The sequence below is a fragment of the Antechinus flavipes genome, chromosome 3 (genome assembly GCF_016432865.1).
Source record: "Antechinus flavipes isolate AdamAnt ecotype Samford, QLD, Australia chromosome 3, AdamAnt_v2, whole genome shotgun sequence".
NCBI classification, from domain to species: Eukaryota; Metazoa; Chordata; class Mammalia; order Dasyuromorphia; family Dasyuridae; genus Antechinus; species Antechinus flavipes.
In genome coordinates, this window is record NC_067400.1 from 5169210 (window position 1) to 5241298 (window position 72089).

Below are 72089 nucleotides of genomic sequence, written 5' to 3' on the forward strand. Positions count from 1 at the left end.
ATTAGGATGTGAGTTCCTTTCAAACTATGGACTTTCTTTTCTCTTTTTAATTTATATTTCTGATGGCATTGTTGCAGTTGAAGTTGAATCATTTCACTTGTCTCCAGTTATGGCCCATTTGGGGTTGTTTATCTCAGTTTTCTAATCTGTAAAATGCTAAGGTCATAATAGCTTGTACCTCCTAGACACTTATTGTGAGGATCAAATAAGATAATAATAATGAAGTGTTTTGAAATTTAAGTGCCTCTTAAATGCAATGAATCATTATTCCAGTCCCTTAGGCTTGGCATCTTGGAATCATCTTTCACTCTTCATTCTCCATCACTATCAGGCCCCGGTCCCAACCTCCTGGTCAATAATCCTTAACTCCGTTACTCTGATGTCTCCTCTGGATCCATTGTTTTCCTCTGCTCACCCACAGCCAAACCGTATTTTACTGTCTCATCTCCGTTCCTTAGACTTGTTTGAATTGGGCTCCTTATTTGAAGTGTTCATCGGGTCTGATTCATCCTCCACCGAACAGCTAGCTCATGTGTGACCATCGCACTTCTTTGGTCATATGCTCCAAAGGCTCTCTTCACGTTACCTGAAGAGAAAACTCAAGCTCCTCCATTTGGCAGGTGAGTCTCTACTGAACCACAAACTTCTTATTGTTCCCCATCACTCTCTTGACAATCTGGGCAAACTGGCCTCTTTTCTTCATTGTCTCAAACACTCCACCTCCCATTTCTGTTCATGTTCTTGGGCTGTTTTCATGTCTGGATCACTCTCCCCTCTCCCTCCTACCTCTTAGAATCTGTAATTTCTTTCAACAACTTCAGCTCATGGGCCGTCTCTGGTGAGAGTTCCCTGATTTTGCCTATCTGAAGGTCCCTTTCCCATATAATTTGGTGTTTTCTTTGTATGTTTATTTTGATTATCTTTTATACCAGAGGAATAGAAACTCCTGGAGAGCAAAATATTTTATTTTTTCCCCGTATTAATTCAAGTTCTTGCATAAGTGCTAGGCAGACAATGAGTGCTTGATAAATGGTTGCTGGGTGAATAAATGAATAAGGAGGGTCTCTGGGGCCTCACTCTGCTCTTATAACATGCAGGTCTTCAAAAGCATGTGCAGTGAAAGAGCTTATTTAAAATATACCCAAGTGAGCGGCTTCAAGGAAAGCCCGGGGATTCCAAGTGTCTCAACACTTCCTCCATGTGTGGACCAATTAGGGAAGTCCAGGAATGGAAAAGCCATTTTGTTGGAACACTTTGGAAAGGGTTTCTCATTATAGGTGCTATGAGAGCAGATCCAGCGCCCTGGATTTTCTTTACAGGGACCCTATCAATTAACACCCACGACTGCCTTCCTCCATCACAGACCTGTTTAGACCTGGTTTCCTGTTGAGTCATAACCATTCCTTGGCTAAGCACAGTGTTGGGTGTTTGACTTTTTACTTTCTTGGGGGATGGGGTGGTGCTGATGAGAAGAGGGAAGACAGAGGGTGATTAATTAAATTTAAAATGAAAAATCCTTTTTAACTGCTGAAAAATGCTAAAAGAACAGCTTTCTGCTGATTTGTCCTGTGTTTTGGATAACATGACCCTCCAACTTGTGCCCTGCTCCATCCCTAGCCTTAGATCTGCTATTTTTTTTCCTTTTCAGACTGGAATTGTTTAGAGGCCCTATAGCTCTATTCTCTGATTCTGCAGATAAAGAAAATGAGGCACACAGAGTGAAGGTGATTTACCAAGCTCCAGAGCTAAGAAGTTTCAAGATCTCTGTCCACTCCAAGCTTTGTCTCTTGCATTAAATGAATAGTGCACAAGTTTAAATGCTTAAAGTGTATGGTAGACATTACTAAATATAAACATTAACTGCTTAAATCATGGCGAGCTGAAGTTTGGATGGGTCCATCTAAAACAAATTTAGTTCTTCTTGTTATTGTTAGTTGTTGTTATCTCTGCCCCCCCATTTAATTTTGATTTGTTTTTTTTCTTAATTACACATAAAGAAACATGTTAACGTTTATTTAAAATGAATTCTTAGAAAATGTGTGAATGTCCCTCAGTCAGAGAATGGCTTGAGTAAGTTGAATGCAATGGAATATTATTGTTCTGTAGGAAATGATGAGGTGGCTGATTTCAGAAAGTCCTGGAAAGACATACATGGACTGATGCTGAGTGAAGTGAGCAGAATCAGGGGCCAATTGTATATGGTAATAACAAGATTTTGTAATGATCAACTGTGATGGACTTGGATTTTTTTCAACAATGAGGGGATTCAAGAAATTCCAATAAATTTATGATAGAAAATGTCATCTATATCTAGAGAAAGAACTATGGAGACTGAATGTGCTTGCTAGGTGGTTGTTGTTGTTGTTTTTTTCCTTTCATACATATATATATATATAATATATATATATATATTTCCCTTTCAATCTGATTTTTTTGCCCATGATAATGAGTATGAAAATATATTTAAAAGAATTGCACATAGCCTATTTTGGATTGCTTGCTGTCTTCAGAAGGGGGAAGATGAAAAGGAGAAGGAGAAAAATTTGGGACACAAGGTTTTGCAAAGGTGAATGTTGAAAAAATATCTTTGCATGTATTTGGAAAAATAAAATACTATTAAAATGAGATCTGCATTATTTTCCTTCTTACTGTCCTTTCCCCCAGATTGAGAAGGCAATCAGTTTTACAGAGATTACTAATGTGCAGTCATGCAAAATTTCCATATTCACCTTGTTGCAAAAGAAAATGTAAACCAAACCAAACCAAACCAAACCAAAACACAAACGAACCCAAAACAACAGCTGATAAAAATAACCAACCAAAGAAGAAATGCAAGAATAACAAAGGAAAAAAAAAGAATGTTTTAATCTGCATTCAAACTTCAAACTCTGAAAGTGATGCCATTTTTCATCACCAGTCTTTTGGAATTATCTTAGATCATATTATTGGTGAGAATAGATAAATCATTCACAGATTATCATCATATGATATTTTTGTTAGTATATAAAACATTTTTCTAGTTCTGCTCCCTTCACTTTTTATCACGTTATATAAGTCATCTAAATCTTTCCAGGTTTTTTTTTTTTTCTTGAAAGAATCCTGTCCATATTTTCTTCTAGCACAAAATTATTCCATTGCAATCATATACCATATAATACCAAAATACATACCAAACATTGGTTGTTTAACCATTCCCCAACTTATAAGATCCCCTCAATTACTCAATCTTTGCCACCACAAAGAGATGCTATAAATACTTGTGTTCATAATAGTTCTTTTCCCCTCCCTTTCCCTTTATCTCTTTGAGATATAGATCTAATAGTGTTATTGCTAGAATAAAGGATATGCACAGTTTTATAGCCTTTTTACAAATCTAGTTTTTAAAAGTGATTATCAAATTTTGGAGCACCACATTTGTATGTTGGAAGATGAGAACTCTGAGTGGCCATTGAATCAGTTACTCATTCAGCATCATTAAAAAAATGAAATTAAGTCTTTTAGCATATCTTGGTCATTTATTAATTATCATTCTGAAAGATGAGAAACCCCATCAAAAGTAGTTCTTTAAAAAAAAGTAGGTATGTGCTCTTTTCTCTGTTGTTAATTGTTGTATTTTTTAAAGGCTTAATTAAATTAAATTAATTAAAATTAAAAATAAATTTGGGTAAATTAAAGGGAAAACATCCTCAAATTTAAAGCTGCCCAAAGAGTAATGAACTATTCAAGAGGCATTGGGTCATTCTTCCAGAAAGTCTTCAAGGAGAGATTGGTCAAACATCGAATCTGAGATGTAAAACTGGCAATTAACTTCGAGGCAATGAAGTCTAACTCCTGCTTTTACTGTTAAGGAAATTAAGACCAAGAGAGGTTTAAAAAAAAAACAAAAACACTTTCCCAGAATTACATAGTAAGTCTTAATTCAAGATAACATCTTACTCACCCTAAATCCAGAGACACTTTCTTCATGATGCCTCCGACACTGCATGGGGCTGTCAAGATTCAGGTTCAGGTACTGAGAAATTCCTCAGTGCAGCTGAATAGGTCACTCCCCTGCTCAATAAACTCCTGTGACTCCCGATTGCCTCCAGTATCAAATATTTTAGATGTTGAAGTTCTTTCATAATCTAGCCTCCTTCTACCTTTCCAATCTTTTATTTTCCTCCCAGACATGAACTCTTTGATCACTGGTTCTAGCTCCTGGCTATTCCATGAACATATTCCACTCCCAACTCTGGGCATTTTCTCTAGTAGTTTCACATTCCCAGAATGCTCCCCTTCACCTCTTTCTACAGATTTCCCTGGCTTCCTTTAAGTCCTGACAAAAATTCTTCTTTCCAAGCTCTCTCAATTCTAATAACTTTCCTTTATGTATTATTTGCTGTTCATCTTTTTCATAACTTGTTTGCACATATTTGTTATTTATTAGACTGTGAGCTCTTTGAGAGCAGCAACTGCTTTTTTTTTTTTTTTCTTCTTTTTTGCAACCCTAGCTCTTAGCATAGTGCCTGGCACATAATGAACTTTTAATAAATGTTGACTGACTGATTGACTACTCAATTGGACCAAATGGTGGCTGATTTCCATGAATTCTACTATTCTGTTACACTGTGATTCTATATCTATAGGAAGCATTGTCACCAGCCTTATGTGCTCTGCATTGAGAAATGCCCACTGCAGGTACTTATGAAATGCTCAGATGACTAATATTCAGTGAGATGGTTATAGCACTATATATATATGTATATACATACATGTATATGTGTGTGTGTGTGTGTGTGTGTGTGTGTAAGAGATTTAGACACAGATGGAGTGATAGAGAGACAGTGACAGAGAGATAAAGATGGAAAGAGAAGATTTTGAGGTAGGAGATAAAGTTAAAGAAGAAAAGGAGCATTTAGACTAAGGGCAGGTAAATAGAACTTTTTATTGCCTTTCTACCAAATATTATTCTTTAGAATGTTCATTCCCTATATACCCATCAATTGGGAAATGACTGAATAAGTTATGGTATATGAATATAATAAGATATTATTGTTCTATAAGAAATGATGAGCATGGGGATTTCAAAAAATCCTGTAAAACTTACCTGAATTGATGCTGGGTGAAATGATCAGAACCAGGAGAACATTGTGATACAGGAACAGCAAGATTATGTGATGCTCAACTATGACAGACTTAGCCCTTCTTTGAAATATAGCAATCAAAGACAATCACTTATTCCAATAGACTTTGGAAAGAAAGTGCCATCCAAATCCAGAAAGAGAACTATGGAGACTGAATGCTATTGAACATATATAATTTTCACCTTATTTTTTTTTTGCTTTTTTCTTAAGATTTTCCTCTTTAGTTCTTATTCTTCTTTCACAACATGACTAATACAGAAATATATTTAAATGATTGTAAATGTATAACCTATATGAGTTTGCTTATTGTGTGGGGAAGGGGAGCGGTAAAGGAGGGAGAAAGAAAAAAAACACCGGAACTCAAAATCTCACAAAAATGAATGTTGAAAACTATCTTTACATATAATTGGAAAATATTATTAAAATTAAAAACAACAAGAAACAGATCATTCACTATTCTTATCACTGTTGTATAATGTGTCCTACCTCTTATGATCTGGCAGTTGAGGAGAAAAAATATAAATCTGTGTAATTAGAGAAACTGGTTCAAAAGTGGTCAGATCTTCTGAAACCCAGATAAGATATTGGATATAACCAGTGATGGTTCTCCAAGTCATTTGATAATGAAAATTCTGTCCATTCTGAAGTTATTATATATATGAAAAAAAAATCCCACACAAAGAAAGGAATGGAAATTCTTCACTCCTGGGAGACCTATGTATGGATAGTAAGACAATTATTCACCTGGCAATCAGTCCTTTCCATACTGATGAGAAATGGTGACTCCCAAATTTTTCTGAGATGTATCATCATCTTCTTCTTCTTCTTCTTCTTCTTCTTCTTCTTCTTCTTCTTCTTCTTCTTCTTCTTCTTCTTCTCTTCTTCTTCTTCTTCTTCTTCTTCTTCTTCTTCTTCTTCTTCTTCTTCTTCTCTTCTTCTTCTTCTTCTTCTTCTTCTTCTTCTTCTTCTTCTTCTTCTTCTTCTTCTTCATACAGTGCAATTCTAGTATGACCTATTCAACCTCTCTGTATTTTACTTTCTTCTTCCATGAAATGAACAGGATTTTCACTTGGTGATTCTGAAAGTCCCTCCCTGCTCTGAAATTCCAAAATTCTAAGACTACAGTCTGCGTGCATGCTCTAGGCAAGCTTTTGCATGCAAGTGCACATGAGTCTATTGAGAACATAGGAAAATGTCAGTTATGTAATGGATCAAATGAGCTTTGTCAGCATTGAAGAAAAGACTGTTTTCTATTTGGGTCTCCACATTCACACTCTCTCACACCTCCAGAACATTAAAAAAAATCTGTTTGGATCACTAATATACACGGTTCTGTAGCTATTTTAGTTATAAGCTCATGGAGGAGAAAGACTGGCTCATTTGGCCTTGATCCACAATTCCTACTACAGTGGCTGGGACATGATTGGTGCTTCAGCAAGGATTGCTAAGTTGAATGGAATTTAAAAGCAGCTGTCTCTTCCCCTCCCTCCGATATCCTTCTACTAAATGTCTTTCTTCTTCACTTCTTGCTTTCCTGCAAGCTTTTAGAAAGTTGGTATTTAAAGTTTTTCCTCTGATAATTAAAAAAAATCCAGTCTTCCATAAAGAATCCACTTCCAACAACTATATCATATAAAGTGTGTAACAGTTTCTATGCTAATTCAACTGTAGCATCACTACAGTTATCTCTGTGCTTTCTATCCCAAGTCACTTTGGAAATGCTCACTAAGAAATTGAGAGACTCGGAATCCTTAAAAAATACTCCTCCCCACAAAAATAAATGCTCCTTTAGAAACTATGGTGCTATATTTTAGGGAAATTGGGGATGGAAAAATTGGAATACTACTGTCTATAAGTGTAAATATATATGTATGTATGTATATATACATATGCATGTTTATATATGTATATAGATAGATACTGTGTATCTATTTTAACTCCCCTGTAACTACTTGACTATGCTGTTATAATGTAAAGCATTTTATCAGCTTGATGAAATAAAGTTGAAAGTATTCAGTCATGTTCCCTCCCTCCACCCCTCAAAAGAGAGTCATAATGGCTCCTTTGTTTTGCTTTGAATTCGGAGGGCACAGGCTGCAATCTGCCTTATGTCCCAGATGGATAATTGATTTTGACAACAGCAAGTTCTCTCAAATTTTCCAGCAAGAGCTGCCCCTAGGCGCCAAGGTATGGCCCAATGGACTTTTGGCCAAAGGCATGGTGCCAGATGTTTACAGGGAAGCCAAGCAAATCCTTGGCTAACAGTCAGGTCCTGAACCCTTTAGGGAGATACTGAAATGGTGTGTGTGTGTGTGTGTGTGTGTGTGTGTGTGTGTGTGTATGTGTGTGTGTGTGTGCTGGGGCTGAGGGTAAGGAGAGGGCCCAGATTCCTTTTATTTTCTTAAAAGCAAGGGAACAAAATTGAATTGTTCACAACTGACCTCCCATTGTTGTTGTTCATGTAAAAAAAGGATTACAAACAGCACAGCTTCACATGTTCTCTTCATCACAAACTTTAGGGCTGGATCAGAATCCCTAATATAAAGCCATTGGCCTAGTCAAGGAGCCAAACCTGTTTATAATGAAATAACACAGACCAACCTTTCCAATGTCTGGTCAAGTGATCCTCCATTGATTTTTGGAATTCTCCAGACCAAATTAATATTATTTTTAAAAGAAAGAATTTGAATCTGGCATTCACGGTGGGGTAGAGAGCAGGTAAAGGATTATAGGAAAGAGTGGGTGTTAAAAATGGTGCTAGCAAACATCGCTGCCAGATCTCAGGAAAGACAACAGGAATATTTCAGTCTGAAAAAGACACAAACCAGGAATCACCAGAGTAAGGAGAAAAGCAAACTTAATAGAATCTTTCTCACATATCTTAGTATGCAATTCAGATTGCAATTATGAAATAAGGTTTATCCAGATAATGTCTATTGGAGAAAATTTTCACTATGAAGACTGTTAATCTCATTTTATTGTCAGTAAAGCAATTACCCTATAATTTATCTCTAGACTAGAAAATTAATATGTACAGAAAATATAAAAGAATCTAAGCAAACTTAAATAAAAGTTATTTTATTAAGGAACATTTTTTTTCTCCATAGGCAAGTAAGGAAAACTGCTTTGAGAGTGGCTGAGGAGGTAGTAAGAGAAAGGATATGACAAGTCTCATTAAACAACAAATTCAGTTCAATCTATAAACTTGCATGAAGTCTTTAATGACATTTTTTTTCCCTTGCCCATAAAGGTTTCAGGAAAATCAACATGTACATAAATAATGTCCTAACATGATGAAGGTTTGCTGTTGTATTAGATTATGCAGTCAAGGTTAAAAATGATATTGACTGACTAGAACATAATTAAAAATTATGCTTAGATGTAATAAATGTAAAGTCATACATTTAGGTTTAGAAAATCAATTTTACAAGTACAAAATGGAAAAGGTGGGGCAAATCAGTTATTGTGTTGAAAAACAAAATATAAAAGATGGAGTTTTAGTAGAGCTTAGTAGTTTACTAGCTCATTATGTACCATCAGTGGGGGATTTAACAACCAGGAGAAGCATTGTCATCTACAGTGTTTTGAAAATAATAATGTAGAGAAATTATATTCAAAGGAAATAAAAATGAGGTCACTGGAATATATATCAGATCCCTTCAGTTGATATATTTATATTGATTGAGTTTTTAAATGTAATATTTTCTGTTTCATTGTGCTCCATTTTTATTGTTATACCATCAATATTTACTAATTTTGTTAATTATGTCCCAATTACATTTAAGTCTGCTTTGGGCTAATTTCAGGAATAGAAATAAGCTACACAAAAAAAACTTTCTTGTGTAAAGAGACCAGTGATGTTTGGTACTGACAGAAATGAATGCTAAGTAAAGATCTGCAATTTCTGGCAGGGATGGACATTAAAAATAGGGAATGAGATGCAAGTCTCTCGTTGTGGTCATGGCAAAGTAGAGATCACTTCTAACATCACCCCAAGATCTTTGCTTCCTGCCTTCAAATCCATTTCCATGGCAAAAGAGATCTCAATAGGGACTGACCCAGAGCCACGCTGCTTTCTCCCACCCATTTTTGATAGTTTTATCGAGTCACTAAAATGAGCAGAAAAACAAAAGCTATCATTCAAAGATTTTACATAAATTAATATAAAATTTCAGAAGTTATTATAAAATTGCCAATTCCCCATCAGATAATTTGCTGAGAACAGGGATTTTGAGTGATAGAGGCAGAGAATCAGTTAGTAGGATATAATTAATCACAGACCAAGGCAACGGCCATCCCTCTGGGATGTTTTGTATGCTCATTTGCAAGGAAGCTGATTGTGACAGGTCTCAGAGCAGCAGATATGGTCGTCAGAAACCAATGAAGTTATCCATCAGAAACTGACTGCACAATGTGTGCCAGAGAGTCATGATGCCACATCCAGTAGCAACTCATTGCCCAGCAATAACTGATGTTATAGAGAGCTTCAGAGAACAGTGCACTGGGATCACCAGAGGGTGTTGGTGACTGCAGTCGTTCATCAGTCTCCTTGTACCTTAATCACTCATGTCCCTATATATGCTCTTTCACTTTTGCTTCTTTACATGTTACCTGGGCATATATATGGTGTGTCCTCATGTTGCATTGTTACTTATGAGTAGTGTTCTTTCCTGTCTCCTGGTTCTATCTTACTATCCAGAAGGGATTATAATATTGGCCAATGGACAATTAAAGAAATCCTATGTAAATTGTTCTTTATACACACTTCACTTCTTTGTGGAGGTAGGGGTCCACAGCTGTTACACATTGCACACATTTGTGGACTTTTTCAATGTATTAAAAAAAAAATCCATTGTGTAGTTTGTTAGTTTTTTTTTTTTTTCTTCTTCTCCTAAAAGTGCCATTTGTTATATGGAATGACTCTCTGGAGAAGAAGCAAGGATAGTTAGGATATCTATGATGATATAAAAGACAGAAGACATTAAAAAAAAAGTTTATTTAAAAGTGCTCTATATGGTTAAATTTAAAACCCCAGAGAGGGAATTTGAGGCCTAAAGTAAATCAAGATTCAAGACCTTAAGACAAGATTTGTTGGTACCTTGAAATTATTTAAGTAAATAACACCTCACTCTATTCTTGCTTCTCCATTTTCTTCTGGCTCTGAGATTGTGTTTCTTCTTCCCCCTATAAAAATGACTTTTGCATTCCAGAGACACCTAAGTGCAGATTTCTATTGTGTTTATTTTTTTCTGGGAACCAGAATAGTGACATTTATCTTAAAAAATACAATCCAATAAGCATCTTGAGAGGCATTTGCTATTACTATTCACCTGGAAAAGGTTTCACAATGAGTCTTCCACAAAGGAAGCAGCTTTTCAGATGGCAATTACCTTTTTTCCCCCCTAAGGAGATAGAGAATAGTTGATGTGGTTGGCATTTATCTCTGTGTCCTGTTTGTTCCAGTTAAACAAGCAATGAAACTACTTGATTAAAGAAACTAATATTCTATTTTTTCCCTTTCTTCTGTTAAATTCATGAACATTTTCCTTACTATAAGAAATTCACTTTTAAGGGGAAAAGGGGGGCAGAACCCACACACAAAGAGATGCCTGTGTCTGGCATTGCATCTGGAAAAATTCTTATTAAGAACAATCCAAAGGTATTTGATTTTCTGCCATATGTATAGTTACCTTGTCCTACCTTTCTCTAAATCACTGTTAATACTGCTTTTCCACATGGATATCACCTTGGTAATAGCTGCTTATGCCCCATCCATAAGTCTGGTAAGCAATTTGTTCCATATTCTTCTAATTTTCTGGTAAGACTCTCTTTAAATCTAGTTCATGCATCCATTTATTACCTAATCTTTCCAGTTTTCCCCCCCAAATTTTACCAAATAATGAATTCTTATTACAAAATCATAAGCCCTTACATTTGTCAAAGATAAGTTATTATGTTTATTTGCTACTATAAATTATATAACTACTCTGTTCCATTGATCTACTTTTCTATTTCTTAGCCAGTACTAAATCTTGTCCCTTTAGTCCAGTTAAGTAATGCATGCACAAATACAGCCTCTTTTCCTTCTGTCTGACTGTTTCTCTCTGTCTCCCTTTCTCTCTAATCCCTGTCTCTGTCTTGCCCTCTGCCTGTCTGTTTCCCTCTGACTTTGTTTTTCTGTCTCTATCTCTTGTTTCTGCCTCTTTGTCTCCCTCTCTCTCTGACTGGCTCTCTGGCTGTTTCTCTCTGTTTCTGTCTTTCTCTCTCTTGCTCTATCTACTTCCTTCCTTCTTGCTATTTTTCCTAGCTTTCACTTTCTTTTTTCTCATTCTTTGTCTTTATCCTCATTTTTATTTCTCTTTCTGCCTCTAACTCTATCGCTTTTTCTCTCTTTTTTCTCTCAATTTCCAAAGAATAGCAGATAAAGTCTTGTCTTGCATTAAAAGACAGTTTAGACTTCAAAAGGAGGAGGTAATGGCAAAAGAATCCTTAATTCTGCCCAACTAGCCTAGCCCAATGGACTCAAGAAAATACTTGCAAACCTCTTTTGCTTTAAAAGTTATTTTACTGAAAATAGATGCACTGATTCTCTGCTTACAACATCTCTGTGTACTCTTGCTTTATGTGCTCCCTCTGTGCCTATTTGCTATATTATCTGTCTAAGAGGGGTTAAAAGTGCTTAGATTTATGGTTAGAAATGTGTACCAGATTTGCTTTTTTTGATTGTTTTATAAAACTTACTCATTCATTGTCACTTTGTTTGCTCTTTCACGCATTTTGTTTTATAGATATATAAGGACTATTGTGATATTCACATATTACAAATTCAATCAGTCGCTTAGATCAATAGTGATTGAAGGACCTGTCTAGTGATTCTTTCTATTGTATCATTCATCTCAATTTTCTGTGGATACATGAACAATATTATTTGAGATACTGGGCTAATTATTTCAGTTCTGCTAGGAGCTAATATATTTTTGATGTTATATTGTGTATATAATTATTGATTTTAGTTACATCTTGGATGATTAAGCAAGGGGCTACAAAAAAAAATCAGATCTAAGGTGATCTGTTACAGGAGATTGAGAACTGATGAGTAGTTTGAGATCTGCAACTCAGAAGGACCTGCATTTCCTCTCAGCCCTGTGATTGACTTGGTTTGTGTGGTCTTTAAGTTACAAGAGGGAAATGGAAGTCAAGTCCAGGAGTTTTAAAAGAGACATACACGGCCCGTAAGAGAACATAAATACAAAGAATGATGAAGCTAAAAGCTGTACAAAATGGCAGCTCCCATGAGAGATTCCCCTTTCCTGTCGGATGTAACCAATTGAAGTGGAACAAAACTGAGGTAAAGGAGCAAGAATTTAAAAGCGAAAAAATGGAAGCATGCAAGAGGCTAGATGTTGTGCTGAAATGGAACAATCTCAGAAGAAAGGACTCTGACTTATACTCACTTCTCCAAGATCAGAGGCAAATTGCATAAAAAAGGGACTCTCTCCTTGACCTTTTCTCTCCATACCATTTACTAATAGACACTGTAATGTCCTCATTTCTGTTCAGTCTACAGAGTTGTGTCCCACTCTTGGTAATCCCATTTGGGATTTTCTTGACAAAGATACTGGTTTGTCATTTCTTTCAATAGAACATTTTATGGAGGAGGAAACTGAGGCAAGAGAGTTGTGCCTTGGCTAGGATCACACAGCAAAAAAGTATCTGAGGCCCAATTGGAACTTAGGAAAGCTAAATCTTCAAGATTTCAGGGCTATCCAGCTATTCATTGTGCCATTGAGCTACCTCATTTCTTTTTTCCATCTTTCTATTCTTCTCATCTCTTTCACTGAAACATTTCCTGTGTCTTCAGTTTACCTCAAATGTAGATGAATATAACTGAAGAGAAACACAAATTTGATTTAGGTCAGAGAACTGAAATCTGAATGAAATGATTCCAAATATGGGGCTCTGAGCTATTGTTATTGTACTCATTATTTTTTATCTGCCATAATCTCCTTAAAATAGGAAACTAAGTGGCCCAATGGATAGATTGTCTGGCCTGGAGTCAAGAAGATCTGAATTCAAATTTAGTGGGAGATACTTACCAGCTGTGTGACCCTGGGCAACTTATTCAAACTCACTTGCCTCAATTTCTTCATCTGTAAAATGGGGATAATAGCAGCATATGTCTTCTAGGGATATTGTGAGAATCACATATGATAATAATTTTAAATCATTTAGCACAGGTTCTGGCACTGTGTAAGCATTACATAAATGTTAACTAGGTGATGATGATGATGGTGATGATAACAGAGTAATATAACACGTAAATGTGAGTAGTATTATATGAACTTAGACTAAAAATGAGGCAGCTGTTGTTGCAGAATATCTTGAAATAGTTCTCAGCCTCTGGATTGAGAATGGAAGAGGGACAGAGGAGAGACCAATAGGAAATAACCCCATGAGGCTAAGTTGAATCCCAATCTCCATTTTTCATAGACAATGGTGGGAGGGATTGAAAAGATCAATTAATTGTGACTACTGACAATGATTTTACATCTGTTTCATTTCAGTTAAGACATCATTTGCATTAGGATAAGAAAGCATACACACAAATATATTCAAGAAAGCATATGCACAAATGTGTTCACAAGGTCTTTTAAGAGTTGTCAGAGATATAAACCAGGACAAGACTCACAACTAAAAGCACATTCTTGAAGAAAACAGAAATCCCAGGGAGGATGATTCCAAACCATTTTTATAAAATAAAAGCTCTCCCCTTCTGATGTGACCTATGGTGTTACAAAAATAAATCAGCTTCACATGGGGCTAGGAGATATGCTACATGTAACTCATGGCTTCCAGAGTCAATTGTAATTTTCTACTAGGTAGGTCCTAGTTTTGAGGGACTTTAGCAGTATAGGAGAAGACATTCATATTTATTTACTGACCTTGGCCAGTAGGTAGAAATTTCCATGTGATGCCCTATTCATGGGTTTACAACTTCTGTGGAGAACGAGGGAGACCTTCCCTTTAGGTACACTTGGTTAATGATGAATGAACGACCATTTGGGCACTTTATCAAAACTAGAGGACAAAGTAGGGTGAAAAGAGGACCTGGCTAGGTCAGAGGAAAGTACTCAGGGCTGTCAACAGTCTCTTGTTTCATCTTCAGCCTAACATCAAGAGCAGACCCGGTATATCCTCCAATATCCTTCCAATAAATAAGACAGGATATATACACTTTATGCATGGACTGGCTTTTTTTTTTCTTGTATAGTTGCTGCTGATTTACTATAAAATCATCCATTTAGAAGCTGTTTACTATTGAAACATGGGGAATATTGAGGGAAGAATTTGATCTCGTCTCCATTTGGCCTTTCCATCTCTAACATGCTAAATGGTGTCCCTCACTGTACAAGGTCTCTCTATGTGCCCTACTGGAATATACTGTGGGGATAATAGTTTCCTTGTTACTTATTTGCTGTACTTAAATGTCTTTTGCTTTTTACTACACTACTGTACCTTTTGATATTTAGGGGAAATGAGTATATCAATGACATCCTGGGACCTTTCTGTTGAGTGAATGCTGATGGATAGAGAGCCTCCAACTGGAAACATCTTTCTGTAAAGAGTGTGTGCACGTGTATTGTGAATGTGTGTGCATCTATGTGTGAATTTGTGTATATTTATGAAGGGGAATCATATTTCTTCACTTAAATGTCTCCAAGTTGAAATTCATCATCCCATGACCTACCTCCATCCAAGAAGCCAATGAAGCATTTTTTAGACTTTATTATGTGTAGTAAAAGATATAATCAGTTCTGTCCTTGAATTCTTACAGGGATCTTAGTTTCAGAAGAAATGATACCTCTGCCTCTGCCCTATAACTATCTGACCCCATGAATCAATGCTTTGATTGGAGTTACTAATTCATGTCTCTACCACAGCTACAGCAAGAGTTCAAAAAAGGAAGTTTATCAGCTCTGCTGTCAGATATTGAAGCCAATATGGAACAATGATTTCCTGCATCTCCCAGATGGTTTTTCTCTTTGCTTCTCTTTTCCTTGAATCCACCTGAAAAAACACATTTTGGAAATTCCCAGGCCTCAGTTCAACTGAAAGATCAGATTGACCATTATTTCCATTTTATGTCATCTTTTAAAAAAAATACATATTTTTCTCTGTGTTTTACAATGTGCGTAAGGATTTGCTGAGTAGTATGTACATTTTAATTTGTAAGTATATATGCTCAGAGTAGGCTGTGGACTTGAAATATTTTAACTGAGAATTGTGAATATTAAATAAAATTTGGAGATCGCTGATGCAGTGGATGGGCATGGGGCTTTGGGGTAAAATTTATTTGGCCAAAGTTAACAAAAATAAGGATAGAGGGACAATAATTATCAAATATCATTATTTCTGAAAGTTTTATGTACACAAATTATAGATTTCCTTCTGTCAAATAAGCTTTGTGCCTGAACAAATATATATATATTGTTTAGGCATCTGGGGGTAAGTGATTTGCCCAGGGTCACAAAACCAGAAAGTGTTAAATGTCTAAGATAAGATTTGAACTTAGGTCCTCTTGATTTCAGGACTGGTGCTCTATCCACTATACCGATTATCTGCCCCCAAATAAATGATTTTCAAAAAGGCTTATGACCTCAATGTAACCTAAGAAATAGCAGGCGGATTACCCTATCAAAACAAGATGTCAATAGAAATAAGGTGGGATAATCTTGGAGGGATGACATTAAGACTAAGGGACACTGGGAAAATTTTCATGTACCAGCTGGGATTTTAGTTGGAACTTAAAGGAAGCTAGGTAAATCAGGAGCAGAGATAAGGAGGAGAGAGTTCTAAGTATGAGGGAGAGCCAGTGAAAATGGCTGGAGTCCATAGATGGAGTTTCTGATGTAAAGAACAGAGAACTGCATTGCAGAGTAGGGGTAAGTAAAGGACGATAAGAATGAATAACTAGGAGATGACCAGGAATAAAATAATATAAATAGATAAAATAAAAGTGATTGAAGGCAAAACAAGATTTTATATTTATTCCTGGAGATGACAGGGAACCACTGATAGTCTTTGAAAAGCCAGCTATCATGTCAAGCTAGAGCTTCAAGAAGTTCAGTTTGACAGATAAGTGGAAGAAGGACTGAGATGGTAAGAGATGAAGCAGAGACCCCTTCCAGAAAACTCCTACAGTGGTCCAGACCTGAGATTATGAGACTCTGTAAGAAGGTCTAACACTTTAAGAGGATAAAAGGGGACATGTCTGACAGACATTATCAAAATAAAATCAACAGGTCTTAGCAGCCGATTGGATATCGGGAATACAAGTGTGGAGTTGAACATAATGCCATGGTTGTGAATCTAGGGGAGCAGGAGAATGGTGGTACCCAGTGATAAGCAATAACAGTAAAAAGGAAGGTGGGAGGAGGGGAAGGTCTACAAGTAAAAATAATGAATACAGTTTTGTGTATACTAAGTTCAAGATGCTTATGGGACATTCAGTTTGTGAAGTTCAATAGATGAAGATAGAAATCTGGAGGTTAGAAGAAAGGTTAGGGTTAAATAAGGATATCTGAGAATCATTGGCAGAGAGATAATAATTGAATCATAAGAGCCAATGAGATCACAGAGAAAAATATTATACAGGAAGAAAAGAGGGTCCAGGATAGAGGCTTGGGGAATATTCCCTATTAACAAGTATAACTTGGATGAAGATCTAGCACAGGAGACTGAGGACAACTCAAATATGGAGAAGAAGAAACAGGAGAGGTTAGCACCATGAAAACCTAGAGTATGATGAAGAAAATGATTGAAAATGTCAAAGGCTACAGAGTTCAAGCAGGATTAGAAATGAGGGAAAAAAAGACCATTGAATTTGGCAAAGATAGGATCACTGGGAACTTTGAAGAGATCTGCTTCAGCTGAATGAGGGCAGAAGCCAAACTTTAGAGTTAAGAAAAAAGCAGAAGGAGAGGAAATGGAGGCCTCTGTTGTACATGGCCTTCACTAGGAAGTTAGCCACAAAAGGGAGAAGACATGTGGGATGATAGAATGCATCCAGCAAAGATTTTTTGAGCATGTAGGGGGAGCCCTAGGAACAAGGATTGTCATTTGCTTTAAATAAACATGCTTCCTGCCAGAGTTTTAAAGTTCCCAGAAACACCAAGTATATTTGTTACATGGGAACATCTCCAAAAAAGAAAAAAAAAAAAAGAGTAATTTTTTGGTAAAATAATTAGTTTTTTTTTTTTTTTAATGTACTTTCAAGTATTTCCCTGCAGAAAGAATAGGTTAGTTCAGAAGCAGGAATATCCTTAAGTTACTGCAGCGATCTCTTCAGGTAATAATGAGGTCCAGTACAAAGAGGGAGGGAATAGAATCCAAAGACAAGAGATGTTATCTCATTTTCTCATCTCTGCCTTCCCTGTTTTATAGCATCAGAGAAACATCTGACCGTCATTTAGAGAAAACCTTAAACTTAATTGTTGATGTTGTTTATTTTTTAAGTCACAAGAATGATCAATCTTTTCTCTAAGTTCTTATGATATGTATGTTCAATGTTTTCACAGTTTGATCTTGTGTAACATATTCTATTTTATATGAAACCCATAGGATCCCTTAGGGCAGGGGGGTCATGTGTCATATCATTTGTTTTGGACATTCCACAAAGCCTATTCTTCCACAGGAAGCGATTAATAAATATTTGGAGATTTTTTTTTAAAGGAACAAGTATATAATCAATTTACTTTACATCCCCCAAAGTCTTGACTATGAGGAGTTTTTATGATGCAGTAGATTAATTTCTGCTTCTCCTGACAGAGGGTGATCATGGAGTTCAGCAACTGAAATGAAAAATAGCCAGTCTGGAAAGGAGAGGAAAACTTCATGTTACGTCAATGGGAAGTCAAGGGATGATCAGTTCTTAGAGAAATTTTTCTAAAATATGGGAAGCTGATGAAGGGCTGATACCAAAGATGGTCTCAGGAAGAAATGGGATAGCAGTTCTCTACTTGTAAAGTTTTTAATATGAACTCTCCTTCATCCCCCTAAAAATTCCCTGATCTCAAGAAGTTTACATTCTACAATAAAGTGTCTATATAGACTGTGTCATCTTTGCCAATGCTACGTAATAATTGAATATCCATTTTATTGCTTAATCACCATAAACTCTTCCTCAAGAATAAGTTAAAACTTTGGATAATACATTTCCTCCTCTCCATCCTATCACTAACAGTTTCCCAATGGAAGTGAATGAGAAATAAAATTTTTAGTGTGCAAATATACTTCAGAACTGCCAGCACAACAGCATTCTATCTAAAGAAAAAATTATGGGGTAGTGAAACCAGCCCCAGACTTATCATTAGTTGGTCAGCATTTCTGACTTCAACCCTTATTTTATCTCAGTTTCTCTATAAGTAAAATGGAGATAATAACACTGAATCTACCTTATACGACTAATATAAGGAGAGCACTTTATTAATGGGATACATACATATATACTTATGTATAGATAAATGCACACAAATACATATATATATATATATATATATATATATATATATATATATATATATATTTAAAGTTGATTTCTTAATTGTCTTTTCAAGACATTGATCATGCTGTGAAGTACATAAGATCTCCAGGGGAATCTTTTCTGTTTCCTCTCTTGTTCTTTCCCTAATCTCACCAAATGTTTTGTCTACTCTAACCTGGTTCCTCTAGAATATAGTCTAGCTGAATACAATTGATGTAATCTACACCAATCCAGCTGATCTAATTCTAATCTGATGAAATGAGATGATTTGGGTAAAGTGCTTTGCAAACTTTGAAATACTATGTAATGGGGGTCTTTGTTTTCATCTAATTCAGCCTGATACAGTCCAATAAGAATTCAGTTCAAGCAGATATAGTCCAACTCAGGTCAATGTTACCCAATAAATCCAACCTAACCCAATCTGCTATGGCTCAGTCTCTATCTAATCTTATCAATTCAATCTGTATATAGTAAGCACTCATTAATGCCTATTATGGGTCTAGGAAAAATGCTAGATGGTGATAAAGGGACAATCCCTGGCCTGAAAGATCATACATAAGCAAGTAGGTAACAGAATCCTGAACCTGGAGTCTGGAAGAGCTAAATTCAAATGTGGGATCAGGCACTTTCTGGCTGTGACCCTGGGCAAGTGCCTTCACTCCAGTTTGCCTGTTTCCTTATTTCTAAAGTGGTGCTAATAATAGCACTTTCCTCCAGGGTAAAAATAAATGATAAATTAATAATAATTATATAGTGCTTTGCAAACCTTAAAATGCTAGTTATTATGTTGATTATGATAGCATTGTTGTATAAGTGAATGAACATAATGGAAATTACAAGTAATATTTAATTGGTCTTTTCTTGTCTTAATCCTTCTTATGATCACTTATCCCATTGCATGTGCAGTGTGCTTTCTCTCATCTTTGGACTATGGATCATTTCTCTTTTACCATGAGTAGCAAGTGACCCCCCTCTCTCAGCCTACTCTGTCTAACTCTGCCCTCCTCCTAGAAGCTTGACCCTTCTCCCAGCTGCTTCTGACCAAAAGGAATCTTTATTAAGATGGATAAAACTTCCAGTTTTTCCCAGTTCACCATGAAATCACACACAATAGTTTGCAGACTTTAGGGCTCAGACCAACAAATGTTGTCTTTAAAAGTAGTTTACTTATATGTTCAAGGATAGGCAGTGAAGGGGCAAGAGCTCTATCAAGCCACAACCATCTTTTTGCAAACCTTTCACTCAGGGATCAAGAGGCTTTAGCACTCTGAAGTCTTAAGGATAGCATCACACTCCGGGGAGAAATGAAAATCAGACCGTTCTTTTGCTTGTTTTTCTCCTTGGATCAGTCTTTCTGGTTTATGACTAAGTTGGGGATAATTGAAGAAGCGGCAAGTTGATGGGCAGGGCAGGACTATATAGTAATGATCTAGCAATTATTCACAGCAAGGAAAAGAAACAAAAAGCTGAAGATTACTGTCAAGAAATACAAACATCATTCTCTTTCCCTCTAAAAACAAATAACGAAATGAAAGTTCTACATCTTAATTTCCCAGCATACATCTGTCCTGAAAAAATCCCTTGAGCCAAAATGATCCCTTCTAAAACTCAGGAAAGCCTATCTATAGGCTATAGTATTTCTGATTTATAAACAAACAGATTCTCCTAAAACAAGAGACTTTGGAGACAGCTTGCAGAGCTTGGAAGGTTTTTCTTTAATGTTTAAAATGAAAAGTGCCATTTACCGAAATGAGACACCTTCAGGGGGAGTGACAGGATTTTGATTTGATACAGGGAGGGGGGAGGCTTGGGATTACCATTAGGATAAGACAAGAGTCTCCTCCATTGGGGGTTCTGTCACATGTCATCCCAGGAAGCAGGATCTGCAGAAAAAAAATAATTTAAGTTGTTCAAATGACCAAAATATATAGTAACAATAAAAATAAAATAAAATAAAATAAAAAAGACTCCAGTGTGAATATGAAGGCCCAAAGCTCTGTTGGGAAACTGAGATGGAGAATCTCAGTTTTGCCAAATCCGTAACCATGAGGCACCCTGCCTCATCTCCAGGCTCTGCTTTGCCTGAGACATCAACAGAGCATGGAATGTGAGTAGGAAAATGGTCAGAGTAGAAAGAGACTGCCTCTAAGCCACATTGCAGCCTAGGTGTAGTATGTAGAAAGTCAGCCAGGAAGGTCCGTACTCAAGTCCCACTTCTGACACATACTGGCTGTGTGACTCTGGGCCAATCCCTTAACTGGTCAGTGCTCTAGACCATGCTCTCAGCCTAAAGTATGTGCAGATGGATGGAACTTCCTACTGATCCAGGCTTAAAGATGGAGATGACCTTTGCTTGGAGGATCTCAGTGTCTTGGATTGGTCCCAGGAACTAAGGGAAGCCCCTTGGGTCAATCACAGGTCAACGGTTGGATAAGAAGGAGGCTTGCAGGTTTGCATGTTGTATTTGTAATCTGGAGATGTGGACTTGAATCTCAGCTCTAGACCTTCTGGCTAGAGGGTTAGAGACAAGCTCCACAAACTCCTGAGTCTCAGTTTTCTCATATATAAGATGGATATAATACTTTGTTTGTCAACCTTATAGGGTTGTTGGAAGAATGCCTTCTGAAAGTTTCAAAAGATTATGGGAAAGATGTTTTTAATGTGCCCAAATGACTGTTTCCTCTATTCCTCTCTTTTCTTTTCTGACAGCCATCTTTGTTGGCTGGGTTCCTGTCATCCAGCAAGATGTGCAGGAACAAGTGAATGGTTTCATCACTGCCTGAGGGTAATAGGAGCAGCAAACTTCATACAGATGAGCTCTAAGGCAATGGCAGGCTTCTCTGCTTTGCACAGTTTGGAAACAATCTACTTCCTGGCCTAGAGTTTATTCCTCTGGATATCATTTTCCTTTGGGCTCTTTCTAAGGTCTCTTTGGGGTTTAAAAGGTTAAGCCAAGATCTCTTCTGGATTCAGACAGAACAAGATAAAAATCAGTGCCTTGACTGCCCCGATTCACATCACTAATTATTTTTATCCTAGCAATCACTTCCACAATAACTCTGAATAAATACTTCTCTAAGGAAACGATTCAAATTCTTTTTTAGCAAAATTTAGAAGGACAGATTTTGCTGCGGAAGTTAGCTAAACACACAAAACAATCAAGAGCTTATTTAAAAAGTTGTGGTTATTTGTAAATACCCCTAAATGCTGAAATGGCCCATGTTTACTGTTGTTAGTGTAGGTTTTGAAACCTGCCTTAATCCTCTGTGAGGAAGTTACAGGATCCTTCATGCTTGAAGGCTGGGATTCTGGTTGTGGGTGGAAATCATGAAAAATACTGCAATTTTGCATAACCCAAACCTCAAGTCAAATACAACTCCGGTGGTCAGGGCTGAGTTTCTCTTCAAGTTGTCAGGTGCAAAGTGAAACTCAGAAGCATTAGCTTCAAATCCCACAGCAAGGAAACATGATTTTCATAAAGTGCGTTACTATATTCGGCTGCCTTAGAAATGTGAAAGAAGGAAAGGTCTTCTCTAGCCCCATGAGATGAGAATAGAGAAGTCCATGGAAAGAATCACAGTAAAGAGGGATGGGCTACCTCTGTGAATGTGGGAAAGTCAAATCTTCTTTGGGCCTCAATATTCTCATCTTTGAAATTGAGAAAATAAGGTTTATACTATATACCCACTAATTTTATAGACCTACTAGTATAAATTTATACTACTATTGTCTGGATCAAAAAGAATAGTCCATGTAAAGTGCATTATAAATTTAAATATACTTAATAATAAGGTCAAAAAAAGGGGTGGAGAAGACAACCCAGGACTTATGAGCCTTGAAAACTGTATGAGAATTGGTTGGTAAATCATATCCCATTAAAGGAGATTCTGAGTTCAAAGTACCTTATGTTAATTAATTATTTTGATTAAAAAAGGAGAAAAAGCATATTCTATAAAGCTGTCTAGGAGCAAGATGAAAACATTCATTTTGAAGCATTTCTTTTAAATAGCATAACTTTGAGGCTTTCTTGGCAAAGTTATGATATGCTAATTTGGACTAGAAGTGACAATGACCAGATTTCCATATTTGTGTTGGCCTAAAAAAAACACTTGAATTTAGTGACTATTCAAAGCTTTATCAACAATTTGAATTTATGGGGTTTGTGAAACTGGGTCAGAATTCTAATGAAAAATGGCTAAAAATGGCCTCAGAAACCATTTGGTCCAGTTCATTTTCTAAATCAGCAAATTGTGGCCTGGGATGTTAATTCACTTTTCCACTGTCATACTGGAAAGAAGCTTCAGAGATTTGAACCCCAGGCCTCTCACTTTAGGCTCTGTCTGTACTCTGCTTCTAATCAAGGCTGGATTCTGAAATGTCTATGGGCATGAGTTTAGCATTCAGCTCTCCAGATGCAGAAATAATAATGGAACACACTAATTACCTTGGGCCACCTCCCTTCATATTGTTCCAAATTCAAAAAAATAGAACAGGGACAGTGAGTTCTAGGAAGTGACTTGGATTTCTCTAATGATTGGTCTTAATTCAAGGTTTTTTGTTTTTTGTTTCCTTTTTTTAACCACTAAAAAATAAAAAACACTCAAACTAATCCCAAATCATCAACATAATGCACATCTAGTTTGTATATCTCGGCATGTGATTTGATAATGATCTTGATTAAATGGTAGAGAATCGTATCTTGGGTTTGGTCAAAGAGGCATTCTGTAAATCTAGATCTACACACTTTGGATGCAAAGTTCCCTTCAATAAAAGTTTCCTTGGGAAGCTATCTGTTTATGTGTGTATGTGTATGTGAATTTGGATTTGTGTGCATGGATAGATGTAGGAATGTATTTTTGAGTCTATATGTATGCATGACAGCATGTACGAATGTGTGTATAATTATTTACACCATTATACTTATTTAAACCATCATATACACACATATAATGGTTTAAATAAGTATAATAGTATAAATAATGGTATAAATGTATGGATATATGTGTACATGACTCTCTATGTGTATGTGTGTGTGGGGAGTGATGGGGTAGGCAGAAGTGCTGATCTCATCAGGAGGACATTGGTGGTGATTGTGATGGACTGGAGGACAGAAAGGAAGACTGATAGAGAACTTTATGCTCCCAAGAACACACCTCTTAGGAGTTGTTCAAGGTCTGAGCTCATGTAAAGGGAGAGCTATACTCTCTGAGCTAATGAGATCTTACCACCTGGAAGTAAGGAGATGCTGTAGCTAGATTCCTGTTCCTCCGAAGAATATTGTCAGGGGTAAAAATCACTAAGAGAGGCAGCCAAAATGACCAAGAACCCAAAAAGGTCTAGGGGCTGCAGTTCACTTCCCTTAAGGGAAATAAGGTGCAAAATGTCCAAAAATATTACTGCCTGAGAAGTGGGGAGACCCCTGCCTCTTAGGCTGCCTGCATTAGACTTTCACATTATTTCTTTCTCAATAAATTCAAAATGCATTTGCTAAGTACCTGCCCATGCATAACACTGCACTAAATGATATGTTCCCAGTGCAAACCATACCAGAAAGTGCGGACACTCAAGGAATCTTTATTGTGTAATGCTGCCTCTGACTGGAACTGTGCCCCCTTGTCAATAGAAATATTGGTGTGCCAAAGAGAAGGCTAGCTAGCTATAAAGAATCAAGAGGGCTAAAATGGTAGGTGAGTGGTTGAGGCCTGAGGTCAGGAAGAGCTTTTGACAAGGCTGTCCCCCTGGAGAAATGAACTTTCTCTACTTTCTCTAAAGCTAATGGGTTTTTCAAGATCATTTGGATGACCTTTTGTTTGGTGTTATGTCAGAAGGTTTTTCAGAGGTGTGAGTTGGGCCAGATGCAACTGGGCTTTCTTAAAGCTCAGAAATTCTCTTACTCCTGTGGTTGGGTATTTATTATGAATCAAGTCATAGGATCATTTCCTATTAGTTTATGTATGTTCACCATACAGAAATGCATGCAAATATTTACTGGTTGATTTTACTAAAATTTTAGATTTAGAAAAAATTAAATCTCAATATTTGGTATCATTTATTATTTTACTAGAATGGGCCTGAAATGAAAAAAAAAAAAAACAAAAAAACAATAATTATGTATGTCAGAAAAATCAATGTCCAATACTGAACACAGTGAGTTCATCTGAATTGCTTCCAAGGGGACCATATGTATCATTCCTCAATGAAACTGTACTTACCCATGGATCCTACTAGCCCCTGGTGTTTGCAAGACGGTTACTTCCAATACGATCGATGGGGACTCCAAATCGCCTTTTTGGAAGGTCCACTGTTTTTCTGGAAGATATAGGCATTTAAAAAAGTGAGTTTAGGAGGGAATTGCAAAGAGCTACTCAGTGAAAGTGGAATCAAAAAATCCTAGATTGAATGCTGGAAGGACTCTCTCGGGCCATCTTTCCTTGAGGTACCTGAGTGAGGTCCAAAGGGTTAAATTATTTGCCCTGGGTTATACAAGTAGCACCAGAGTTGTTTTTGTCCCTGTGTCTTTGAGCCTCTTTGGACACCTCCATTTCTCTAATAACTGATAATTACAGCCTGTGGTCTACCAGAAATCTGAATGACTACTGGTCATGGTGAAAGGAAGCTGGAAAGACCAGCAGCATTTTGCCGGTTCATTTTGGTAGCTATTTAGTAACACCAAATTCCCAAAAGTCAATCTAAATCAAAGTGATCCCATACGTTGCTTCCAGAAAGGGAAAATTCCAATGTTCCCCAAGGGAGAACGTCCATGAGCACTCATAAGAAAGATAGAAAGGGAAGAGAGAGGAAAAGCCAAGGGAAGAGGGGAGCAGGTTTGGTCCTACTCTTCCTCAAGCTCTAGGTGGTTGACACGTATTGCCGAGAACCAAAGAGCTGACATAAGACTTAGAAGCCGTGTAAGTCAAGCACGCATCTGATGCAGAATTCCCCTTTATGATTCACCAAAGGTAGGTCATGCAACTTTTGCAAGATCACTTTCAATTCTAGAGAGCTAATACCTTTTAAGTTGTATAAATCATTTCCCACTCTTCCCTGGTTCTAACATCCAGGAAAGTTAAAACCTTCTTTGTCCTGTTAAGTCTCTATGCATCTCACTAAAAGGTCTTCCAATCAATCTTTCCAAATCTCCCGACATTTCAATATGGTTCCTAAGAATTTCTTAAATCTAGTCTTCTCTCAGGTCTGTTTTTATAAATGTTTCTTCTCTTCTTCTACATTTCCTCTCCTCTTCCCTCTCTTCTTTCTCCCAATATGAGGCAACAAGGGGCCTAGTTGAATAAGACTTGATTGAATTCTGATTGGTTGAAGATTTCAGTCTTTCAGTTTACTTGGGCCAAAATTACTTAGACATTAATAGTCTATGGGATAATATAAAGGGGATGGTGTTCCGTGTAAGCTAACTGCCTGTAGCGACATGGGCAGACTTGACCTGTGGGCAGCTTTTGAGTACTGATGATCAAACTCTCTCCTCTATCTATTTTTGGATGTGTGACACTCTTACAGAATGGTTTGCCTGGTCATCTGTTCAACCTTTACTCCCGTTCTATGTTTTTGACCACCTGTATTAAGTTGTTGATGGGTTTCTTATTTGTCTCTCACATAGAGGCAGTATGGAAAATCAGAAAAGATGCTGTCTCTGGGGTCAAATTATGTGGGTTCAAATTTTTACCTCTGATGCTTACTACCCACATGGCCTCCAGCAAGTCACTTATATAACCAGGTACTCAGCTAACTCCTCTCTAAAACAGGATGAGAGCTGGACTAGGTTGCCTCTGAGACCCCTTCTGGCTCTTGATATGTGATTCTAGTTGCACTTACATTTTTTAATTTTGTCATGATTTGAAGTATCATGCTGAATGAAATATGTGAGCCTTTGCCTCCAAAGGTTTTAACTAGTCATTAAATTTTCTTCTGTCCTGTCAAGCTCTTCCAAGAATACGGGGCTATTGGAAGGGAAAGGGATCATGTATGAAGACCCGATCGAAATATGTGAAAGCCCTTTGAAACATAAACAGAAGGGACTAGATGCCTATGACCTGGACATGGTAGGCTGTGCTGAATGACTCTCACAGAACTAAACAAGCATGGCTTGGAACACCATCCCAACTATGTGCTGATAGACATACATGGAGACATATACACACACCACCTAGCTTCCCTAGATATTGAAAAGTACATAATAGTGCAGTGCCCTGAGAGAAGCATCTGGGGATGACATACTGCCCCTAGACACAAACTATTCTGTGAGGCAGGGTAGATTGCTGAACCTATTTCCCAGCACTCTCTGAGACTTGAAGGTACAGAGCTGGTATGATTTGCTGGGGGAGGAATTTACCTCATTGGGAATTTCTTGTACCAACAAAATCATAGACCCAAACCTGAAATAAAATAAAATTAATTGAATGATTGTAATGACAAATATAGATTACAAACAAGTGCTTTGAAAAGAGCCTCTAGAAACTGAGGGATGATGATTCTTTAGTTTTTGCTGAAACAATCATGAAGGCATCTGGGAAAATGGGCTCTGGGGGCTTACTTGCTCTGACTCTTATATGCTGTGACTGCTCAGAAGTCAAAGAGTTCTGCATATTTTCAACTGGATATTTTCCTAGAACGAAATGTTTTTGGAAAGTTCCCTGTGACTTTGCTCTGTCCTTCTTCCTCTTTTCCTCTCCTCTCCCATCCTGCCCTCACCCACACCATGGACCTTTTGGAGAAAAAAAAAAAAAAACTAAAACAAAAACAAAAAACATCAGCAATAACAATAGCAGCTCAGGCTTCAGTCAGAGATTTTATCCAAGTTTAGGGCAAGAGAAAAGCTTCTCACTGGCTGTTAGTCCCTCTTGTGACAAAGTAATGGTATGACAAGCCTTCCATGAAATTGAAACCCAACATTGAGGCTCAGCTTTCAAATATTCCTCAAAAAGAGGATGGAGAGAAATCACCAGGAAAACCAAGAGAAAACATCTGACTTTGGCATCAATTCAGTTTTGACTATTGAAAGTTCCCTTCCAAATATGGCCTTGCCTGGTCCTCACCCAGGAGGCTGTCTTGACTTCTCACTTAGCTGGAGCATTTGTTCAGCTGTTCGAGCTTCTAGAAACTCGATCGCCCAAACCCAGAATCTCATTGTAAGAAGGGACTTTGGAGGATGTCTAGCCCATAAAGGAACCTTAAACAGAATTCCCTAGATAACATCAAAGGGAGTCCAGACTGTTTGCAGACCTTCAGAGACAAAGTCTCCCAAAACAGCCTCACTTAATTCTAGCCAGCTCAGGGTTTATCCCAACAGGAGGTTGAAATTGACTTGGTTGCTGTTTCTCTCCCTCTTCTCCCCCTCTTCCATCTCCCCCCATTGCTTCTGATTCTATTCCTGGGGTCCAAGCAGAACAAAACCAATTACTTTGCTACATGCCAGGCTTCATGTACTAACACCTCATTTTATTGGAATTGGCAGATTTTTTTCTTTCTTTTTTCTTTCTTTTTCCTTCTTTTTCTCTTTTTCTTTTCTTTCTTTCTTTGTTCTTCCCTTCCTTCTCCCTTTTTTCTTTTCTTTCTTTCTCCTTCTTTTTCTCTTTTTCTTTTCTTTCTTTCTTTGTTCTTTCCCTTCCTTCTCCCTTTTTTCTTTTCTTTATTTGTTGTTTTTTTTCCTTCCATCCATCCTTCCTTCCTTCCTTTCTTCCATTCTTCCTTCCTTCCCTCCTTCCTCTCTTCCTCTCTCCCTCTCTCCCTTCCTCTCTTATTCCTTTCTCTCTTTTTTTTTTCAAATTGAAAATTTGTGGCATTCCTATATTAGGCAAGTCTACTGGTGCCATCTTTCCCCCCCCCAATAGCATCTGTTCATTTTATGTCTCTGTGGCAAATTTTGTCAATTCTCACACTATTTCAATTTTTTCATTGTTATTATATTTGTTATGATGATTTGTGATCAGTGATCTTGGATATTATTATTTTAATTGGTTTTGGGTGCCACAAACTATATCCATATAAGATGCTGAAATTAATCTATCAATGCAGTATATATTCTGACTTCTCTGCCAATGATCTTTCTCCCTTTTATCATGCTTCCTTATTCTGAGGCACAATGATATTAAAATAAGGTTAGTCAATAACCCTTAGAAGTGTTCAAGTGAAAGGCACAGTTAATCCATGTGAAAAACTCCATTATTATCTTAGTTTAAGAAATTACCACATTCACTCTGATCTCCAGGAACTGTCACTCTGTTCAGTCAGTAGCAATCAGCATGGAGGCAAGAACCACCACCAGCAAAAAGATTACGATTCGCTCAAGGCTCAGATGACATTTAACCTTTTTTAGTAATAAAATATTTTTAATAATAAAGTATATACATTCTTTTTAGACATAGTACCATCATCCTTTAGTAGATGACAATCTAGTATCAAATCATTTTTTATCTAAAGAAAGAAATTCATGTGACATGTTTTATTGTGATATTTACTTTATTGTGATATTTCTGGAACCAAACCTATAATATCTCCGATACTTAAATATCTGTCTATACTTAAAGAGCCTTATCAATCCCTCACTTCTGCCCCAGCATTCTGTTTTCTAGGCTAAATGTGTCTAGCTAATTCAATCTTACTTTCTATGTATAATATGGCATATACTTGAGACACCTCAATATGTTACTTTCTGGCTTATTCAAGTCCTTCATAAACTTTTGTCTAGATTAAAAGCAACATTATAGTTGTGCTCTGAATCAGACAGTGAACAGGAATGATATTTGTCTCTATGATTCCTCCCTTAGCACAATTTAGATTGTAGTTATTTTTTTTTTCATCTTGCATCCAACTTATCTTATATTTGGGTAAAGGTCCACCAAACACCTGACACCTTTTTCAGTCAAATGGCTTCCTTTCCAGGCTAACATTTGTTATTAATGACTACTTTTATAGGCTTTCATGTCTGCAAGAAATTCTAGACCATTTTCCAGAAGTCTGCTATTAGAATTTCTTTTGAAATTTATGATTTTGCAAATATGACAAACTTAGACTTGAAGGAAGCTCTTGGAAGTTCCCAAGTGAATGAAATCTTCCTCAAGACTAGAGGCAGGCCTTTCCCACAAGCTTTCTGTATCTATTCCCCTAATGCTCCTTTGGACCATGTCTATGCTAACTGGAGAAAAGACTACTAGTTCACCACCAGGAGTCACTCTATGATACAAAATGGCTTCAGGATTTAAACAGTAGACAATTTAGCTGCAGGCTTTTCCCTGTATATGTGGCAAAGTTTATTATATCTTTGGCTCAGCCCAGATTATCAACTACTCATTATAGCATATACAACTGGAACTGGACTACGAATGCTCTTTGTATTTTGAAAATCATAACACTGCAATCGAACATGGTGGATCACAAGAGTATTTTCTTACTTTAAGGAACAGATGCAGACCTACAAGGGACCTTAGAGGCTTACCAGTCCAAGTCCCCTCATTCTAACTTTGAGCTCAATGAGGCCCAGAGACATTAACTGCTTTGTCCAAGATCCCAGGGAGATAAACAGCTGAGTGAGATTTGAATCAAGGATCTTTGACTCCAGAGCCAGTGCTTTAAGATGACTATGAAAAAGCTATTATAAGCCATAAACATCTTTTTTTGAAACTCTTAAAATATCATCATAACCTTATAAAATAACTGAAAAAAAATCATGTTTCCTGAGGATTGGAATGGAATGGTATCTTTTTAGATCCTTAAATGCCTTTCTTCATCAAAGAACAACAGAATGACTCTGGATTCTGGGATGCAGTTTTGCCTCATGGTGGGAGAAAGTTTGGCTAAGGGAAAGACAAAGTAGAGCTTGCTGAGCCCATTTCTCCCCATGTCATGTCGAGAGATGGTTTTTTCCATGCCATTTAAGATTGCTATAAGTGATCTCAAAGGGAACTGTCTCAAAAATTTCATGGGTTATCTCTTGGAAAGGGACCAGATATATTTTGTGTTATTTCAGAAAACAGAACCTGGAGGAAGAGGTGGATGTTTAGAAAAGCAGATTTAGTCCAAATAAAAGAGAAATAACTTTTTCCTAACAATTGGAGCTGTCCAAAGTGGAATGGACTCTATAGGAGATAGTGGATTTCTCTATCTTGAAGTTATTAAAACAGTGGTTGGCAGCTACCAGCTGGAGATGGTGTGTTGGTCTGGTTCAGGTGTGTGTGTGAGGACTAGATGGCTTTGAACTCCTTTCTTTTTCTAATATTCAATGAATCTAGATTCCGTGAATGTACTGTTTGGTTTAATCATAAAAATTAAGCAAAACAGCAACAACAACGTAGGTAGAAGAAACAAATACATCTCCAATTCTATCCTCACTGTTGCTATACTTGGAGTTTTGACATCAAATCTATCTGTGTCACTTATCATCTTTAAAAAAACTTGGGCAGATCATTAAAGATCTTTGAGCCCAGTTTACAAAATCAAGAGAGTAGACTATTGCTAACCAGCCTTCCTCTCAATTTTTGATTTATGAGCCTATGATCTCAAAAAAAGTGTCCTGATTTGGACATGGAGAGCTACTTTGGTATTAGAGGTTTGGAGGCTGTATATAGGACACTAGACTTCCACTCTAAGGATAACAATCAGATCGGGTAGAGGAACAAAGATTAGACCTGAAGGAAGCTCTTGGAAGTTCCCAAGGGAATGAAATCTTCCTCAAGACTGGAGGCAGGCAAGCTTTCTGTATCCCTTCCCTAATATTCCTTTGGACCCTATCTTTGCTAACTGGAGAAAAGACTCCTGGTTCACCACCAGGAGTCACTCTATGATACAAAACCTTTGGAAAGCCACTTCCCTCACCAGCTTTTAGTCTCTGTGTCTATAAAATGAGGGAGTTTGAATAGCTGATCCTTAAAGTCATTTCTCTTTCTAGGTCTAAGGTCCTAAGATCTAAAGCTGTAAAATTCTGAACATTGTGAACTCAATACAACTACACAACAAATAGCATTTCAGAGGGAAGATAAACCACCCTGAAAACTCTCCAATCCAATTAATATTATTAAGCACCCAGCACATGCTGGTACTGTGCTAAGGTGCTAAGGTACATATAAAAGCAAACAATGAATGAAACATCTGTGAAGACAAGTTTTAAATAATCAAAAATAAGTTGTACTTTTTAGAGACAGAAGTAACTATATGGAATTCATTTACCCCTAAAAGTAATGTGTAAATCATATTTTTAAGGATGACATTTTGTTAGTAAATAGAAAACCAGGATAATGAGAATTGCCTCAATAACCTTAAAGCGGGCATTTTTTATTTGGGCTCTATGGATCCCCAAGAAATCTGGGGATAGATTTCAGAAGTTTTGTGAATTTAAATGGAGAAAAATCTTCCTCCCTCTCTCTCCTTCTTTCCCTTCCTTTCTTTTGTCTCTCTCTCTTTTCCCTCCCTCTCTCTTCTCTCTCTCTCTCTCTCTCTCTCTCTCTCTCTCTCTCTCTCTCTCTCTCTCTCTTTCTCTCTCTCTCTCTCTCCACATATATGTATACACGCAAATACATATACATATATATAATTTTCAATAGCTTTCAATTTCCTTTTTAATCATATTGATTTTATTTTATTCAATTAAAAATAAATGAGTTCACAAAATACTGGGGCATAGAGGGTACTCTATTCCTTTAGTCAAGCTTGGCTTTGAGAGAGGGAGAATCTTTTCACTCTGTTTTCAACAGCAAGACATTGAGCTAGCTGGAACTTTGTTCTGATTTTTATCAATTCCATCTAAGGGATATTTAGTTATCTGCAAGATGTACAGGAAAACTGTATCCCCATAATCTGCCGGACACTAGCAGATGAATTTATTAATGGGAAGGGCTTAAGGGAGATAATGCTTTGGAAAAGGGCAGGCTAACATGCAGTAACTTTTGAAGGCAGTTTTGCGAGGAGATACTACTGAGTTTCTAAGTCATTTGGACTTGAATTGTGTAATGATTTCCTGTCGGCAGATGTGTTTGAAAGGGAAAGAGGCAAAAGGTGAAGCAAGTTTTATGCACTTAAAAATAGCTTCAGAGGGAGGTTTGGTTTAAGGGCCCAAGCAGGGCATCCTTCCATTGGATACAGAGAAGAGAAAGTGATCTCATGCATTTAAGTCCGGAAGAAGAGACAACAGAGAGAAGCTAGAACATGGGAAAGGTTTACTCTCTGTATGCATGTATATGGTTACTTGTATGTGCATGTTTGTCTGCCTGTTTGAGTCTGTGTACTTACATGTGTATGCATGTTTATGTTGTCACATGTACCTGGATGTGCAAGTTTGCATCTGTGTGCTTATGTGTGCATGTGTGTTTGTGTCTGCATGTGGGTTTTCCTTATGAGATCTCAGCTTGATATGGCTTGACCTTTTTTTTTTTTTTTTAACACCCTGGCAAGGTTTCTTGTCCAGATGTCCATTCATTCTCCAATTTTGCATCTCTTTGGGACCTAAATCATTATCCTCTCTAAGATTGTTTTGAAATAATATTGCTTGAATATTAAACAGATGTTAAAGGTTACCTAGAGACCATTGCAAAGATTTAAGGGATGAGTGTTGTCTGTAGGATTTGAATATAGAGAGATCTCAAATACAGACTTATTTCCCAATGAAAACCTGGAAATTGGAGGATGAGAAATATAGATTTATCACATAGGATAAGAAGATGAGGATGATCTATGATCAACAGTGATGGATGGAGAAGTCATATCACTAAAATGTTGGCTTCTTTGATGGAGTGTTTTATACAGATATATTCATAAATAAGTGTGTGTGTGTGTGTGTGTGTGTGTGTGTGTGTGTGTGTATGTGTATGTATTCTAGGTAAACATAGAAAAATACAACAAAATGGATAGATTAAAGATAGTAGACAGATGGAGGGGTGGATGGATCTTTATGTGGATAATTACATAAGTAGAAAGAATAGATAAGATAAATTACTGAGATTGGAGTCTGAAGAGCTTGGGTTCAAATCTTATCTCTGATACAGTGGAGCTGTATGACTTCAGGCAAGTAAGTTACTGATGAATAAGTCACTGAATCACCATGTGCTTCATGCAATTCCTTAAATTTTAGGTCCTAAAACATGGTTGCAATCTGGATTGAGAGACAGAGTTCCCAAATTAAGAGTTTCCTATGGTTAAAACAGTTCATTTCCATATGTATTATTGTATTCTATAATTGGTACAATATAACAATTATTACGTTACAAGCACATAATTAAATTATAGCAACAGGAGAATGTCTGATGAATGACTTCTGAAAAAGTTTGAGGAGGATATGGATGGAGTTGGAAAGGCTGGATAGATATGGGTGAACTGAGATGAAGAAGAGTAGAGAACACTTGGACATAGGAATCCCTGGACCCAATTTCATACTTACTCACTCTGTGATTCTTGTCAAGTTATTAATCTTCTTGTGTCTCAGTGTCCTCATTTGTAAAGTGATTTGTGGACTGGATGGCCCTATAAGGTCCCTGCCATCTCTGAATCAATGATGTTCTGCTTTTCTGCAGTACTGGGCAGTGTAGACACATGGGGGAGACCACAGTGCCAGTGGAATTCTAGCCATGCATTTCCTTATTAAAGCTCTTGATATTTTTAAGAACTGACAGATGGAACCTTTGGCAAGGCTTCAAAAAGATTACATATGTAATGGAGAGTCCATTATTTTCTGATCATTTTTTTTACAAATATTACTATTTTAATTGCTTAACTGTAAACAATTGTATGTTACAAACTGTAGACATAGTATGAAGGATAATTGGAGTGAAGAAGGGAGTGTAATGAAGAGTCCGTTATTTCTTTTTATTCTAACAAACATTGTTATTTTAATTGTTTAACTGTAAACATAGTATGGGGGATGATTAGGATGAAAAGGGAGTGTAATGGAGAATCCATTATTTTTTTTTTATTCTTACAAATATTGCTATTTTAATTGTTTAACTATAAACATAGTATGGAGGATGTTGGAGTTGAAGGGAGAGTCTTTGTGCTATAAATGAGCAACTGTGACTCTGGCTATTTAAATACCCAATCATTCTACTTATTTATGGAGCTTCATTCCCCCAGGAATAGAAAGGAACTTGAAAGTTTCTGAAATTCTATACTAAACTTATACATAAATAATATTTCAATCTGTTCCAATTTTAGTTTGTATGTTGTTGGGACAAAAGGATGCAGGAAATGTTTATTTTTTCCCCTTTAAGAAAGTTCTAGCCTTTAATACATGACTATATGTAAATTTTCATGGAAAGAAATCTCAAAAATATAATATTTTTCGTCATGAATAAACAGAATTTTTCCTTCCTTTCATTAAACTCAGAAACAGGTGGAAAAAATAATCTTGTTTGAGATACATCTTCCTCACCTCTGTCTTTGCTGTCCAGATACTTGAACTTAGGCCACAATGGGAATATTTTATACTTGGAAACCATTTTTTTTTTTCAGAAAGAACCCACAATGGATAAAAGACCGTGAATTTCAACTGTTATCAAATGAATTAAGTTGAAGTTGCCTTAACTGAAGGGAACTGAAATGACTGTGAACATGTCTGTTCACTCCAACTTCAACCATTCTTTACCACATGAATTTTCCACGTTAACTCATTTCTCCTAAGTATTGGGGGACAAAAAAGGGGCTCATGATTCTGTTACTGGTGAGCTATGTTAGGAATACTGAGAAGTGAAGTGTGCGGGAGAAATCACCCTGTACGAGGAGTCAGGACAGACAGGGATTTCCAATTCATTTCAACTCCACAATGACTGATCAGCCTTAGCCAGTGCTAAGTTGTCAACACACATAAAAGATACCAAGACAAATCAGTCTTGCCTCTAAAGCAACTATGCTGATTGGTTGATTCTAGGAAGGAGAATCAACAAGTAAATAAATGAAAAATATGCATGCAAAAGAAATGCAAGCTACAATTACTGGTGGGATGAGGTACTTAGGAGTTATTGCACAGATCCTGAAAGTCCTCTTGGGGGAAGACTTGAACTCAGCAATGATTTGGGGGAGAAAGGGAGAACTACATGGAGCAATGCATAATGAAACAGAAAGGAGAAAGTTTGTGAATCCTAAATCTGAATCTTAGTTTGATAACTAGGGTTTGAAGTTCTGGAGCTTTAATTTCCTTGTCTTTACAATATAGATAATAAGGGCAGCTAGGTGGCACAGTGAATAGAGCACCAGCCCTGAAGTAAGGAGAACCTGAGTTCAAATCTGGCCTCAAACACTTAGTACTTTCTAGCTGTGTGACCCTGGGCAAGTCATTTAACTTCAATCACCTCAGCAAAAACAAACAAACAAACAAATAAATAAATAAAATATAGATGATAAGTTCAGCTTGGAGCAGCCAGAGGGCACCATAATATACAGAGAGCTGGGTCTGAGACCAATTTTCTTAAGTTAGAATCCAGCCTCAGACACTTCCCAGCTGAATGACCCTGGGCATGTCACCCAATTCTATTTGTCTCACTTTTCCTTATCTGTGCAATGAGCTGACAAAAGAAATGGCAAACACTGTAGTATCTTTGCCAAGAAAACCCCTAATAGCATCATAATGTCAGACACAACTAAAAAGCAACTCAACGACAATAAATATTCCTAGTACTTAGCCCAGAGGGTTGTTGTAAGAAGAAAAATGTTATACACTGGATACGTGCCACTGGAGTCAAATTCCCCGCATTCAAATTCTTCTTTTACCACTTAGAGCCTGTGTGACATTGGACAGTCATGTAATTACCCCCTGTCCTCAGTTTCCCCATCTGTAAAATGAGAGGCTGAGCAGAGTGTCCCCTGTTGTTCCTTCTCACTCTGGAGCTTACATTAAGTGTCAGATTCTGTTACACGTCAGATTTAGGTCTCACATCACACATCACACACCAAGACGCCGAGGCTGAGAGAGATGACAAAAAGGTGACATCCGTAGCGAAGCAGCAGAGCTAAAACCTAAGATTATTTTCTACTTCACCATTTTGTTTTTTTTTTGGCTACTTGACTTGATTACATGAAGAAAATCTAATGATGATCCCAATTTTCTTGTGCATGAAATGGCAATTGAAAAACAAAGAAGACAAGGATCAACTCTATAGATTGCTGTCAAGGAGGGAAAGAAGAATCTTATTCAATCATGTGCAGATTAGGAAGCATATTTTTTCTAGTTTACATATAATTGCCACATGTAAAACTGCCTGAAGACTTTTGAGACAGAAAATAAAATCAAGTCTCGGCCATGAAAGTGTTTTATCTACATCACCCCCCACATACGTATACCTTGTCCCTTTCCACACTGGTCCCCCTTGCCAGGAATGCACCCTGTCATCACACTGATGAGGACATTGAGGCTCTGTTTAGCCGGCACCAGACAAAGGAAGTCCTTCCTGATTCCCTTAGATAATGTTTTTTTTTTTTTTCTCCCTGCAAACTTTTGTTGCATTTTTCTGTGAGAGACAGTGTAGCCTAATGGAATGAAAATACTTTGAAAGCAGGATCTAGCTTTGATTTGGTCTTTTATCCCCAGTGCCCACCCAGTATCTGTACCGTGTTTGTTGAATTGAATGTCCAGGTGATGGGGGATAAGAGACAAGATTTCAGAGATGATGACAGCACTTTTGAAGCTCCAGGGTTCCCAACAAAACCTTTACTCCTGGTGTTTTGTGTATGCAATTAAGGGGTCCAACAGAGTTAGATTTGGAATTAAATATAAGAATATGGAGTTAAGGACTGGTGGGTTTGGCATAACACCGTGTCTCTAACAGGTATGTGGTCTATATGTTTCTAACATGTTTATGGTTCATATTCTCTGACAGACGTGTGCTCCATATGTCTCTAATGTGCATAGGATTCATATTCTTTACAGACCTATGATCCATATCTATTGTAAAAGTTCTGATCATAAACAGAGAATAAGGGCACGAGGCTTGTTTTAAATCCTCAAGGGCACAGAGACAATCCTGAAAAGGAAAGGTGCCCACACAAATTCTTCTGTGCTAGAAAATCTAGAAAGTATTTTGCTATTGCAGTAAAAGATCCTGGCTTTTTGGGATCCCCAATTTTTTTAATATTTATTTTTTAAGGATAATAGAAAATGATGTAATGCATTTTAGTAAGGGAACTTCACCATTTAATGGATCCCTAAGAAAAAAGGGACACAGTCACTCCTACCATATCATTCATTCCTGATTACTGGCCTGGAGACTAACTTTCTTTTGGGCTCCTAGATCTAGAGTGACTCCCCACTCCCTGGGTCTCCTGTTTTCAGCACGGTCCAATTTATGCCACGGATCACATGATTTGTGCATCATTTGTATTCAGTTGCTGACAGATTTCCATTCAAGAAGCTGCTGTGTCTGGGGGAGATGCTATTTCACGTAACATTAGGCATCTCCCAGAGCAGAAAGTAGCTTATACCCTATATTTCAAGAGTAGCTTCACACAGGACAGAGTTATTAATAGATGAAAGAATAATTGAGATCCCTCTAGCTCTTTGCCTCCTCAGTTCACCCTCCCAACTAACTAAACTGTGTATTAGGAATTATTTAAAGGGGTTCAGAGCTAAGATTTGAACTGAGATTTCTCTTGACTAAAAGTTCACAATATTACTTATAATACAATTTCACTTCTGTCAAATCCATCTCTCTCCCTCCTTCCTTTTTTTCCCCTCCTTCCTTTCTTCCTTCTCTTTTTCCCTCCCTCCCTTCTTCCCTCTTTCTCTGTCTCTCCCTGTGTCTGTCTGTTTCTGTGTGTGTGTGTGTCTTTCTTTGTCTCTCTGTATTTTTCTGTTTCTGTGTTTCTATCTCTGTGTGCATCTTTCCCTATCTCTCTATCTCTGTCTGTATGTCTGTCTCTCTCTCTCTCTCTCTCTCTCTCTCTCTCTCTCTCTCTCTCTCTCTCTCTCTCTCTCTCTTTCATTACTTTTTTTTTTAGTGGAGCTTCTAGTGAAACTCAACTCCATAATCAGAGGTGGATTTACCTGAATTTTAACCCCTTTGGTGTCCTTATTCTTCCTATTACTAGAAATGGGTAAATGACATGCTTATATTAGGAAGTTATTAAAAATTAAAAAAAGGCTAAATAAATTCCTTGTGGTTTGAATAGAGTCAACTTTTCAGAGGTTTAGAGTCAGAAGCAGCTGTGTACATCTTTTGCTTCAGATCCCTTATTTTATTATTATTATTTTTTTTTTTTGTGAAGAACTTTGGCTCAGAGAAACGCACAGGTAGGAAGTAGCAGACCTGGTATCATCTGTATCCTTCCCACTACACCTCCATCTTTATTATATTTTTCTCCGGATCTTAGCACAGGGAACACCTTTTTAGAATGATCAAGTCAAAGTCAAGAATAATGATTCTCAGTTGTCAAGAGTCAATGATCGTCTCACTAGTATAATGATTCAGGGGGGAAAAAAGAGCTGACAATGTAGACAATTTTAGAATGATGTTCACTGGGGATTGAAGGAGGCAGGATGTTCTGAAAATGATCCTTCCTGTGCTCAATTAACTAAGGTTTCAGTGTGCCAAATTCTAGAGCTACTATAATCATGTGTATGTATGTGTGTGTGCATAAACATGTCGGTGTGCATAAATGTGTTGGTGTGCATACATGTGCGTGTGTCTACATATATGTGTATATGCATGTGACCCTGTGTGTACATGTGAATAGGCCCCAGGTCGTAGTTAATATTATGCTGAAACAAATGAACCATGGGATAAATAGTTGTCATCTCCTGTGCTTCCCCTCACTCCCTGCCAGTAGGTTGGTCCTTGGGACTCTCCAGCTGTGGTGGGTAATGAGACTGTCCCCAAGATTAGTGGGTTCCTACCTTCCTCCTCAGATTCCTCGAAGAGAGCTTGCTGTCATCCACATTGGGAGAACATGGCTTGATGATAAGACTATCCCTTCTATTCCTTCCACAGAGCTTCTCACACTTCAGAATTTAGAGTTGAAGAAGAGACAGTTTCTCTTGACCTATGGATGCGTTCACTTACCTCTGTTTGCCTTTGATGTTGAAGGATCCGGCTGAAAGTCTGTCCAGGGGAGCCCCAAAGACAGGGAAACTCCTTTTCTTCTTGGTCTCAATCACGTCATTTTCCAGGGAGACCAGCTCATCGAGGAACAGGAGTTTCTGGGTCAGTTCAGTGGCAGATTTCTCTTCAGTGTTTTCAATGTGGGATTGTGCGTTCTCAGCTATGGAGTTAATGGCCTGCTGGAGAAAGGAATGACATTATCATTGCTACCGATGCTAACTGAAAAAGTCTGGAGAGTTATGGTTCCGTTTTACTTGCACATTTAGGGTCATTTACAGATGTTTTATGATCCAAGAAGAAGACAGTTGTTTTGGGGATTAAAAGTGATTTCAAATAGGAATATAGGGGCTGTTCAAAGAAGGCAGCTACGAACATGATCAGTTATGGAGTTAAAATTCTAAAGAATTCTTTGAACTGGGTGACCTTGTTAGCAGTCGCCTTAGTGCCCACTGACTTTTCTGTGAAAATCTTCAATCTTAAAGATCCTAAACTTCTAACAAGTTTTAGGTGTTCAAAAAACAAGTTACTCTCTATTCAGTTACAAATTTCTGTCCCTAAAAGTAGATTGAAACTTGGGAAATCCTTAAATAAGGAAGGGCTGGCTATGAATCCTGACTCTCCCATTTGCTACCTATGTGATCTTGGTCAAATCTTGGAGCCTTGGCTTTAACAATTCTTGATCAAAAGTGTTTTATTCTGTAAATTAAAATAAGATATAATAAATAAAGTATTGGTCCAAATGCCCTACAAGGATCCTTTCAGATTGAGATCACTAATGATGATCCTAAGTAATAATAGACATGGGTAGATTTTTACTAATTTTAATATATTTAAATAAATTAATACACTCTATTTAAAGAAATATTTTTAGAAAAAAATACTGAAGTGATTATAGTTGATTATGGGATTGTCTTTGAAAGTATTAAAAATGAAAACCCTTAGTCTGTGTTTGCTGAATTGCCCGATTCTGCTAATGCTAATGCCATTCTCCCAGCCATTCAGACATAGGGCTGTTTCTTTTCTCAGGTACCGGGCTGTCCTTCACTATTTAACCTGTTCAAGTGTTTGCAGTCCCTTTCACGTTCCTTTCTTGGGAAGGATCAAATAACAACGCAAATGCGTTATCTTGGAGAGATAGTACCCGGAAAGGCAATCATCATAACACTAATTAGTTTTGACCAGACTGGAAGAGTGGAAAGTCTAAAAGGAGTGGAAGACTAGAAGTGGGTTTTTACATTATTTTCTTCTTTTCCATATGAGGCAAAGCTTGGATTGACAGCCAAGAGTCCCAGTTCCCTGCTTCCTTTATGTGATATCACCAAGATGTGACAGAGTAGAAATGCCCAATGCCCAACATCCTTTGTGAAAGTCATAGAATATTTATTCCTTGAAACTAAATAGAAGAAATGGAAAAGAATGTGCTAAGAACAGTCAGAAGAAAGCTATTCTCTGGAAGTGGAGAAAAATCAGTCTTTTAATAACTGCCAGAAAGTAATCTAAGGGCCCAACATTGAGTGCAATGGAACATTGATCTTAAGAAGACACAGGGTACTGCTATGATCTTTTTGGTGACCCTATCTACTGTCAGAGGACTCTTGCATGTGAACAAAGGGGCCAACAGACCTAGAAATCAAAGAAATACAATAATTGAAACTGATCTACATGGATGAGGTGATCCACAGCTTGAACTTTTTACTTTGCTCAAGGCAGCCACCAACCCAGACAGCTGTAGTTCTTCCACCACCACCCAAAAGGTCTTAGAAAAGGCTAAATGTAGATTGCTTTTTCTTTAGTCAAATTCACCGCTTATTCAAAAGAATTTTTCCTAGTGGTTTATGTCTCCAATTTAACTCACTTAAACACATATTTATTAAGTGACTACTATATGGAAGACACTGGGCTTTATTCTGAAGGAAAATGATGGAAACCCCAGAACTTCTCTAAGTACTTCTATTCTTTAGGTTTAACTCAGATGTGAGCACAGGGAGCTATAATCTGAGTCAGCATATGCCAATTTTATTGTTTTTTTCTCTCTATTTTGCCTCAATAGGCAAATGACCAAATTGTAATGAGATTGCAAACTGAAGTAGTGCCCATTTGAGCTTGTCATTTTCTGTTTCACAATAGGAAAACATGAGGAAAATTAGCCAAAATAATGCAAAATTTTGTTTGAATTTTTGTCACCAGGCATTCATTCTGCCGGTGAATTCAGCATAGAGTTCACATTTGGGCTGAAATTCCTTTTCAAGAAAGGCAGAGATAAGGCACTCCTAGATCATTTCCATTACCTCTGGTGCTGCCTCAACCCCGGGGCCTTTGCCAGTGCTCCATTGCATCAGGAAAATGGCCAGGATCAAGTGAGTGGCCACAAATCTCCAGTCCAGCATCTGGGAAATAGAATACACAGCATCAATAGACTAAATTTAAAACATGGCTAAATTACAATGGCAAAACCAAGATTAGTGGAAAAACACTCAACAACTTCCATTCCATTCTATTCCATTCCATTTAAAAGTGTGATTCTCTGAATGCAGGGACAGATGGCAGCATCTCAATGATTTCATTGGTTTTCTGGAACTGCCATGGCCACAAATATCACCCATTGTACAAAGGCATCCCATTAGAGAATGAGTCATCAAAGACAGGAAAGGAATATTCCCATTGGCTTTTTTATTCCCCCTTAGGAGAAAAAGCCAATGGGAATATCCTATAGGGACGTGACCTATACACAGAATTGTCCCAGTGCTACCATTTTCATGATGTTTTCATGAAGTTTTGTGATCTTGGTAAGAACAGTCAGAGATGACACTTCTATGGTATAACTCAGCAATTCCAGGACATATTTATTTCATGAGGACGCGTCTAAATAGGACCTTCATGAAGTAAAAACAATTATAACAATGAATAAACTTTCAAACCAAAAGTCCTTTGTCATGATCTAAAGAGAAAGGACTTCCTTTGGAGTTAGAGAATTCAGATCTCACATTATACTTGTCACTTAGTTGACTGTACTCCCCAGGCCTCATATAAAATAAGTTGGCCATTCTCAGTCAGCTCCCTGCTCCAAGTCTATGATCTATGATCTGTTATAACTGTTATAACTCACAGAATAAACTTGTCACTTTCCATTTCTATTAGGGAATACGATAAAAAAGAATGTTTCAGAACTTTGGTTGTAAAGTTGCTTTCCTCCAGCCTCATATTAACAAAGAATTAACATTCTTTAATATCACAGTAATCAGTTGAAGTAGGTTGATACAGAGTTCCAATAGTTCCTCTGATTTTCCATAAGCTTGGGGGAAAATAATCAATTATCTCTCCAAATGGAAAAAAAAAGAAAAGGGAATATTCTATCTTATCAAAATAACAGCTAAAAACTGTGGAAAGTATTCATATCTAATTCATCCCTCTCTTGTTCTTCTTCATTAATTATCTTTGCTATAAAAAAGAAATATTACAATGATGATACATATAACTTTTCTTATGTGTGCCCACTTCTTTCCTTATCCCTTCACCTGTACTCTCATCATCATGACAGAACAGGAAAAATTATGTCAAAGTGAATAAAAGATTGGGTGTAAAATCATACTTCAAATGGCACCTTGACATATCTATTACAAGATATGTGACTGCAGGCAAATCTCTTGAACCATGAGACACTGTTTCCTTACCTGTAAAATGTGCAGGATGATACCCCTAGTACCAGCTGATGTGCTTGTAAGTCTCAGAAATAGCAGCAAATGTTCACAAGATCCATGTATATGTCATATATGGGTCTTTTTGATATTAAAAGGGACTAAAGCTTGAAAATTTTCCAAAATCTTCCCCTAAATGGTTTATAGGATTTCTATGTCTTCCTTATTCCTCAGCTCTCTCCCTGCTCATGGAACCCAGTGGGTTGCACAGGACCCTGAAGGCTTGTTGTCCTGATGTCCGCCTCCATCATATCGATGTTCATTCCTACACCCGCGTGCAGTGAAAACTTACAGTGTCACACCTTGGAAATAACCACATCCTGATTACTTGGGGATGTGGGTATAAAAAGAAATGGTCAATTTGAAAACATGTACTTCTGTGGTCTAATAACATGCTGGTCACCTTTAATCTAAAAGTCCCAAGTTCCTAAATTTAGTACTGGAAAGACTAATACAAATAAACACTCTGGCACCTGCCACACAAGACACATTTTGATGAACCTGTGAAACCTGAACCCTACAAAATTAGAAACACGGGAAATGACAGGGAGAGAGCGAGGAGGTTCTCCCAGTTTAGCCCTTCTCTAGTGGCAAAAATAACTCATGACTTTGAAATCTACTTATGATCAAGCACAGTGCTTGTCACATAGTTCCTACATGGTAAATATTTGCTGATTGATGGTTTGATTGATTGTAAGATAGCACTGAATAGCCTTCTGACTTAGTCAATAAAATTATTTTAAAATATTTGGAGAAGTGAAATCTGTGGCTAAAAAGAATCACAGAATCTCTGAGTTGGAAGGGAAGTCACAATGTGTTTAGTACAACCCATACTTTGCTAAGGATAACTTCCTTAATATAAAAAAAAAGTATAATAAGCAAAGCATTCAACAAATAGGTCATCAGAATTTATCTTGAAATCTCCTGGAAAAGGGAATCCATCATCTCATAGGAGGTACCATTCCACTTTGGGATAACTCAGACTGTTAGGAATATTTATAAAGATAATCAGAGATTTGCTTTGTAACTTTCACTTACTATTATTTTCCTCCCTTCTCTTTATTTGGAAGATGAATCCGATACTATGTGTAATCAATTAGTAGTGACTTGAGTGCCCTGTATATAGAAAGTCCTGTAACAATTGAATGGCATGGCATTTAAATGACTTAAAATGCTGAAAAAAATGAATTATTTTATATAATAGGTAACTAATTTTAAGAGGAAAATTAAAGCTATCTATCTCAACCAAAGCATACTATTTACAAGGTAGATGTGGATATGCTCCAGCTGAATCTCCTTTTCTTCTATTTTCTGCTGTTAAAAGCATACATTGATTGATTGATTTAACACTGGACTGGAGGACACCTACATTTTAGTTTTTTTTTTTTCTTTCACTTCCAATATAATCAGTCAAGTCATAAAATCCATGGAAACTTAAAAATGGAATTTCCTATGCCAGCCTCCCTCACAAGGTGGTGAGAAGATGAATGAAATTGTTTCTGTGGGAGTAAGAGCATTTAATTGACATGACTATTTTAAGTAATGTTTGTAATATGCTTTAAGGCTCTCTGGGAGTAAAATGCCATTAAATTTAAAAATATATAGGATTTGCCCAAATATAAGCCACTTTCAAATATTGACCACACCCTTAAATGTGATACCTATGAAAGGAGATATATATGGATATATACACTAAAAAAAATAACACTAATTATAAGCCACATTCAGAGTTTATACAAACCAGATCTGGGGGAGAAAATAGAGCCTTTCTTCAACTAATATAATATTTTCCTTTTCCATTACAGAGTTTGGACCACTCTACAGAATGGAATATTTCCGATTTCACTATTGGGAGCAGATTGCTCTTGATCCCTTCAGTTTCATCTCATTCTTGTACTACAGTAGTAGATTTCCTACTCGACCTCCCTGATGGCAATTTCTGTTTTTCCAAGGCATGTGCCACATAGCTACTAAAGTCATCTTATGAAAATGTCAGTCTTTCCTCTAAAACCTTCAATAATTCTCCCTTCTCTAAGAGGAAATGCACATTCTAAACTAAACACTTAAAGCTCTAACCAATATATGTCTTATCCACATTTCTGAGTGATTTTTTCTCTTACTTATCTGCCCATGTCAAAATGACCTCCAAGCTGTTACTTGCATATAACATTTCAACCTCATCTTTGTGCCTTTGCTGAAATGATCCTTTATTCCCTAATGTCTTTTTTCTCCTTACCATGACCTCCTCAACTTCCTAGCTTTCTTTATACCACAGTTGAGGTGCCATAATTTATTTAAGTCATTTCTGATTCCTCATACCAATAATTAACAACTTCTCTCTTGCATTAATTTATATTTAGTTTGTATTTGCTGGAAAAAAGATATATATATATATATATATATATATTTTTTTCCCATGATAATAGAAAGTGGGATCTTTGAGAAAATATCTTCTTCCATTTTAGTTTCTCTTCCCTTAGGACTACATTCTTGGACTAGAATAATAGACTTCCTAGTTGATGTCCCTGATTGCAATTTCCATAATGGTCATAAATAAAGGTTTTATGAATCTATCTATATATCTATCTTTATCTATTTAGCTTACATTCACAATATAAATATACCTGTGGGTGTGTGTACCTTCCTTTATTTTATCAAGTCTAAATTTTACACAAAAGTTTAGTTGTCAGAGAAATTTGAAATATAGGAGATTTTTCTAGATAAAGTAGAAAAATATACCTGACTACAACTACCTTGCTCCAATTAATACACAGATATATCACCAGTGCTATGACAACTACTATCACAGCCTCTGGTCTGGTCACACATTGGCACATAATGTTGGTGGGATTAAAACTCAGGTCTTTTGCCTTAAACCTCTGAGCTCCTTATGCCATTTCTTCTCCATTCAAAGGTAATGGCACAAACTCCTTTTCACTGCTTATTTAAAACCTCAGTGTGAAGGGAAAGGAGACCTCATCAAAAGATCAAAGAAGAATTCTTCTCCCCAGTCTCTGGCTTTATTGATAATGTCATCTAGTACTTGATGGTCTATATTGAGGCAATCTCAAGCTAAGGGAATGTAATAAGACATTAATTAAACAGGTTGTTTGAAACTTAGCTCCTGGTGCTTTCAAATATGTATTTGACTGAATAAGAAAAATCTGATGCAGATACCAATAAATTCTTGATCATATCTGTAGCAAGGAATTTGGAGGTAGTACTGCAAATATGAGGTCAGTCCATGGCAGTAACTTAAAGGAAACTTGGGAAATAGGGCAAGTCCAACTGTAGCATCTCTCTTCTCTTCTTTTTTTTTTTTTGGGGGGGGGGATACTTTGCAATGCCATCAATCTATTCAGATAACCAGTTATTCTCAGTATATCAAATCATATATGAGTAACAATATATTATCTCCCCCCCCCCTTTTGACAAGGTAACTAGTCAGCAGCTCTGGGAAATTATTCAAAAGAATTTACCTATATTTTAGTAGAATCTTTGATAAAATATGTGAAGTGAGAAGTGAAGGAGTAATAATAGTGAAGTGAAGGAGAAGAAATAGTATAACTCAAAAGATTTAGAATTGGTTAAATGGCAGAAATCAAAGAGCAGTGATCAATGTCTAATGCCAACTTGGTTGTAAGTCTCAAGGGAAGTACCCCAGGAATCTTTCTTTATAAATTTACTTATACTTCTAGAGTTTTAAAATAATATTTATTAACATTTCTATTCTGTTTAATAATTTTACTAATGACTCATATGAAGAGACATATGGCATACATATCAAATATGCAGATGACCCCAAACTCTGAGAAATGGTAGGATTCAAAAGATCTTGACTAGATTAAGAATTGGGATGGAATTACTGAGATGTATTCCAAAAGTATTAATTGTAAATATATAATATGAACCAAAAATCAATATTAGGAAGGAGACAGAGTCAAGCAACAGTTTGAAAAACAAAGGGATAGGAATGAGAGGTAGAGTGAGGGGAATGCAAGTTTAGTGTGAATAATGAACATTAAGATAGAAGCCAAAAAAACTAATGTGGTCTTGAGTTCAATGAAGAGCAGATGCATTTCCAATAACAAGCAGGTGAGAATCAATCTATAATATGCCTTAGTTCTGATATGATTACAATTTTTTTTCAACTCTGGATGCTAGTCTTCCTCTAGGAAGAATTAACATAGTGCATGATTTGTGATGATGTGTCAAATGGGGTGAAGCTTCCCAGTGGACCGTATTCACTTTCCCATGATAGTTCTATTAAAGGCACATCATCCTCCCCCTCCCCACTTGGATTTTTGAAACTCATGTTCCATCCTGAATAGTTCAGAGGAAATTCCTCACTTAAGATTCAGTACATTTCTATTCCAGCTCAAAATGTGTCAGGGCTGAAATGAATCTGTCACCCACCACCTTTGATTCTAAGCCACTCAAAAGAAAGATTTTTTTTTTTTAAAGAATAGTTTTCACATTAACCCTTAGAGGAAAAATCCATATCCATATATTTTGCCTGGAAAGTCCACAGACCAGAGAGCTGATTCCTAACATAAGACCATAACAAAACTATATTTTGGACACAAATACTAATCCTGTATGTCTAGGAATGGAAAATCACTGGACATGTGATATTACATGCCTACTTAGTCTCAACAATCTTATTTAATGAATGAATTGATATCTAAAACCAAAATCATTTCATTCAAGAAGTAGATAGAAGACATTTTCAAATGCCCGAAGTATTTCCCATTTATTGTGTCTATTGACACAATTGCCCAGATTGTGAATGATTTTCTCAACCTCAAGCCATCATGCTTTTCTATTTTGGGGAAGAAGATAGTCCCATACAAATAAACCAACTAAATCATTACAATCCTTGTTTATGCGAGAGCAAGCCAGTTGAGGACAGCTACCCCATTATGGGCTGTTTTATACTCTTTGGCTCTTTCCTTTCCTTCCCCCCACCTGGTGTGCTAATGCCCAGTGTCTTCCTTATAGCTCTAATGAAATAATGATGATGGGGTAAGATGCATAACAAAGGGAGAGGTGAGTCCTAAAAGATACATGAGTTTTCCATCTCATCCTCCAGAACATTGATATATTTGTGATTTCATCCAGTTGGGTGGAAATCCCCTCCCTCATTTCAGAATGCAATCCATCTCTGCCTGTCTGTTGTATAGAAATCTTGCCCATGTTCTCTGTTTCTAAGACAGGAGGATCACCCAAAGTGCTTGGGGTTCTTCCTTATGCACTCTTGGCATCAAAAGGTTAACAATGGGGGACAATTCATCGTATAAACTGGGAAAGTTTGTTTCAATAGACACTGTGGTAAAATGAAGGCATCTGAGAGCTTGGGCTCTGAGCTTTTTGCCGATGTGATCTTGGATACGACTTCAGTTTCTGTATCTGTAAATTTGGCGGTTGGGATTCATAACTTATTGAGATCCTTTCCATATTGTCTATAGTTATATAGTAAAATAAGAAGATTCAGTCATCTTCTGATAGCTCCACTCTTCTGATCCCTTGAGTTCCAAGACCATTGGGGTTCTCAGTAATGAACCATATAAAGATACTGGAGGATCCTAGGAGGGTAAAAATCTAATTTCTGGCACTGAAGCATCAGGGCTGAAGGAGACAATGGTATATGCTTCCAGTGAGTAAAAGAGAAAGTGTTGTGTTCACATTCTAAACTCAATGTCTATAGGCATTACTAAGGTTAGAATACTCAAGCCATTTCTTCATAATAGAGCACAATATAAGACATAAAAATCTCTTTGGGAAACTGAATGTCTTCATTGATTAAATGAAAACTCCCAAGCCATATATCTGCTTGTGTCTCATGTTTTCAGGCTAAACAGTTCCAAGGCCTTTCTTCATTGAAAAGGACTCTATTTGAAGCCATATGTCCTCTCGGTATGGGGATAGCCATTAGCAATGTTGGTGTTTCCTCATTTTGGACTTTCTTATCTTGCTCTTTTAAAGATACGATTTATCAATACATTAAAAACATTTCTCTTCCTATACCAAACAAAACTCATTGTGAATACTTAATTTCTGTATTTGTTATATAATTTATTCTGATTATAGTGTATATATAATTTCCTTTTCAGAACCATATTATGTAGACAACTTGGAAAATCATTACTCTGAGCATGTGTCCATTTTGATTTCTGGACATTTTCCTGTTTATCACTGTCAACTAGTATCTGCGAAAAGGGAGCTGGTAGTAAGCAATCTTTGCAATATAAAGTAAATGAAGATAATATCCAATAGGAAAGAATAAGAAACAGTGTAGTCACTGTGTAGCCCAGAATTTTTCTTACTATGGCCTGTTCTTGACATCCAAAATACTTAGTGGTTACCAGAAGTGCCAGGGGATCCTCATTTGAGGTCCATTTTAACTATAATGACATCTCATGGCATAGAGTCTTCTGCTGGTGACATGGCCTGGTTTAACATGGTTTGAAGAAAATTATTTTTTTGTTTGTTTTGTTTTGTTTTGTTTTGTTTTTTGAACATCATGCCCAGTAGGGAAGCAAAAAGAAACTTGAATGCTCAGGGCAGTGGAGTTCATTTTTACAGAGGCTTCTTCTTCCATTGAGCTGGGTATATACTGATACAAGGGCAAATGTGGTGGAGCCTATTTATAGAAAAAATTCCTACAGAGGAAGCAAGATTCCTACTTGGTCCAATGATTAGAACCTTCAAATAATGTACTATGACATTAAAAAGGGGCCATACATCTTCTCTACTTTGTCTCGTTGGTAAAAGAGGAAGGTATTTGATTATATGCGGATAAGATTAAGCCAGCATATATGGTTTGTACCATAGAGCTCTGAAAAATATATGTAGAAGAGTAAAGAAAAAACACAGTACACTAGTGATATCACAATACATCACCAAACACAGGTCTTGGATAGCCAACAGTACATTTAAGTAATGGCGCAACAATTGATCATGAATACCAAGTCCTTGCTGTGGACTTTAGCAACTTGGGGACTTAGGTTGGAATTGGGAAGAAGTGGCTTGGAGTTTGCTCTCTGATGTGGACCAGCTGTTCAATTACTGGCAAGCTAGGCAACTCCTGGTAAGTATTGTAAGTGACCTATAAATTAGTGGTTGATCTGAATCAGTGGAGACAGTTCACACATAAGTTCCCTAATGAAATAGGTTCTGCTGCTTGTGCACAGAGACACCCATACGTGTAGAGACATGTAAACACTTACCCATGCACACACATACACATACAGCCCTTAACTTTTCATAGTTTAAAATTGTACAACGGCATTTGGAAAAGCCTGAATGATGCATTTAAATCACTTTCATATTCATTATCCTGTTTGCTCATTAAACAACCCTGTGAGGCAGGAAGAGCAGAACAAATATTATTCCCATTTTCCTGATGAGGAAAGAGAGACACTGAATGACCAAATGCTTCATCTGGGTAATTTGAGAGAAGAGCCAAACCTGGATCTTTGTTCTCTGACTTGGGTTTGCCTATCTCTGATCTCTTCTCATTTCATATTTAAGGTGAGGAGCAATGGAAGGTTGGGAGGCATAAAGGAGTATGGATGTCAGAGTATTTTAAGGTCAAGTAAAAGTTTAACTATTTGGGATATTTGCTTTTTTTTTTAAAAAACACATTTCAATCCAGGTACATCTGAAGATAAACAAATGCCAAAACGAATAATTGCAATTCTGGGAGATACTGTTTGACACCTTCTGGGAAATATTCTTGTGCTCCATTTTTCTCTGCTCCCTACTTTGTGATCAGGATGAGGAGTATCATTTCTCAGTTTCAGGCAGCCTCCCTGAACAGGGTTGCCTCATCTCCTTAAACATTCTTGTTCGGGTTATACTTTCCTGGAGTGGGAGGGAGGAAGGAACATTCATAGTTTTGCTTAAAAAGCATTTTCTTGTGGCTGAAGGGGAGGGGGGCAAATTGCTGGAGTTACTGAATGAGGTTGCCACAGAATGTAGCCTGCCCTTCTAGGTTCTGCTAGGCTGACTGGCATATGCAGAATGAGTCAACTGAGAAAGTGTGAAAGTAAACCCACACTGAATGGAGACAAGAAATGATCCAGTTGCCACTGGATCATCTCCACCCAGCAAAATGGCTCGGCCAATCATGAAGAGTTAATTGTATATGGAGCAGAAGAGGGCAGAATAAATGATGGGGCTAAAATCAGCCTGGTATGCATTGTGGAAAGCAAACATTTGATTACATTACCATCCATTGCCAGCAAACTCTCGGCTTTTCAATCACTTCTGCATTGGCCATCTCATTGTGCCAACTGTTCCAAAAATCTCTAATTACTTCAATGTGTTTTTCTTTTCAGATTTTAAAACAAAAGTTGCATTTTCTTCTCTTGGGAAGTTGCGAATCCTCAATGCTCCTTGGTGCCTGGCCCAGATTTGGAGCAATGACAAAGGGACAGGAGACAATACCAGGCACAAAAAGTTGGTCTAGAAAGGGTTTGAATTAGGATTTCGGATGGTGATGGTGTGATGTTCTGAATTTGGAAGGCTGCTCTCATCAATTGTAGATCACAATCCTGAGGCAGTGAAAAGTTTAACCCTCTTGGAGACTTTAGCCTGAATATTCCTGGGAAATTGCCAACCTTTCAGAAATTTAGAAAACAACTTAAAACACATGGGAAATGAAAAAGAAAAGAATATGATGCTAATTTAAATATGAAAGCAAAACGGGCATTCTTCTAGAACATATGATGTTATCGTTTTTGTGCATGTTCTTATTAGACCCATTCTTGTATTTGGCTGGACTCAAACTTCATTGGTGCAAAGTACTTACAAAGTACAAAGTAATGCACGGTGAATAATTGCAATTAGACTTAGAAAGTTGGGGTGGGCTATGGGCTCATCCAGCATTTATAGCAATTATATTTCACAAGGAGTACTTGAACTCAGGTCCTCCAGACTTCAAAGCTAGCATCTGCTCTGTTGGTTGTCTCTTTCATTATATTATAGCAATTATTTCCCATCACAAAATTTCCAAGTTGAACAGACCATACAAGACCTCCATTGACCATCCCCAAAACAATATATATATATACATGCACATATATGTCTATATGCACATTGCACACATACATGCACACTTTATAAATATAAATACATACATGCACATTTGTGCATGTCTGTACACAAAATGAAGAATGATTGGTCATTTGCCCAAAATCACACAACAATCCATCGGCAGAGTAAGGACCAGGAGTACAGCAGCTCCCCTGACTCAGCCCCATATCTCAAATGAACAGTATTAACAACATTTCATCGAACAATCCTTCAAAACCCAGTGGATCATCTGATGAATCTGGGACCCAGACATCATCATTTATTAATGTATTTTGCTTCTCTACCAGAACTTGGATATAGAAAATGAGAAAAATCTACAATGATGCTTATGCAAATGTGAATGGATTTAAATGGATGTGTCCAGATATGTGCTCAGACACACATTTGTATTCTTGCAAGTAAATAGTATACATGAACATAAATGTGCATATATGTATTTTACATGTGTGTACACATACACACATATGGATGCCCCAAAAGGAAAAAAAAAACCAATGAATGTGCTAAGACATGATCTTATCTTTACAAAAAATGTTAGAAATATCCATGGTATTTGAAAATGATCATTGGAAGACCCAGAATAGAAAAATCTAATGTGAGAAAGTTTCCCAAAGAGGGAGCCCAAGTGGCCACCAGTATCAATGAAGGTTACTTGGATGATCATCTGGCCACAGAAGTCTTTTGCTAGGAAGCCTGGCAGGCTCCTGAAGAATAGTTCTGAAAAGAAGATAATGGTGTTTTATTGACTCTTGGGTACTGTCCCATCAACTTCAAAGACATGAAGAAAAACTCATCACTTGGGAGACAGCTGAGTTTTTTTTTTTTTAGGGGGAAGTTTGGACTTGGTAAATTTATAATTCCAGTTAGTATAAATGCCACTAAACCTGGATCAGAGTCATTTTGTGTCCCAACAATAGTTTCTAGTGTTAGCAATGACTTTAAGTGATAATATATTGAAATAAGCATAAACACATATGTGTGTATCTTTATTTATATCAATATATGGATATCTATCTATATACACAAACAAACTGTGTTTAAATTTTTATACTTATTTCTAAAGGAAACTAAAATGCCAATTTATAGTGCTAGTAAAAGCAATCCCTTACTGGCATCAAAGAACAAAGTCACAAAGCCTAAAGTTTAGATCTTAAATATATGTATAAAACTATATATATATATATATATAGTTTCAAATTTCATAGTGCATTTCTAAAGTTTAAGATGGCAGAATTCATTTTTAAAAACTCATTAATATTCCATTTATTCAATTAGGTCACATTTCTTATCTCTGATTTAGGAGAATAAAACATAAAGGGAAAACTACTTTGCAACAATTATTTCAAGTTAACAATTTACTCATTTTTTATTTTTAATAAAATAAACAACACACTAAACATATTTTAAAAAACTATCAACAAGCAGCTTGAATCAGCAACTTAACAATTTTTAATCATTCTTTTGGAAATGGGGGAAACATTGAGGTTTTTGTGAAATCTATGAAAAGCCAATGCATCCAATTAGTCTGTGCCCTAGATATACACTACAGAAACAGTTTTTTAAATCCCACCTCAGCACATATATAAATATATAGTGGAAATAGAGCTTTCATGGTCTGCTAGCAATAGGGTTATTTTAAATTGAGTAAACCTGACAAATAAATGAAACACCAAAGGATCTGTGAAAACAGAAGCTTTGGGTTTTTCTTAAAGAAATTTTCCTCATCCTTAGTTTGCTTACCTTGTTCAAAATTCAAGAGATCCAAATCTGAAAGAGACGTTGCTATGCTCTTTCTCCCTAACTTTGCCCTGATGCTGAGCTTTTTTTCAGAGTTTTTATAGTTTCAGCCTTACACTCCTTACTCCAATCCCTGCCTTTGCTTTCTCTTACATCATTTCTACAGATTTTCCACTGATCCTTTAACTAAGCCTGCCTCTCTCTCTCTCTCTCTCTCTCTCTCTCTCTCTCTCTCTCTCTCCTCTCTCTCTCTCTCTCTCTCTCTCTTTCTCTCTCTCTCTCTTCCTCCCTCCCCTCTTTAACCCTCTCTCTTTCTTCAACTCCCTCTCCTTACCCAAATTGTTAAATCTCTTGCTTTGATCAAGGTGACTGGGTACGATTAAAGCTTTGGCTATTGGTGAAGGAAGGAGTATGACAGGAAAGGGACCGAGCATCATGTTTAGCCTCAGACTCATCACCTCTTCTTGGGGTTTTAACCAGGCTCTGATTATTACAAATCACACTAGAGAAACTTAATACCTCATGACATGTTTAAACCATAAATCACTGGGGTTTTTGGAATTACGATTTGGGGATAAAACATGTGCTTTAAGGCTCATAATCAACCCACCCACCCCAATGGCTTTATTATTATTTTTCTAGCTGCTCTAAATTAAAATGATCATCTCTGGAAATGGCAAGTGTTTTTGCCATCTGTTGTGGCCACTTTGCTGTGTCAGTGAAGTCTGTAGCTCCCAGACATCCCATCGCTAAAATGGGAAGACTGACATTATCAAATCTATAAATACGGAACTGTAAAATCCAGGCTATAAATGCAGGGGGCCTAAATGCTCCCTTATGGCTTTTATTTAGGGGGTCATGGGATCATGGATTTAGAGTTGGAAGAAAACACAGAAACCATCTATTTCAACTTTCTCATTTTATACATGGGAAAAACATGAGGCTCGGGTTAAGTATTTTACCCTAAGTTACCAAGGAATTAAACTCAGAATCAGGATTTGAACTAAGAGCTTCTGGCTCCATTTTTCATGCTCTTGCCATTACCAGTGACTCTATCAGGTGACTTTTTAATTTCATATTAAAAAAAAAAGCTACCAGTGGAGGGAACTCCCAAAGTAGAAATGACCTTTGCTGAGGCAGTCTAACAAATGTTCAATAACTTTCAGTCTTGGATAATTGAATGGGGACATCAAAGGATGAAGAGCTTTTCCTGTGATCACACATGGAGTATGTGTCAGAAGCAGGACTTCAACCCAGGCTAGCCGTCTCATCACATATAAAACAAAATATATGTACATATATATATATATATATATGTATATATATTTGCACATAAGTAAATGTGTCTAAGGTAGATTTGCAAATGCTAAATCATATATGTATATATGAATACTACATATGTGAACACACATATATTAAGTATAAATACATATACATGTATATATGTATGTATGTATATATAAAACATAACCTGTCTGGGCCCTTCCTCTCCCAAATTCTTTAACACTATAAATTACAGATCAATTTCCAGATTATGTTATTGAAGAGAATTTCTGTCTGGAGTGGTTAAATATGGATTATATACATATATAAAATCCATCTATATGGATTAAGTACAAACTCATGGTGTATCTGGCACTTTATTTTGTGTAAATAGATACAGATTGAATCAGGGCTAGACTTCAAATCTAAGATTGTCTTCTTCCTGTATGGCCTTAGGAAGTTATTTAGTTCCCATGAGCTTTGTTTCCCTCATCCATAAAATGATGTCATAAGACTAAATAACTTCTAAGGTTTCTTCCACCTTTTTATCTAGGGTCCTTTGATGTCATAGAAAACCTCAAAAAACGCCATCAATTTTAAAGGACCATATCGATAGATGTCTCGCAAATGTATTTTATTGAAGAGAAAACAAAACCCTATCACATATTTCCATAGCAGAGCTGAGCCGTGCTGCTTGATTTTCTGCAAAAATAACATTCAAAATCAAACTCACAAATATGGGAACTATACTTTTCTCCCTAATCTGGGTAAGGAGAACAAATCAAGAGCAAATGGGATTAGGCTCTGGCCAAATACTTCGTTTTCATGAAGGGCTTCCAGGGATAATATGTGCCTCAACGAGTCTGAAATTTGAGTCATTGGCAGGAGTCGTGAAGTCAAGATAAAAATATAGCCTAATTGTGGACCCTCATTTAGACTTTAGTGACACAAAACTATGCTAGCTTGAGCTCACATGATGGAAAACTCTGAATATAGATTTAATTGACTTTTCATAACTCTTTCAACATCTAAAAACTCTCAACTTCCCTTCTGTCTATCATGGAAACTTAGCCTGCAGGGTACTGAAAAAGCTTTCTGGAGCTAGGCTGTTATAGCACTGTCATTTGGGAAGTCCAAGATGCTACCTTAATTGTAGATTTTGTGGATCTATTCAAAATTTGATAGTACTGCTATGCAGCCATGAAAATTAAAAGCCATGTTATATTCACATAGAGAAGAGCCCTAGAAATGGAAAACCCCATGAACTTCATCTAGTCTGACTTTCCCATTTCACAGACAATCTCACAGAGGATGACTTGTGCAAGGACTCGTGGGTAATAAGTAGTAGAGCTAGGATTCAATCCCAGATTACCCAAATCTAGACCTATCATACTCTACTGCCCTTCTTTGCCATTCACATATAGTCTATATAAATGATGATTTATTCTGTCACCTATTCATGCATTTAAACTTGCTGAAATATGTTTGGTCCAATAATAAAGTCAATGGGAAATAAAAGTGAAACTTCTTATGTTAAAGAAGATGCAAAAATGAACTCAAAATGAGAAAGGACCAGGTAGTCTAAGTATTTCCCACAGTATATATGTGAATCTCTAATTAATTAAATGTGAGCTCCTTATCATCAGGACTAATTTTTTCTTGGTCTTTGTATCACCAGTGCCCAGCATAATACCTAATACATGATAGGTACTTAAGTTGTATGCTGATGGATTAGGAGATATTAATATTGTAACTGTTTTTATACCATGAAACTTGGACTAGATAAAGTAGAGTGACAGAAGTCTTCCTTCCAACAAAAGCACAAAATAACTGACCTAAGAGAAATAACAACATTATTGACTACTCCTGCTTGTATTTTACTGAAAGCATTTCTACAAGCATCCTGTCTTTTCTTGTTTTCTATCATCACTATACGGTAGTAGTGGAAACCATGCTTATCAATAGAGTGAAGACAGAGAATCCTTTTTCAGACTGTATGGCAAGATTTCTAGTCAAAGATGAAGGAATAAAGGCAGGTTCTTTCCTGAGCTCTCCCTCAGAGTCCTCTGAAGATCTTTATATAATGATTCTAAACGTTTCTAGAGTGATAGAATCTACAAAAATAGGAAATGAAACAAGTGTCCAGTCCAAGAGTACTTAGAAGGTTGGTAGGGGAACCAGAGTTAGAGAAGAGTTCAGTATGTGCAAGCATAGACCTGGAACCAGCAAACCAGAAGGAGACTAAAGGGTGACTGAATCAGTGCCAACAATGAGAATTTCCAGACTTCTCAGCCCAAAGGCACTTTTTAGAGGTCAGCAGGAAAGGTCTCTCACACCTGGATGAGAGTAAAGGCCCCACCAGCACAGCTTAAGCTCCAGCAAACCAGGAACAGGCATTGGTAGCTGTTCTGAATCAGCCATAGTAGCAACTACTTCTGAAGCTCTCGGCCCATTAAAAAAAATAAGAGAGATCAAATAAATGGCTATGATAACTTTTATGTGGTCTTTTTTTTTTTTTGGCTAGAATTGAAACAGAACTCTGTTGCTTTACTGTGCTTAAATCTAGGTTATAGAATTGCTATGTATATAATACTGCTATACTACACCCAGGAGGGTGGCAATACCAGGGTGAGGAAGAGCACCACCAGTTGTGGCTGCTTGAAAGAACTAAAAACTTACAGGTGTCCAGAAGAATCTTTAAAGGTGGCTGCAAAAAATACCTGAAGCTTGGAACGGGTGCACTCCACCCTGGAAGCAAAGCCCTACTTTGACAAAGTTAAAAGTCAAGCAATAGACTGGGAGAATGAGCAAAAACAGAAAAAAAAATCTGACCCAGAAAATTACTATGACAATAAGGAAGATAAAAACACACACTTGGGAGAAGATAATAAAGTCAAATCTACATTCAAAGACTCTAAAAAATACAAACTGACCTCAAACCATGGAAGAGCTCAAAAATGATTTTTAAAGTCAAGAGAAATAGAAGAATAATTGAGAAGAGAAATGAGAACTATGCAAGAAAACCATGAAAAACAAATCAACAGTTTGATAAAGGAGACATAAAAAGTGAAAAAAATAACATCGTAAAAAACAAATTAAGCCAAATGGTAAAAGAGGTACAAAAACAGTAAATGAGCAGAAGAATGCCTTAAAAAGCAGAACTGAGCAAATGGAAAAAGAGACACAAAAATTCATTGAAGGAAAAAAAAAACCTCTTTAAAAAGTAAAATTGGCCAAATGGAAAAAGGTATAAAAGCTTGCTGAAGAAAACAATTCCTTAAAAATTGGATTTGAGCAAATAGAGGCTAATGACTTTATGAGAAATAAACAATTAAACAAAACCAAAAGAATAAAAAAATAGAAGACAATGAGAAATATTTTATTGGGGAAAAAAACTGACCTAAAAAATATATCCAGGAGAGGTAATTTAAGAATTATTGGATTACCTGAAAGCCATAATAATAAAAAAAGGAGCCTAGATATCATCTTTCAAAAAATTATGCAGAAAAAAAACTGCTGTTATTCTAGAACCAGAGGTCAAAATGGAAATGGAAAGAATCTCCAAGCCACCTCCTGACAGAGATCCCAAAATAAAAACTTCTAGGAATATTATAGTCAAATTCCAGAGATCCTAGGTCAAAGAGAAAATATTGAAAAAAAAAAAAAGAAACATAATTCAAGTATGATGTCACAGTCAGGATAGCACAAGATTTAACCATTTCTACATTGAAAGATCAGAGGGCTTGGACTATGATTATCCAGCTTCCCTCAAATGAGAGTAGAGTTAGAGGGAGCATGAATTCCCTTGGGAAGTATTGAGTCCTTTGTTCTCAGGGGTGTTCTAGTAATGCTTTGACGAGCATTTGCCATGCATGTCCACTGCAGAAGTGATTTTTGTATATGTAGATTGGGTAATTCAGGAAGGCACTAGAGTCAGTTTTAAGGTATTCCCAAGAGCTGAGTGATAAATTAGCAGTGGGAGTATTATATCTCTGAAATTGGCAAATATTATAAATCAAATTGTTTGATTTATAATCAACTAATTGATTAGGGATTCATCTATTATATTATTTATTTCTAAACTTTACAAAATGATGGAGAAAATGTTAATAATTTGGGTTAAACTTAAAAGTGTGTTCTGTATGAATTGTTTTTTTTTTTCTTTCTTTTTTTTATTTTGGAGAATTACTTTTATATATTTACCAGAACACCCTAGACCAAATGCCTTTGAAATCCCTACAGTTCCAAAATCCCAGGTTTCCTTTGGCAATTACCTCACAAGATTATCGATATTTTGTTTTTGTAAAGCATAAAATACTTTATAAATGTGATTTGTTGTTGTTGTCATTGTTGTCGTGGCTGTGGTGGCTGTGGCTGTGGTTGTGGTTGTGGTTATCATTCTCTGGAATAGTGTATCCCACAAATCATCAGCATTTCATTTCCTTAAGGACTGAAGAACTTTCCTGAATTGGACATTGGATTCAACGTCCATTCATTCTAGCATTTATTCCCGCAAACAGTGAGTAATTACTATGTGGATATTTGCCAAGGGACATAATGGAAATCAGTTAAAGATGTCTGAGGATTGTCCAGCTTTAACCTGAGAGTGCATTTTGATTTAAATATTATAGAGATTAAATAAGAGGCATTGTTATAGTGGGAGATATAGGAAGACCCAGAGTCAAGTTGTCCTTTTGGTACTTCCTGCTGTGGGAAATGTGCCAGTCGTTATTGTTGTTTGCACTTCCTTTTTTAAGAGAACCAATGACATCAGAGGTGATGTCTTGACTTGTGTTTATTGGATTAAAGTAAGGAAGAGATGTGCAATGCTTTAGTACTCTGTCTTCCAGAGTTATCTAAGTCCAGTGTAAGACAAAACTTAGGATGACTGGTGATGGCCCAGGTTGGAGTGGGTGACGTTAGGCTCTTCCAAGTCTGACCAATCTCTAAGCTCTCCGAAGTACCTGCTTCATCTGCTTTCATGGATCCTGGAAGAAATTTTTATCTAGCCATTCCACCAAGGGAAATCTTCACATACTTCAGGTGATTAGGGGGATGGCAATTATTACTGATCTCTGGGATTCAGGGAGATTTTCTAGAGAGACTTCCCAATCAAGCCATGAAAAGTTGCAATCTATTTTATTGTGAAACTCCCAACACAGAAAGCTCATTACATTGAAAACACAATGTTGATTCTTTATGTTTTTGCATAAAATGTAGAAAAGTAAAACTTCAACTTAAACTTTGAAAGTTGCTCATTATCTTTTTATATTATATAAAATTTTCTAAGGCCTTTTGTTAAAAGTGAAAAAATCATGCTTATTACCTTTATAAAATGTGTGTCTTCTTTGAATTTTATTACACTTGCTTATTTATTCTGGGTACTTAATCAACATATATTAAATTGTCTGATTTCTGAAAATAGTAACTGCATTTGTTAAACATCGTTGATAGATATTTAAGTTTGTTTTTCAGCATAGGAGAAGGGGAGAATTATCTTCAAACATCGACTAAGTATTTATAATAAAGAGCTACATTTTAAGAAGAAAAAAGATATGAGTATACAGAAAGTTGGTTGAGAAATTTGGGAAATATTATGAACTTGGTACAGTATCTTTTTATAGAAGTTGTAGAGGACTTTCATTATTCACATACCTGGAGGGGTGTGTGTGTGTGTGTGTGTGTGTGTGTATTAGTTTGTCTGTCTGTCTTTGTCTTTCCCTTGGCAACTGGTAGTATCATGGACAGATTGCTAGACTAAGTTTATATCTGATCTGACAATCTTGCAAGCTCTATGGTGTTGGTCAGGTTATTTCACCTCTTTATGATTTTTTTTTAATTTTCCTTAAACAGTAAAGTGGTAGAAATGGCAGTATTTTTTAGGATTCTCTGGGCATCAATGAGATCATATTTACAAAGCACTGGAACACAGTAGGTGTTATATAAATGTTTATTCTCTTTCCCACTTCAATAGGAAAATGCCTAATAATTTCTTGATTGATTACAACCAAAAAGGGACAGTTCTACATGTTTCATCAATAAGAAATGGTTGATAGATTTGGGGATCTTTGAGAAATTGATAATCATTTCTTATTAATGTTTGTGATGCAGAAGGAACACAGATGCAATATGGACCTTTTTTTTTGGAGCAGATTTCAAATCTTATGAAAGATAAATAAAAATGTAAGGATAGAAATTTCTCAGCAGAACAGATTCTAGGAAGGACAAAGAAACTTTCTGCAATGCAATTCTGAAGGCCCAAATAGAAATACTTTTTATAAGGAGGGCAAATGGGAGCTGTCTGGAAGGGAGCTTTGTGAATACATACAAACTAGTATAGCCAAATGAGACTTGTAAAAACATATGAAAGATAGAAAAGTGCAGATGATAGACAAAAGTACACAGAACATGGTATCTACCATATTAATATCACTATAGAAAGAATTCCCACAATATTTTGAGGTCTGTGAAGCACTTTACAAATATTATTTCATTTGATCTTGACAAGAACTCTGGAAGGTAGGTGCTATTCTTAACCCCATTTTTAAAAATGTGGTCATCGAAGTGGACAATGCTTTAGTGACTTACCCAAAGTCACAAAGCCAGCAAGTGTCTGAAGCAGAAGTTAAACTCAGGTCACCCTGCCAGTTCCAACTCTAATAATCTATGTTCTTTGCCATTAATTATTGTGATAAAATTCAGGGCTTCATTAGTGAGGAAAGCCAAGGCAAATACTGTGTGCATGTGAAACTTGTGTATTTTTCTGTATTGGCTAAAAAAAAGGATAATCCAATGTGGCATAGACCTGCCACTCTGAGCTTTGGGATAATGAAGTAGAAGTTGTTCATTCTTCTGCTGTTTCTCTTGTTAAAGGAAAGTGATATTTTGATGGGAAAGGAACAAAACTGAATGTGTAACAGGAAGCTGATATGAAATATATACACACACATATATATATATATGTATATATGGAGGTAATGAAAGAGGAGTTACATGATTTTAATAAATTCAAATCCCATGGACCAGATGAATTACATGCTTTGATACTGAACAAAAGTATCAATATGTATCAGATATATATAGTGACTACTGGGATACTATTGGTGATATTCAAAAGATAGTAAAGAAAAAGAGAGATACCATAAGACAGGAGAAGGACAAATGCTCAGATTTTCCAAAATGGGAAGGGAATGGAAATCACAAACTATAGGTCAGTGAGATTCCTAAGAAAATTACAGAATGCATTATTAAAGAGATAGTTACCAACTATCTAACCAAAAAAATAATTATTAATCAAAAAGTCCAAATATATGTTCATCAAAAATAGTTTATTTACCATATACCAGATAAAATAAAAATGGACATATGATTTAAACATAAAAGTGATATAATAAGTAAATTAGGGCAGCATGGGAAAAAATATGTTTGATCCATGAATGAAGGAAGAGTTTATAACCAAATATAAATATAGAGGCTCACAGGTGGTAAAATGGATAATTACATTCATAAAATTAAAAAAAATTAAAATTTGTTTTTCATAAACAAAACTAAGTATAGCCAAAATTAGAAAGAAAACAAGAAACTGGAAAAAAAATTTATAGCAAGTTTCTGTGATAAAGACCTCATTTCTCAAATATATAAGATATTGCACCAAATTAAAAAATAGGAGCCATTTCCCAATTGACAAGTAGTCAAAGGATTTGAAAGGTAGCTAGATGGTTTAATAAAACCTGTCCTAGATATTTACTAGCTCTGTGACTCCGGGCAAGTCATTTAGCCTCTGTTTGTTTTAACCCACTGGAAAAGTAAAGAGACAACCGGTAACTTTGCCAAGAAAACTCCATGGGAATTATTGTCTAAGAGGTCCTGAAGAGTCAGATCGAACAACAATAGTAAAAAATATTTTAAAAAAAGAAACCAAAGCTCCCCACAGTTACATAAAAATGATGCTCCAAATTTCTAATAATTTTAGAAATTCAAATTGAAATAATTCTGAGATTCCACCTCATATCTATCTATCTGATTGACTAACATGACAGAAAAGGAAAATGACAAATCTTAGAGGTGCATGGAGAAATAAGTACATTAATGCACATTTGGTGAAATTGTAAAGCAGTATAAACATTTTTGAGCACAATTGGAATTGTGCCCAAAAGACTATAAAATGGTGCAAATCCTTTGTCTAAGCAATATCACTATTAAGGCAGTAAATAAAAGAGATCAAAGAAAAAATAGAAGAAACTACACATACAAAAATAATGATAGCAACTGTTTTTTTGTAGTGCCCAAAATATTGGAAATGGAGGGAAGGTCCATTATTTGGATAATGACTGAACAAATTGTGGTCTGTGATTGTGATGTTATACTATTTTGCTATAAGAAATAATGAGGAGCAGGATTACAAAAAAAAATTCTCAAAAGACTTATGTAAACTGATACAAAGTGAAGAGAGGAGATACAGGAGAACATTGTGCATAGTAACAACAACATTATAGGGATGACCAACTGCTACATTGAGCAACACTGTGATTAAGGATAATTCCAAAGAATGCATGATAATAAATTCAATGCATCTCCAAAAAGGGAACTGATGTAGTGTGAAGCACATTTTTCATTTTATGTTTCTTGCTTGTTATTTTGGTAACACGATTAATATAGAACTATGTTTTGCATATCTTCACATTATAATGGATATCATATTGCTTGCCTTCCATTGGGGGCAGGAGCTGGAGGATGGGAAAGAATTTTCAACTCAAAATAAATGTTGAAATTAAAATAAACAAGTCATTCCAGGAAATCTTATTCCTTTTATTTTGGGTCAAGTTTCTAACCTGATAGAACAAAGGAATAGTATGAAATATTGAGCCTAGAGTAAAGCATTTCTTAAAGAATCATATGTTAATTTTCCAGATGTGGGTTACACAAAAGTATAGTTAGATAGATTTAGATGGTTTAATGACCATACTCAAGGAAAAAAGTAGTCATTCTTGGCTCTTTGCCAGTTGAGAGAAATCTCCAATGGAATGCCTAAAGGATTTGTGCTTGAATCTGGGATGATAAATATTGCTTTCAATGAGTGGGATAAAGCCACATATGTCATCTTTGTTGAATTTGAAAGGGACACAAACCTTCTAATGATAGCTTATATAGTGTATGATCACTGGATCTAAAAGATATCAACTAGAGAGTTGGGTTGACTCAAATATAACTTTATTTCATAAGGATAGATTTAAAGTCTTATATGATTCTTCATGAAGTTGAATGCAAAAAATAAGGGAGGAAAAGTAAGGCTGGAGTTTTGAGGTGAAGATTATACTTCTCTAGATCTTAGTTGTTAGCAAGGGTGAAAGAAAACATAGAAAGGTAGAGAATTAGGTTTGCCATAAAGACTGAACTTGAAAATAGCATCTTTTCTTGTATTTAATACAATTCTATGTGAATGTGATCATTGAAGTACAGAATACAATAACAATTCTTAATAAATAAATTTTAAAAAATCAGGATATATTGTAAAGAGGCATATTTAGATCAAATGGGGGGAATTCTTGTTTTTTAATCAAAAAAATTCTTAATAATATAGATGATACTAAAGTGGAAAGAATGACCTTGTAAAATAGAAAATCCCTCCTCTTTGGAGATCTTTGAATAAATATTCAACTTGATCATGTTGTAGTAGGGATTCTCTTAAAGATATTAATTGGAATATAAGTCTACTGTTTGCCTCCAATTTTGATATACTTTGATGTTGTGATTCTGATTCTGTTTTTTAATTCAGAGAATATAACAGATAATTAAATGAACATATATCATATTCATGTCTTCACATAACTAAACAGAACATAAATTATGGGCAAGAAACAGTGAAGAACAGAGAGCAATGTAAAGAGAGAAATTTGGTGTCATATGTAATCAATGAGACTTGCAAGAGGTGATTAATTAATATTCCATATTAAGAAGATATTCTACATGGAGAATACATGAACTAGAGTGAGCAAGGATGAAAAAAAAAAGTTTGTGGGAAAAATCAATAGAGTAAGAAATGGAAATGATATTGTAAAAACATGTTACAGACCGTTTAGGTTTAAGGAAGAGATGGATAATCATGTTCAAGAATCAGAATTTGACTCTAGGCCATGATGGTGGTTATGGAATACTTTCACTATGAAGAATGCTGTGGGAGTTCCTTCTCTAATCTGAAAGCAGAGCAGCTAATAAATTCTCAATTCATCATAATGATAATTTTCTTTGTTAAGTGATGAAGGCAGTGACTGCTATGTTAACACCGATTCAGAATAGAAATGATAAACTGATGTTTGAATTATAAACAATGTGAACCTTAAGAGAGTGAATACTCCATCTTAGATTTTATAATTATAAATGATTAAACATTTATTAAACACCTAGTATGTGTCAGATTCTATGCTAAGTTCTGTAAGACTGTAGTTTAAGATTTGTCATAGAGTTGTTTATTTATTGGAGTTTGTGAAGAAAATAGTATAGATAAGCAACTCTCAGAAGGCAGCTGAATGGCTCAGTGGATGAAGCATTGAGCTTAGAGTGAGGGAAACCTGAGTTCAAATCAAGCCTCAAATACTAACTGTGTGACCCTGGAGAAGTATTGTAACTTCTATTTGCCTTAATTTACTGGAGAAGAAAATGGCAAACAACTCCATTATCTTTGCAATAAAAAAGCCAGGGCCATATTGGTGTGATATAAACAGTAGGTTCATAAAGAATCAAACATGATTGAATGATTAAACAAATTGCTTAAAATTTTATAGAGGAAATTGGATAATAAGAACAGAAACTTTTTAATGGATTAATTTTAAGATGAAAACCCAATTTATTTAAGTGATGAAGAAAAGTAATAGCTGATCAAAGAGCCAAAGAATCTTATATAAATGTAAAGGGAACTAATCTGCCATCTTGGCTCTTGTTCATTTTTGCTTTTATGCCTTTTTTAATATAGAATATGGGACACAAGGCATAGTAACTGATTGTTAATGCACGAGTCACATTATCTCAGAAGAATAGGATCAAGAATCCTAAATTAGAGAATTAAATAAAGATATAAATAATAGCTGGGAATTTTTAAAAAGGGCATATAATAATGCCATATAAAAAAGGGCAATATAATAAAAGCAATAAAAAGATCAAGTCAGGGTTATATCTTCTGCATTCATCAGGTTATCAGATGCCAGAGAGAACGCAAAACTAATTAACTAATTTTGATTGTGTATTTTCTACCAAGGAAAATGACATGTGTTGTTGGAAAGAGAATAAAAATGGACAGAAAGGTATTAAGAACTGAGGGATAATAAGAGATTACCCAGCTCTGTTCAGTGAGTTCAAGCCATCGGACTTGGCTGTGGCAACAAAAATTAATCAAAGTTCAGACAAAAGTTCTTGTTGAATTCCTGTCAATGGATTGGGAGAATAATGTTTTGGGAATGAGCATATCCTGTTTTATTCTTTCATTCATCTATTTAATCTACTTATTTATTTTTGTGGTGTTTGTTGTTTATTTTTTAGTGATGAGGATGGGACTTGATAACTCTAGACTGATTATCTATAATTTAATTCTTGAGTGTTTTTATCCATTTAAGGGATACTTTTTAGTTTTCTGAAAGGGAAATACATGTTTATCACTAAGAGATAGGTTAGTTATTTTTTATGTGACTCTAACCTCACTTTCTCACAGAATAACCAGATCAGGTAAATATCTTGGGAATAGCACACTGTAATGTATTTGAGAGAACATATGCTATGACACCTTGAGTGTAAGATGGAGAGATGTGGGAGACAAACATATTGAATGACAATACAATACATTTATGTGATTAATGGAATATCCCTTGATCTTGCACCTCATCTTATAGATAGACTTAGAATATTTCAGTGACCTAATCATTGGTCTCTCTTATTTCTATCTTTTCCCTTTACATTTCAATTCTTCATACAGCTACTAGATTACTTTTTCCATTCAAATCTGACCATGTTATTCTCCAACTCCAATCAAATCCAAATGGCTCTCTTTGTCTCATAATCAAATCTGAGATTCCTGTCCCTAGCCTTTGAAGACCTTTATAACATATATAACATATATAAACAGTTAATGTTTCCAGCCTCATCATTGCTCTTCTTCACACATTCTGCATTCTCTGTATTCCTTCCTTGCAATTAACAGAACATCTCCCATGCCCATACCTTTGCACTGGTCATCCTTCATGCTTAGAATACCCTACATCCTTACATCTATCTTAAAGAATCTTCCTCTTTCTTCAACATGTAGCTCAAGTACCTTCTTTTATAAGAAACCAGTCTCACCTCCAACTGCCTATTATTTATAATTGATATGTTTAATCTGTGCATAAATACAAGGTGTCTTCTTCTATAGAATCTAAGTTCTTTGAGGGAAAGGGTTTTTTGTATGTTTCTTTGTATCTCCAGTGTTTATCTCAGTGTCCATGATATGCTGGAAATCTATCAAATGATTGTTAATCGAATGAGTGACAGTAGGATTTTAGTGATTATTTCCCACTCTGAATTTGCCATGTGTTCTCAGTTTATCTAGTATTTTTCTGCTGTTACTGTGTGGGCTCTGTCTCAATATTTTGAAATCTATAATTACATTTTCAAAATGTCTCTCATATGTTTACCTTTTTACTATTCATATGTTGATCATCAAAATTCAGGATCTGAACATCTTTCATTGAGACCATTGCAATGAACTTCTAGCACAGTAGGTAATTAGGAATATTTGGGTGAGGCCATAAAGACAATCACTCATCCTCATGGTTTACTTGCTTTAAAAAAAAAATGTTGTTGTTGTTTTACCCCTGGATTCATTGCTTTGTGGTTGCCCATTTCCTTTGTAGGGAAACCAAGCACCTAGTATTTCAATTCTAAGTCCATATTAGGTTGGGAGAGATAATCCTATTTTTTTCTTCCCCATCTAAAATACCCTTCCAAAAAATTTTAAAAGGTAGCCAAAATAAAAACACATATCAGGTTTGGTTTAGTCAGTTTTGTTTCCACACATAAAGGGAATGATAAGCAATGAAATACTAAAATAATTGGGATCTGTTAAAATGTAAATATAAAAATCATTTTGGAACCTTTTCAGCAGACATGAGTGCTGATCCACTAGGCCATTCCCTTCTGCTTATATTGGAATCCATGCTCAGTGGACTCTTGGTTTTTCTGTGGTTTCTCTCTCAGTGGGCAACTCTATTTCTTTTGGTCAATCTACTGTAGTTGCTGTTACTGAGTTACTTGCTCTAGTAGCCAAAATTGCAATTTTCTGTGCCTGGGATGGGGAAGATGGAAGTTATTTATTGAGATCTTACAAGATTCTGTACCAAAGAAGGCTGAAACAAGAAGAAGCTGCATCCCAAATTTCTTTACATCTTCATCTTCCAACTTTATATCTTAAGAAAAAAGAGGCCTGAGGAGTGGAAATTGTCTCCTTCATGTGTTCATTAAGTTTTGGTTAAACTCTCAATTTAAAGTCTTTATAGTTGATAGGAAAATAACTAATGAACATCTCCGTCTCTTCTGAAGTCATAGGAGGAAGGGCCCCTCCAACATCCCAAAGTAGTCCACCTCTGATTGGTCTCCCTGCTTCAAGGGTTGCCCTAATCTTATCTACTCGCTAGACAGCTTTAAATATATTTTAAAGAAAAGTCTAATCATGTCATTCTTCTAGTCATCAAACTTCAGTGGCTCCCTGTTGTATTTACAATCAAATGACAACATTTTTTTGTTTGGCTTTTGAAGTCCTTTACAAATCTTGTTAGGGACCATGTACATTCCACCATTTTTCTGTGGTCTGGCCAATTGAACCTACTTGTTGTTTCTTATGTATAACAGGAAATCTTCTTCCATTGGGCCTTTGTATGATCTCTTTATCATAGTTGCATTGCATTCCATCTCTAACTCTTCTCCCTTTTCATCCCTTATTTCCTTTGAAATTCAGTTCAATTATTACATTCTATTTAAAGCATCTCCTGCTCTTCCCAGTTACTAGTACCCTCCGCCCCAAGCTATCTTCTATTCATTTTATACATGTTTTGTGCTACTTTTATTATTTGTCTCTATTAGTTTGTAAAGTATTTTTTGATGAATCACTAGAGCCTAATGTGGTGCCTGATACACAGTATTTACAATGGGCTTAGTGATTCATAATTGATGACTTAAAATGTTTTCTTTGTCTCTTTGTGACCGTGATATCATTTGACTATAGAGTATGATTGGCATAGACTCTTTGCTTTGGGGTTTTCTAAGTAACAGGCTTTTTGCTTTATAGTTTATTTTTCTAGATTTTTAATGCATTTTGTTTTTCAAACCACAATCAGATTTTTCAGTGCCTCTTTTCCTCACATTAACTCTTGATTGTAATATATATGACATATGAATAAATTCTATCAGAAAAAATCCAGACTTTAATTACAAGGTGTTGAGAGTTGGGACAAGAGAAATTAATATTAATATGGGAAAGCATTCAAGTAGACACTGGAAGATTATCAGTGGGAATGATAAATCAGCTGATCCCCAAGATTCTGTCCAACTCAAACCTTCAAGGAATCATCAATATTAAATCAATATTAAACTTGTGAATTATCATGTTGTTTACTTTTTCATTTTGAAAATGATAATTTGTTTAATATAGGACTATATTAAGGGAAGGGAGAATTTATGAGCAAAAAAAGACTCAGAGAACATTATGAAAGGCAAAATGGACAACCTTGATTAAATTAAATTGAAAAGGTATTGCACAAACAAAACCAACAGAAACAAGATTAAAAGGAAAGTACAAAAATGGGAAAAAACCTCTAAAGTCAGTGTTTCTGATAAAGGTCTCATTTCTAAAATATATAAATAACTCTGTCAAATTTCTGAGAATACAAGTCATTCCCAATTGATAAATGGTCAAATGATACGAACAGACAATTTTCAGCTGATAAAATTAAAGCCATCTATAATCATATGAAAAAAATGCTCTCAATCACTATTGATGAGAGAAATACAAATTAAAACAACTCTGAGGTACAACCTCACACCTTTCAGATTGGCTAAAATGCCATGAAAATATAATAAGAAATATTGGAGGGGATATGGGAAAACTGGGTCACTAATGCATTGTTGGTGGAATTGTGAAATAATACGATTCTGGAGAGCAATTAGTTATGCCCAAAGGGCTATAAAACTGTACATATCTTTTGATCCAGCAGTTCCATTACTGGGTTTGCATTCCAAGGAAATCTTAAAGGAGGGAAAAGAACTCACATGTACAAAAATGTTTGTAGCAGCTCTTTTTGTGGTAGCAAAGAATTGAAAAATGAGTAGATGCCCATCAGTTGGTGAATGGATGAATAATTTGTTGTATATGAAGATATCGGGATATTGTTGTTCTATAAAAAAATGAAGAACAAGCTGGTTTTTAGAAAGGCCTGAAAAAATTTACATGAACTGATGTTGAGTGAAATAAGCAGAACTAAGAATACATTGTACACAGTAACAGCAAGAATATGTCATGATCTACTGTATCAGAAGTGGTTCAGTGATCCAAAGCAGTTCCAATAGAATTTGGATGAAAAAAAAAATGCCATCTCTATCCAGAAAAAGAATTAGAGAAACTGAATGTAAATCAACACATGCTATGTTCACTTTTTTTTTCTGTTTTTTTTTTTAATCTCTCCCATGTTTTTTCCCTTTTGATTGGATTTTTTCTCTCCCATCATGATTCATGAAGTAATGTGTATTAAAAATAAATAAATTTACTAGAAAAAGAATAAATAAAATAGCTCCCCGAGTCTAAATTCCTAGTAAGAAATAAATGCCTTTTGAAAACCAAACCTATTTGTGAGAACTAAATATTTTGGCATCTTGCTAATCTACCATTTCCTGGCATTACTTTCTAATCTGTAAGCTAAACAAATGCCCAATTTAAAATATTTTGGAAATAGGTCTCTAAATCCAGAATTGCCTCTTTGCTCTTTCCAGCTCCAGATATTAACTAGCATTTGTAACCTACTATATTTATTCAGATCCTTTAAGTTTTCTTCCTTAATATTTTAAATCTAAACTGCAAGAACACTGGTGGGAACTTCTGGGCCCATTAGAACCACTTTCAATGCTACCATCATTGATTCCATTCATATTTCAGCCTATTATACCCTCTCCAAAACTCTTATGTTCTCCAAACATGTTTTCTTTGCTTAGAAATTCCCTGAAAGCTAGCTGGCAGATTGAATTGGAGTCAGCAAGATTTGAATTCAAATTATTTCTCACAAATTTGCTAGTTATCTGATGCTGGGCAAACAACTTCAACCCCAAACTTTCATTTCCTTTTTTGTGAAAGGAATGGGGGATAAAATCATCTATTTTATGGTGTTGTTGGGAAGACCAAACTCACGATGTGTGTTTTAAACATCAATACATATTCTATTCTTGTTGTTGTTATAGTTACTACAGGTATTATTCTGTTGTCATTGTTATTCTAAAAAGAAATCAGGCATAATGTCACATAACAAAAATCCCTATTCTGGATATTTCCCCAGGTCTGAGCTGAATCTGTGTCAGGAACTGAAAGCTAATAAGTGTC

At 36.1% G+C, this 72089-nt stretch overlaps 1 protein-coding gene across 3 annotated transcripts; it reads right to left on the reverse strand.

Moving 5' to 3' along the window:
- Nucleotides 1–20357: 20357 nt before the first annotated feature.
- On the reverse strand, nt 20358–54360 carry OSTN (osteocrin). 3 transcript variants are annotated; one of them, XM_051991023.1, is made up of 5 exons: nt 54224–54360; nt 41978–42076; nt 39651–39865; nt 24879–24975; nt 20358–20549 (listed from the first exon to the last, which is right to left on the reverse strand). In XM_051991023.1, the coding sequence occupies exons 2-4, from the start codon at nt 42074–42076 to the stop codon at nt 24891–24893; spliced, it is 399 nt and encodes a 132-aa protein (XP_051846983.1). In that variant the 5' UTR covers nt 54224–54360; the 3' UTR covers nt 20358–20549; nt 24879–24890. The 3 variants fall into 3 exon arrangements, with proteins under 3 accessions (XP_051846983.1, XP_051846981.1, XP_051846982.1); XM_051991021.1 differs by having other exon boundaries at nt 39651–39868; nt 54224–54348; XM_051991022.1 differs by lacking the exon at nt 54224–54360 and adding an exon at nt 43361–43472 and having other exon boundaries at nt 39651–39868.
- Between the last annotated feature and the right edge of the window lie 17729 nt (nt 54361–72089).

Excerpts from the sequence above, each read along its gene's own strand:
- OSTN (XM_051991021.1), bottom strand. The coding sequence starts at position 42,076 with ATGCTGGACTGGAGATTTGTGGCCACTCACTTGATCCTGGCCATTTTC. Across the intron at positions 39,869-41,977 it reads GGGTTGAGGCAGCACCAGAG|CAGGCCATTAACTCCATAGC; the intron begins GTAATGGAAATG and ends TCCTTTCTCCAG. Across the intron at positions 24,976-39,650 it reads AACATCAAAGGCAAACAGAG|AAAAACAGTGGACCTTCCAA; the intron begins GTAAGTGAACGC and ends TATATCTTCCAG.